Genomic DNA, 72089 nt, shown 5'->3' with positions numbered 1-72089 from the left:
GTGAACAGTCACAGCATGGTCTTGCCCTCATTGGTCACAAAGGCCTATAAGATTAACGTCTAGCAATCAATGGCTCATAACTGCAAAGCTACTTTAGACTGTATGCCATCTGTATTCTGATAAGGTGTGCATTCCAACGACATTGATGCAAGGCCCACACCACCACTCTTACTATCAGAGGCAGCAGTGCTAATATTTCTACCACGCGCAGCAGCACTGTCATTACCTTCAGTAACAGCACTGTCAAGGCTCCTATCTTGAGCAGCAATACCCCCACTTCTCAAACTCTACCACTGCAATGGCCACCACTACCACAATGAATCCACCCCAGACCCCATCCCCACTTATCCAGGTGGCCAGAAAATTCAGTATAGTAGGATTGTTTCTTAGGGAGTCACATGTCAGGGCAGTCACTAACTCACACCCTGTTTCCCACATATTCTATATGCCCTAAACCAAAAGCTGTGGATGATATTTTCCTCATCCTCCTACTGCCTATGGAGACTTCTTTAGTGGGAAGTGTAAGGATATTTGGCATGGTACAGCACAGAGTACAGCACTACTGCACAGGTAGCAAACAGCACAGAGTACAGCACTACTGCACAGGTAGCAAACAGCACAGAGTACAGCACTACTGCACAAGTAGCACATTTTATTTTTGCAGCACCACCACAAGGGTGCGGTGCATTGCTATATGGGTTACCAGATTAACAAGGAAAGACAGGCTATTCAGTCAAAAACGATTTTAACATATAAGATGCAAATCTATTTTTACAGTTAAAAGCACACGTGCTCATTTAAAAATGCACACTATTTTTCACCTGAAATGCCTATGGTGCGAGAGACACATTTGAAAATTAACAGCTAACCTATTAACCATTAACCTGACTAATAAAACCTTATTTAACATAACCCACTAATGAAATGTGTTCTCCACTGCAGAATTAGGCATACTCTGAAAACCATTTAAATGTGTGTGCAGATTTTTTTTTCTTCTCTTCTTTGTCTGCTTCTCCGTGTTTTTGTGCACAGTAACTGCAGGAAGAAGGAAGTCAGATTTGCAACAATTGCAAATGTATAAGTGAAGCTATTGTTGAGAGTAGGAGGATGAGAGATGATGGATTTCATTGGGACACGTCATACAGAGGGCTGAGATGAAAGTTTTAGTGGGCAGTATCGGGGAAAAAGACAGGGAGACATTTTTCTGCACTACTGGGGAGAAGACCTGGCTGTGGGACTCCTGACTGAATGCAGATCCCTGCGTCCTGCTACAGTAAAGATTTGGCAGTCGAGATTGGGGAGAGCTGAAAGAAGGACCTTTCCACTGGCTGAGGCATTCCTATCTGCAAAAGCTGAGAATTCCAGGCAATGACCCCGGTTTGAGAAGGCAAGCGTTCCTTTTTGCTGGAGTTAATCCAAGGGAGCCACATTCACAAAGAGAACAGCCAAAGAGAACAACTAAAAAGATAAGGTAATGAGAAGTGTGGGAGCTGAGTGTGTACGGTAATATGCAGTCAGTGTAGGATTCCTGTGCATGCCTTAATCAAATGCTAATGTTGCAATTTGAGTTCTGTTCTCCGCCACGCTCTTCGCAGTGTGTCATAGACAATGCTTTTACTGTACCATTTTATTTATTTCTGTAAAGAATGAGATCGTGTTTAAATGCAACTTTTATAATACAGAAAAATATTTGAAAACAGACGGGTGGTGTATTTAATATTTACCATTACAATGCCGATGATGTGGGGAGATTTTTAAACAGTGCAATGGTCATTTTAAGACAGATGTGTGCATGTCAGAATCAGTATGAACAGTTGTGAGTGACCGTAGCATAGCTTGTTGGAGGTACATGAGCCAACGGGAAGAGAGACTCTCTGAACATAGCTCCCTACAGTATATAAGGTAGTGGAAATTACCACAAGACTACCATATATAGCTCTCTGTCGTAAATAAGTCAGTGAGTTCGCCCATGGTGGCACACCATCACTATTACTGAAAAATGTGGTATTCCTAAAATGTAGGTCTGAGGTCTCTCTAGTGATCACACGAAAAATCTAAGCAAAGATAAGGGATTTTGGACATTGGGGCCACAAATAAAACAAAGGAATTATGCTCACCAAAATACCACCAACCGCGCCTACCACCCACGCATACCAAATATGCATGCCTGGGTGCTGAAATAATGCATGTTCACTGTATTATTGTCGTACATGGCCAAATCTGAATATAAGGAGTGATTGTTGCTAAGTTATATTTTGGCGGTAAGAAAATACCGTCAGGCCCCAAATCTCCACAAAATACCCTACATATTTATGGTGCGTTGGCCGGGAATCGAACCCGGGTCAACTGCTTGGAAGGCAGCTATGCTCACCACTATACCACCAACGCGCCTACCACCCACGCATACCAAATATGCATGCCTGGGTGCTGAAATAATGCATGTTCACTGTATTATTGTCGTACATGGCCAAATCTGAATATAAGGAGTGATTGTCGCTAAGTTATATTTCGGCGGTAAGAAAATACCGTCAGGCCCCAAATCTCCACAAAATACCCTACAGGAGGATGGTGCAGGATCAATCATCTGCAGCTATGATAGGGGTTCATGATGGACTAGGTGACCAAGACCCACAAGACCATTCCTATTATCATCATCAGGATGAATGGGGGTAAAATGTTAATCTCTCCTGATGATGTGTACTGTGAGTGTTTGTGACCCCCCTTGATTACATCAAAATCCCACACAGAGGGAATAAGGGTGTTGGGAAAATGGTGGACTTTCCCCTAGAGATGCATCAGGTACAGATGGGGTTACTGAATTCGGGGCTAACCTGGGTCACCAGTGCCGCTGGGTTTAAATAAGCCTTGCATCTCCTTTCACTGCTGCGCCCTGATACCCCCAGGTCTGGTGCGCATTATAAATGAATAAACAAACAAACACACTTGATGATTCTATAAGGGTGTGTTATTAAGTTGATTCAGGAAAGCTTAATTCCCTGGTCTACTGAGACTATGCCCCCACCTCTGCAAGTTACAGACTTTAATGCTAGTATACTTGTATGAGTGTGCTTCTCCTCACATAATTGAATATAGATCAATTAATAAAACACACATGTTTCACACTTTAATCTGATCTATTAGATATTTAATAATATGTCAATAATACATCAATTTGCTCCTTATGTTACAAATTGCAATAGTCTTGTGTAATTCACATGTGCCCAAGCCAACACTTGTTTTGACCTTCGTCTTTATCAAGGCTTAAGTAGGGCTCAAAACAAGTTAATAGGATTCCTATATTCCTTCAAGGTTTACTAAGTTAGGTTATCATAAAGCAAACATTTTTGCTGGACTCCAATATCACTAGTTATCCATAAATAGTTATCTTGCCTGCTTGGCATCCAAAAACGATTGTACTTCAGATGTGGTCTCCTTTTATAACTGGTTGAATACCTTAATTCGTAATCATTGTGATGATTGGGTGTCTTGTCAGGAATCACCCTCGGTCAGTAACAGCGTTCCGCATGCAGACCTGATGGGGAGGTGTCAAGCAATGGAGAAGCACCAGGATGCCCAGTAACATTAAGCAGAATGGCAGGTGGAGGTCCATCTAAACCATTGTGGGAAAGATGGTTAAGAATTGGGGTCATGAGTTTGAAGGCAGTTCAAGGTGCTTGACGTTGTGGGAGCAACAAAATACCTTTACAGTAAGAGAAGATATTTAATGTAGAGATAAATTGGACTTCATTATAAGTTTGGTGGTATGTCAGTGGTAAATCCACTGATATACCACCAAACGGAATTTCCGTTACTGCCACTTGCTCTGACAGTATTACCGGCAGATTACAAGTGCCATAGGCGGTATTAGTCCACATTTATTTGGAGTTCATAGGACTTCTTGGGGAATTTCAGCGAATTGTTGCAGCGGTAATCCCGTTGGGGGAAATTCCAGTGAAATCAGGAAGGAAGTTGGCGGATTTACCTCCAGCCCATAGCTGGAGTTGAATACTCCAACATTTTGGCTAACTCATAGCTGAGCGGTGCGGTAATGTGGCAATAAACGGTAATAATGCAGCATTTAATCCGTACCGCCCAACTCATAATGAAGCCCATTTATGTGTGTTGACAGCAGCACTATCTTGCATGTAAAAGCAACCTATCCAGGATCCATAAACTTCATCTTCTGCCCCTCAGCAGTTGCACACCAATTCATGGATAAGCAGTAGGGAAAGAGATGGTTGATTGGCAAGTGATGCCTGATTACCCCTGACACACAGCCCCCAAAATAGTATATGGCCCACTCGGCATGAAGCATCTCTCCTCATAGATGGCAATTCACACACTGAGGAGGCTCCTACTCACCCCTTTCAGAAACCCTGTGGGTAAAGGGCAGTAGCAGCACAATGCAGAGTATATACACATACAGAATCTCATTGATCAAACATTTGCGATCCTCACGTTCCAGCCCAGGTAGTTCTTCCATTCTGGGGTAGCTTTCGTGTATGACCCTATGACGCCTTGTAAGATTAACTTTTCCTGGTTATGCTAGACAATATTTTGCTCAGGTTCGGCCTGCATTTGGAATTTAATGTTGATCGCTTCTATTGGTACATATCGAACAAGACAGACATTACAGAGGCCCTCAAAGATTATATGGTTTCCAGTTATTTTGTCTTAGGTGCCATGCACAAATACATTGTGAATTCTGAATTCTGCATGAATTATAAGAACAAGAAAAGGCCATAGACCGTAGATTGAACCTGACATGTCAATGGTATGATGCAGATTATGCCTGTATATTAGAGCCCCAGTTCTATTAGAAGTCCATGTATGAGTGGAAGAGCACATGTGAAGCATTGTCTAGACAAACCCTATATTATTAAGTGTTGATATCAAATAATGGCATATTGTTCCCTAGTGCCTCCGGGTGAGCATACCCTGCAGCTTTTGATTAAGACTCAAAGCCGAATATTTGTTGAATGTGGTTCCATCTCTGTGATGTTTTGATGACTGCTTTAAGGAGCCACTCAAAGCCTAAACGCATCCCGATTCTTGAGAGAATGGCTCACACCCTTCATTTGCCCAGTTCTATGAGTGAGGGTGGTAGTGCACATGACCCATTGCCCCCCCGCCCCCCACCCAGAGTTGTGATTGTGGCTTCTAAAAACATGTCAGAAAAACAACATTTTTCAACATAGTGGGCAAGATAATGTTTATTTATTTTTATTTATTTATAATTCACATTTTTTATGTTATGTTACTTGGCATTTATATAGCACCTTATGTATCATTGGTATGATCTCAAAGCGCTGGTAGGTTGAATGCCCTCAGGAGTCAGTAGAGAGAAAGAGTGTCATATGGTACGTGGGTGCACCGGATATGTGTTCAGCTGGTGTAGTTGCTGGATGATAGCTGCTTTCTAGCGATAGGTGTGGTGCTGAGTAAATCAGTTGGATGTGTTCAGTCTGGTGGGTGGACACCCAGACTTGGTTCTGGCTGAGTTAGGCCTGGGGAACACCTATGCGAACAGCTAGCCAGAATGTGCTCAGCTAGATGCGTTTTATTAGGGTGATGAGGTTATTAAGGAGTTGTTCATATGTGAACACCTAGGCCGAATTAACAGGGGTACAGCTGTGTTCTAGTTGAATGATGATGTATAGTAGAGAGTAAGCATGGTGGTGTCATATGGTGGTTATCAGTAAAAACACCTGAGTCCAGGTTCATGAGCAGGACGGTGGAGACGTACGTAGCGACATACAGATGAACAGTGAAAGGGTGGATATAGGTATATACGGGATACATATATATATCATGGGGATACAGGGGTAGTATATATAAGGGATATGGTAATCACATGGGGAAGTGGTGTTGCCTCTATTCGCTACATCCGCCACATCCACACCATCTGCCACATCCACCACATCTGTTCTATCCGCTCCATCCGCTCTATCCAATACATACACTCCGTCCACTCTAATCATTCCATCCGTTCCGTTCACTCCATCTAATACATCCAGTCCATCCGTTCCATCGGTTCCATTTACTCATCTGTTTCATCAGTTCATCTACTTCATCCATTCCATCTGCTTCGTCCATTCCATCTGCTCCATCCGTTCCATCCGTTCCATCCGCTCCATCCACCCATCCGTTCGATCGACTCCATCGCATACATACACTCGGTCCACTCCATCCAATAATCTACTCTATCCGTTCCGTCAACTCCATCCGTTTCATCTACTCCATCCGTTCCATTTACTCCATCCGTTCCATCTGCTCCACCCGTTCCATCCACACCATTTGTTCCATCCACGCCATCCATTCCATCCAATACATACACTCCATCCACTCCATCAAATACATGCACTCCATACTCCAATTATTCTATCCATTTCTATCCAATACATACACTCCATCCACTCCATCCACTCTGTCCAATACATACATACCATCCGTTCCATCAATTCCATCCATTCCATTGGTTCCATGTACTCCATCTGCTCCATCCGCTCCATCCGCTCCAACCAATATATACACTCCTTTCAGTACATACACTCATCCACTACTTCTGCTCCGTCTTTCTGTTCCATTTGTTCCATTTGCTCCATCTACTCCATCCGTTCCATCCACTCCATCTAATAAATACACTCCATCCAGTACATACACTCCATGCACTGCACTCTATGTGCTCCAACCCCTCCATCCAGTACATGCACTCCATCCAATACACACACTCCATGTACTGCACTCCATGCGCTCCATCCCCTCATCTGCTCCATCCGTTCCATTTGTTCAATCTACTCCATCCGTTCTGTCTGTTCCATCCGCTCCATCTGCTGCATCCGTTCCATCTGCTCAATCTACTCCATCCGTTCCTCCCTTCTTCCAGTACATACTCTCCATCCAATAGGTCCATTCCATCAACTCCATCCAATACATACACGCTATGTATGTATTGGATATACACTCTATAAAGTCTGTTTCATACACTCCATCCGTTATTTGTATCGTCTACTCCATCCGTTCCATCTGTTCTTTTTACTCCATCCGTTCCATCCACTACATTGAATACATATACTCCATCCACTCTATCCAAAACATACACACAATCCGCTCCATCCGTTCCGTCCACTCCATCGGCTACATCCACTTCATCTGATCCATTTGTTCTATCGGTTCCATCTACTCCATCCATTCCATCCGTTCTATTTACTCCATCCGTTCCATACACTCTGTCGAATACACATACTCCATCCACTCCATCCACTCTATCCAATACATATACTACATCCACGCCATCCATTATATCCAATACATATACTCTGTCCACTCTGTCCAATACATCTGTTCTACTGGTTCCATCAACTCCATCCGTTGCATCCACTCCACCTACTCCACCTACTCCATATACATCAGCCACAACACCTGCAGCACCCGCACCACCCGCAACAACCGCACCGCCTTCGATATCCGCACCACCCGCAGCATCCACACCACCCACAGCATCCACACCACCCGTAACATCCACACCACCAGTATTATCCGCACAACCCGTAACATCTGCACCACCTGTAACATCCACACCACCCATAACATCTGCACCACCCGTAACATCTGTACCACCCGTAGCAGCATCTGCACAATCCGGGCCACTCATTCCGTCCACTCCATCCATTCATACACTCTGTCCACTCTGTCCAATACATCTGTTCTACTGGTTCCATCAACTCCATCCGTTGCATCCACTCCACCTACTCCACCTACTCCATATACATCAGCCACAACACCTGCAGCACCCGCACCACCCGCAACAACCGCACCGCCTTCGATATCCGCACCACCCGCAGCATCCACACCACCCACAGCATCCACACCACCCGTAACATCCACACCACCAGTATTATCCGCACAACCCGTAACATCTGCACCACCTGTAACATCCACACCACCCATAACATCTGCACCACCCGTAACATCTGTACCACCCGTAGCAGCATCTGCACAATCCGGGCCACTCATTCCGTCCACTCCATCCATTCTGTCTGCTCCATCCGTTCCTTCCGCTCCATCCATTCTGTCAGATCCATCGTTTTGTCCGCTCCGTTCGCTCCGTTCGCTCCATCCACCCTGTGCGATCCATCCACTCCGTGCGATCCATCCACTCCATCCGTTCGTCCACTCCATCTGTGCATCCATTCCGCCCACTCAATCTGTTCTATCCGCGTCACCCGTTCCATCTGCGTCATCCGTTCTGTCCGCATCATCCGTTCCATCCACATCATTCGTTCCTTCTGCTCCATCTGTATCTTCTGCACGTTCAATTTCTTCCATTCGTTCCATTCAGTCTATCCATTTTAGTCACTCTATCCATTCCTTCCACTCTGTTTACACCTTTATTTTCCTGTGTGATCTACTCTGATTTTCTGTTTACTGTGGCTATTCACTCCGTTTACACTATCCTTCGACTGTATTCACTCCATCCGTCCCTCTGATCCATCCATTATGTTCTATCATGTGGGTGTGCATCAGGTAGGACAGCTTCGTTGTGTGTCTCATCATTCGGTTGCTGGGGGATTTGAACAAAACTTGGGAGGTCATTGGTGTTATGGGAAGAGCCATGTTTTAAGAAGTTTGCGAAATGACAAGTAGTCTTCGGTGAGTTGGATGTTGGGAGGAAGAGAGTTCCATAGAGTGGGGGCTAAGGCTGAGAAGAAGAAACCTCCTATCCTTACTGAGCTGGTGTTTGGTATCACTAAAAGGGGGGCCAAGCTTGATCTTAGAGTGCACGGTGGGTGGTATGGTTTAAGCTTGTCTTGCAGGTATATCAGGCCAGTTTTGTGCACTGCACGGTGTGTGATGCATTGGGTTTTGAAAGTGGCCCTTCATCCAACTGGGAACGATTGGAGAGTTCTGAGAGCTGGAGGGGTGTGGTCTCTTGGGCCCAATGTGAGAAGCATTTTGGCCACACCGTTTTGTGCTCTTTGTAGTTTAATGAGGTGGTATGCCCAGACTCCAAGTTAGAGGGAGTTAGCGTAGTCCAGTCTCAACATTACAATAGATTGAACTGTGGCAAGTCTGTTTAGGAAATGAGAGGTAGGGAAAAATGCATCTAAGAATTGTGAGGTGGTAATGACAGGATTTAGATACGTTGTTGATTTGTCGAGAGAGGGTTAGGTCAGAGTTGAGAGTACATCCAAGATTTTTTACTGTGGCAGAGGAGGTGGGTGGATTGCCCATGGATGTGGGCCAAGGTGAAGGGTGGGGAAGAGGCTCGGTGTTGCTGCACACCATGATTTTGGTTTTAGTGGGGTTTAGGATAAAATGGTTTGTCGTCATCAAGCAATCAATATCAAATAGGCAGGCTGCAAGGTTGGGCTGAGAGTTGTAGTCTGAGCTGAGGAGTTTTAGGACTATTTGGGTGTCATTGGCGTAGTTATAGCATAGGATATTGTGTGGGCGAATTATTCCAGCGAGGGTGGACATATAGAGGTTGAACAGGAGAGCTGATAGGTATGCTCCTTGTGGTACTCCAGTGTTAACTGGTCGGGCGAAGGACATGAAATAAGAGAAGAGGGCTATTTGTTTCCTGTTGTTGAGGAAGGAGGCTATCCATTTTACAGCGTTTCTACAGATTCCTAGCGAGTAGAAGCGGTCTAGTAGCATTGAGTGGTTAATTATGTCGAAGGCTGCTGAGAGGTCTAGGAGGATTAGTGAGGCGCATCCTGCAGAGTCCGCAGTGATCTTAAGATCATCCCAGATTGAGGCCAGAATGGTTTCGGTTCCGTGTTGTGTTCTGAAACCTGATTGTGCGGGGTCCAGGAGGTTGTTGGATTCAACAAAGGGGTTTAGTTGGGAGTATGCGGTTTGATCCATGAGTTTAGCAAGGAACATGGTGTTTGAGATGGAGCAGTAGTTTTTGGGGTCGAGGGGGTAGAGCGAAGGTTTTATTTAGGAGAGGCTTGATATGTGCAGTTTTAAGGGCATCAGGAAACATTCCCGAGCAGAGGGAGTCGTTTAGTATGGTTCTTGCGTACTCTCATGCGCAGGTGGGTGAGAATATTTCTTTGAGGACTGAGACGGGGCAGGGGTCGAGGGGGGAGCCAGATGTTTTACGAACAGTGAGAAGGTCAAGAAATTAATCTCTCGAGATTGGTGTGAAAGATTCGAAAGTGGGTGGAGAGGATGTTGCCGTGGCGGGCATGGGGTGATTGGTAGGGCGGACAGATTATGTGGCGGTAAGAGGAGGGCTAGTTTGTTGTTAAGTGAGGTTGTTCTGTCGAGAGCAGTGGTGTAGAAGTAGAGAGAGAGCGAGTCACAGAGTGATTGAGATGGGGTGGATTGGGCTGAGTTACAAGTCGGTTTGACAAATTCAGAAATTATTTTGTGGAGTTTCTTGCTGCAGTTTTGAGAATTCTAGAGTTGTAGTGGGCTTATTTTGCAGTGCGAGGGTGGATCTACTCAAGTTGGTTTTACTTTTCCACCATTTGCGTTCGAGGGATTTATTCCATTGTTTCGCGATCTTCAGTTCTGGTGTAAACCATCTGGGATTAGGACCATGGAGAGGGGCGGATTGGCAAGTGGGGGTGAACGGAATTAGTGAGATATTGAGCCAGGAGTCAAAGGAGTCAATGGTTAAGGGTTAATTACGTGGGACGGTTGAGGGAGGTCTTTGAAGTAGAGCCGCGGCTAGTCCAGGGAGGATCTTTAGTTTTTTCCTGCATTTGCGGCGGAGGGGGGGAGCTGGCGCGAGGATGGTCATGGAGGCAGGCGAGTGGATGGTGAAAGGGACAATGAAGTGATCTGACCAGATGACAGGAACAGGGAGGGTTAGTTGTATCTGGTCGTGGGAGCTAAAGATGGCATCAAGGGTGTGTCCTTTAGTGTGAGTTGGGATGTTCATGTGTGTGGCGGAGGTTAAGCGCATCAAGGCAATCGACCAGTGAGTGATTTGTAAAGTGCACAGCAGCCCATAGTCATCATGGTGCTGTTCGAGACAATAAGCTTAGTTACATAGTACAGTCTTAATAATACCCATAGAATTACAATCTTAGTTACAATATGCAGGTATAGGAATGACTCTGGGGAGAGGAGATGGGGACTGGAATGGTTGATTAGAGGGGAGGTGGAGGGGAGTTAGTTGAATACAGTGGTTTTTAGGGCTTTCCTGAACGCTGTGTGGGAGGGCTCAGCTCTAAGTGAGTTGGGTGGGTTCCGGTGCTATATGAGGGAAACTAATACCCCCTGCTTTGGCCCTTTTGATAGATGGGATGGACAGTTGGTTAGCATGGCAAGTTTCAGGAGCACACCGGCAGGTTGAAAGTGTGGAGGGAATGCAAACTTCGCTTTTAGTTTTGGATGCAGAGTTCGTAAAAAAACACTGAAGAGCTTACGGAGGGTGTTTTACTTGACTCTTGCATTAACCCCTCCACTAACCATTTGTCTTGGAAACAGAAAGTGATGACAGTGACATTTCAATTTCTTCATATGTGTCAACTCCTCCTCCAGGTCAATCATGCCCGTCTCTCTCTGGAACCCTGGAACCGAATGGCAAGGCCCAAAAGGCCTTAGTCACTTTAAATTATGTTCTAGCATCTTTTGTTTCTTTGTATGAGAATCTAAAGATGGAAGTTAAAACGCACACTATTCTACTCAACTCAATTCACAATAAAAATAAACAGCATGGTCAGGGACACAGAACTAAAATCTTTGCAGATTTTTACTCTAACACGGCCCAATCCGATTTGTCACAAGTTATTGCTGTACTACACAACTCCTCACAGTTGTCTCAGTGAGAATGGCCTGCACAGAAAGAGAAGTCGAATTGATCATTGGAAACAATCGACGTGATTGACTCGCTGCTAGTGGTGTTTCAAGTTGGGTACAGGGGAGTTGTATCTCCCATGCCTTTTGGGAGGAAAAGAGATCACTGTCCACAGCAGCAATAGGTAAAAAAGTCAGTTTGTAAGAGTAAAAATGTACTTCAAGCTCTAGGGGAGAAACCTAAAAACAGGAGTAAAACTTTGAACCATCATTCATCAAAAATATTTTACAATTCCTGAGTCTCTTGCGAAATCATTTCCTAAATTGACAAATTCTGTTGAGGTACTTACTATGCATATGTTCAGCGACAGCTCTTTGGTGAAGGATTCATCTAGAGGTTGATGACACAAGTTTTCAACTCAATTGCGGTCCAAACCGGTTTTGACCCCATTGACTCACCTCCTACTTTAAGAACAGCTCTGGTTAGCTCTACAGCAGTTCAGATGGATACAAGCCTGGCTCACCAGCCAACTATATTGAGTCAGGCTTTGATTGAAGAGACAACTATCCATCAGAGAGCTTTTCCTTCCATCGCCTCTACGAATTCTGCCACTCAGAACTGTAGCAGTGGAGACGGAAGTAGTGACGATGGTCAGTAATCCAGTTTACCTTCCCTATCACAAAGGACATTGATAGAGTGGAATTCATTGATTTCAAAAGAACTGACTCTGAGATACTTGACATTGGTCCCAAAATCGTCTGTGACGTTATTCTGAGGGAATCATCACCTTTGAGAATTTTAGGATTTGATATTGTTTTAGGATTTAATACTGTTCCATTGCGATCTACTTGAAAAAGTCAAAGCCAAAAAGAATGAGGCGGGATACAGCAGAGCAGAAAGCTTTGCATAGCGAAAATGTGGAGCGCATTTGAATGAAAATCGTCCCCCGCTTTCCATGTAATGGAAGCAGCAGAGAACCCCACAACCGCCGAATCACATAATGCCAAACCAGGGGAGCGGGGCACACCCAGGCAACCCCAGCTCCCCTTGTTCAGCATTTTGGGATTCAAAGTTTTCAACCATACTGAATGAAAACTAAATGTTCATTCAGCATTTTTTCCCCATCATTTTCCGGAAATACCATTCCAGTGCAGCTGTTATCAAATAATTCTTGGGGTCACACCCACCATTTCCCCCCCAAAAAACTGGGTCCTGTTGTTTATTAATATTCTGTGATTTTATTGCAAGAGTTGTGACTGCTGAGCCGCCCTGTAGTGGATGGCCACATCATTTGTTTTCAATCCACCTTAAAGGTGTATGTGGTCATCCATATGGTGGATTAATGATAGCTATCAAATCATGCTTGCAGTTCATGAATATTAAGGAAATTAATGTTCAACACGGAGCCCTTGCGGCTGAGGCAACCATTGGCACTTCTTCTGAGACAAAAAAAGGTCTAATTTATTAATATTTATTGGCATGTGGGTATTTGTGCTTTTTAAGCAGCTTTTTAGATGCATTTCCATGTTTTATTATTAAATGGACTGGGGAAACACTTAATGGTTTGGTTTTAGTAGCTGTGAGTTGAATTCCACCTGCCCCTTAAATGACGACAATGTTACTAGCCTGGTTATCCTACCTTAGTTGAGTTCATGCTCTAACAAAAAGTACTAAGGGCCTGCTTTGGTCTGCATACTTGAATGGTTTGGGCATCCAAATGTTGAATGGGGTAACTCAGAGAGATATTCCTGGACAATTCACCTAGCATAGAGGTTGTAGTGCCTCTCTTTTAGATTACATCTTTGCAGTATCAGTACTGATCACAGTGACCACAATATGCTTACTGGGACTTTTGATATTCATCTGAGCAGCAGTCATTGTGGAGGTCCAGTTAATTTAATCTGGAGCAATAGAATCACATAGAACTTTGGGGCTACCCATCATTTCAACAGTAGATTGGAGGTAGTTTTGGGGTAGAATGACTAGGCGTCGGAAGCAAAGAGTTTTTGGCTTGGATGCCAATGAAAGTTGTATCCAAGATACTTAGCTGAATCTCTTTCCTAACAATTATAACCTAATGTTGTCATTGGGAAACATGGCAAGTATTCCCATGCTTATGATTTAATTGTTGCTGGAAAGAAAAGAAAGAAGAGGCGATTTATTGAGGCAGTGAAAAAGGAAAAACCTGAATTAGCGGAAGAAATGGTAAAAATAAGGAAAATTCAGCAAACATCTAAGACTTGGTTTAAGCGTCAGTGAGCCCGACCTATGAAGAAGGATGCTGAAATGATGCTCAAAATATTAAAGAGGAAAGATTCAGAGAATGGTTGGGGTCTCATTAATGCAGTAGGTTGCAGATAGATTGACAGGCAAGTTAACGCTGTGGCTGAGGGTGACTGGGTATCACACTTTGAAACTGTATATGCAGGTGATCAGAAGAGTTCGATCTCTCCATTACACTTAGGGGCTCTTTAGCGGTAAAAGGATCTATTTCATTCGACTAGGAAATGGTTGAGGACATTATTCCACGATCCAGTAATTCTAGAGCTCCTGGCACTAATCACCTCTGTAATGTGTTGTTCTAAAGTTGTCGGGCAGTGTGTGCCACTAACCTAAGCATCCTATTTAAGGACATTCTTGGTAAGCGTAGTTTTCCAACTACCTGGTGTACCTCATATATCGTCCCAATCTTCAAAATGGGCTTAAGAACAGACCCTAAAAATGACCGCCCCATCACCATTCTTGATGCAGAAAGCAAGGTGTTTACTTCAATTCTACTGCACCATTTGGACAATTGGGCCGAGGAGGTGAGTCACTATGAATACTTCAAGCCGGTTTTAGAAAAGCCCACAAAAAAGTTTTGAATGGTTTTGTCTTGAGATGTCTGCAGGGAGCCGCCTGGTCAAAATGTTATGAAAGCATATTTATTGCATCAATTGATTTGACCTTTGCATTTGATTAAGTAAACCGCAGCCGCCTCTAGAATAAACTGTATAGATGGGGACCCTGAGTGGTCTGCTAAATCTGATAATTGGACTGCATGAACATTCTAATGCCCAAGTAAGGCTGGATCATGTGGGTCCCTTATCTGGGAAAACTGAGACCAAGACAGGATTGAGACAGGGATGTTGTTTGCCCCCTGCCTCTTTAACTTGTATGTGTCTAATGTGGGTGATTATATTTAGGTGGTTTCTTTTGTTCCTCTGAAATGTGTGTCTTTCAGTTTAGTTTGGTTAGCATACGCAGATAACTTTATGTCATTTGACTACTTTCTGGTTGGATTACAGCATTTGATTACTGCTTTCTCTGTCTCCGCTGAGGCCGTTGTTCTTACTATTAATGGTGGAAGAACAAAGCTGCTTGAATTGACAAGGTACAGAAAACAGACAAATTTAAAATGGGAATTGAAACAAAGAGACCAAGAATTGGTCGACAATTTGATATATCTGGGCTTCCCCATTCCTTTAAAACCTAGTAATCATCAAATTGCAGATTTACTGACTAATAAAGCTGCAGCTCTAACTGCCCAAGTGTCTTGTATACAGTACAAATATTTCAAATTTTCCCTTATTCCTCTGTTGAATTTTTATGAATCCAAGGTAATTCTGAAACTAATATATGGTACTGAAAGTTTGCAGTCTTGGGTTTTTGACATCTTTTTGAAGCTTGAAAGTTCTATCTGGCTTAAGGTGCTACATGTTCCCAATGCAATACCAATGATTGTCATTCGATACAAACTGGACCTTAATTCTATTGAGGTAAGAGCAAAGTGGAAATGTTTGCCATTTTATAGGAAATTGTTGTACCCTTTAGAAAATTATTTATACAAGACTATTGCACAAGCTAGGAGGTCTTGGAATGGTGGAAAAGAGGATGAAACATGGTTTAACTTCTGTTTGAATATTATGTCAGAAATTAATCGATCTGTAGAAATCCTGGGTAGTTGAAGGGGTCTATGTATGAATATGGTTGGTGATATATGGTAGATGCTTTTCACGGGTTTTTTTTCATTATCTCACTTAAAGTATGAACATAAATGGTTGGGCGAGCTAGCACCCTATCTGAGGTTGCTCCTTAGCCCTGTTGTGCAACAGGATTTTCATGCACGTTCGATAGAATATATACCCCACCAATGACATTCTTCAAAGATGTAGACTTCTTGCTCCTGAAATTTTTAATTGTTGTTTTTGTAAAGTTTCCCACACAAAGGAAACTCTTAAGCATTTCCTGGTTATCTGTCCGGATATAATTTTATATTGTGTTTATGTATTTTAAGGATATTTGTCCAATTTGAAAAATGCATAAAGTGAAAGTGTATCTAGAAGGTGTTTGTGTAGTCATACCACTCCCTTAAGAATTTTTAAAGATTTTTTTCAATATTTATCATTTTGAAGTTTCCTTCATAATAATAAGGCCACGTTGCACCTCTCACATCCTGATGTCTCCCATAAGAGGCACCTCGTATGGGAGACATCATGACGTGATAAATATTGAAAACAAATTGATTGAAGAACTATAAAATTCCAGAAGAAAATCTTTACAAAATCTTAAAAACAGACAAATTCTTCGTTTGGAATACAAGTACAGGACAACTCTCCTATTGAGCCACTGCAACTGCAAGTAGTGGTGAAACACGTGTTGAGAGTGTAAATTGTGAAAGTGATCTAACATATTGACCTATGGAAAAATAAAAGCACATTGAAAAAACCTAAAAAGCATCTAAATATTTTTTGAAAAATGTATTGAAATTTAGAAATCAGTTGGCGCATATGGATAATACCTCTTTGCTTTAAAAAATATTTTTGCTATGAGGCAGTCACATTAGCGGTATAGACCTTTGCTTGACAACTGAGAAAAAAAGAGAATGTTGTGCAATCGCTGTAGAAACGTTTTTTTGACTGCTAATTTCTGAATGTAAAAATGTATATGATATCTGTTGACATTTCCCATCTATATTTACCATATCATTGAACAGACCTGCTAGACCCTTGCGGGAGGATAACTGGTCCATATGGCAACATGTTATAGTTGTTCTTGTATAACGCGCTTAATACCAACGAGTGGTTTCTAAGCACGGGACCGGGATTCGAATATGTGTTGTTCTGCATTGTCTTGTTTCCAAGACAAACGCGTGGCTCCTGAGCTAATCATGTTGCCATTGCATTTCATCCTCTCTGATAAGGATCTGTGATGGATGGATCTGATTTGTAAGGGCCTGTCCATGCTAATGTTAGAGTGTGTTCTGAGCTACAGATATTGAGTCCCACAGACCAGGAGGTAGTGGCTGGTCTTCCAATTCATGACTTCCTGCTGGCCTTTCTTTGATTATCTCCTGGACATTTTCTTCCCCCACAGATGTGCTCTTGGAACAGCAGTGGGAAAATCTCCTTAGCATTCTCTTGCATATTCCCCTCAACCTCGACTAGAGGCATGTCCTTGTATGAGTCTGTCCTCAGGACTTCCCGTGACACAGCATCTGTGTGAGACGAGAAATGTTTGCTGGAGATTTACTCCGTAACTCTAAGGAAGTAATACAGGTGAGCTTATTCTCCCACCTTCCAAACTATATAGAGTGCCTATGCTTCATGGGAAATAATCCTAGACTTGTATGTGGGAGACTGACCCCTGATTCAACTGAGCAGTGTCACTAGGGGGAGGAGTACATGATTGTGGAGGCCTCATTGAGAGATACATAGTTGGACAGGCCTTGTACATGTTTCTACTTGAGCAGTCTCTGACAGGTATCAATCCCATCAAAGTTCCATTATTTTTAATGGACGTTGCTATGTGCACTTCATCTAAGACACTTGAATTAGCTAGTTTTTCACTTTGCTTTTCATGGTCAACATGGATGAGAGTCATATGCTACAGTCAGTGTCCAGTCAAAGGATCGAAAATAAAGGTTCGAATGACCTTTTGCTCGAATACAAAAGGAAAGAAAAAAAGGGTCGAAATGTTATTTATTTATTTATTTATATATTTTCTTAGTGTGGGTTTGTAAAAAAAAGTGTTTTTAATAAAAGAAAACGGGAGGTTCGGGGGGTTGGGGGGAGCCCCCCATAAAAAAAATAAAGAAAGAAAATAAAAAAAATCGACCCTTTTTTTAGTCCTTTGACTGCCGAACAAAAGGCATTCGATCCTTTTGTTTTCGAAACTCTGACCTACAACCATATGCTACCACTGCAATGCTACAGAACACACGTTACCAGCATTGCATCGTCTACCATTAGTTTTCCTCACGTGCTCACTTGCTCACTTGTATCTCAAAGGACAATTCTTAGGAACACACAGTCCGGATTCCACCCTCACTATGCCTACTACATCAAACAGCATTTACAATGCTATATAACTGTAATAATGACCCAGGGAGTGTTACCTAGTTATGGTTCTGTGGTGTTGTGTTGTCCATTGTAAGAGATTGCAGGGCTCCTCTACACCACCTATTTGTCCATGGCAGTGAGAGTTGTTTTTGAGGCAGGTCCACCACCCAATCCCACCTGCATGTACCTTTCTATATAGGCCACCTTGTCCCTGGCAAGATGTTGGATCTCCCCACAATGCGTCTTCACGTCATTAGAAGCTCATGTGTACACGTCAATGATGGTGGCTGTTATGTCCTGCCAGATGGGATTACGTACGACTATGCCCGATCTATGCCCATGGAGGTTGAAGAGCGCATCGAGGTGCTCCTCCATAAATGCTACAAGGAGCTCCACCACAGTTTCACAGATACTCTTTTCCCTGCACCCACTGTCGTCTTTGTTTCGCTGGTTCTCCTTAACAGAATTCAGGTTCTCAGGTACTTTGACCAAGACAATTCGCTCGCAGGAGTATTCTGATACCTGATTTTATTGGATTTATAAGATGTGTTCTTTTTTGATTTGTATATGAGATGTGGATGTTTTTACTCAATGTTATGTGTGATGACATTTGTACAATTTTGTTTCGCGTCCATCATTTTAATGCATCTCTGATTCAATGCATGGGCATTTCATGCATCGTGGTCAAACGTGATATCATGTGGGTATTTAGTTTGCATATGTTTCTAATTTTCATATGCGCAGAGTTGTGGTTTGCACATTTCATGAATGGAATTTCCAGAATTGCAACATCATAATGGAAAGGGTCATGTTCACAGTCATCTATGTGTCATTCATTGCACATCTCCTTTTTTTGTTTTCACATTTTTATTTAACCTTAATTCAGATTTGGCAATCAAACCCATTACAACACATTTGCAATATAGAATAATCTCTTTAGGAGGCGCTCGTTTTTAAGAATCAGGTCAGCTCTGTTTTATGATGTACAGAATCATATTGTGCCATGCACCCTAGTGTGAGCTCAGTGTTAGAATTTAAACTGCATAGCCTTAGAAAAAAGTATCAAACAGTTCCTGGAGCATGATTTGTCCATCACTGCCATCTGGCTACATTAGGCTTAGCTGTCCCCCCAAATGTATCGCTGTCATTGTCTGTCACAATGCTCTTCTGTGCTGCCAAAGGCACAGAAGCCTTTGGTACATGTTAAAAAACATGCAATAGACAATGTTTATGTGTTCCACCTTTTCACAACTATAAATAGGGGTATCCCTTGTTCTGTGCAGGCTCCTGAATCCAGCCTTTAGTAGGTCCAATGCCTGCGTGGTAGTTGACTATGTCCTGACGTGTTCTTCATTGTTTTTCATATTAGCTCTGAGGGTCAACAAAAGGCAAAAACACGCATGGCATAATGAAATATCATGAATAACCTGAAGAATATAAGGATGGGATGGTTTGATGGGTTAATAGATGCGCTAGAACAGCACTACTTCTTACATGGAGTGATTGCGATGTAATGTTTATCTACAAATGTCTTCCATGTGCACACCCTTTCCATTTCACCCACCAATGGACATCACATAGGTGTGTGACTAGGGTTATAAGGGATAAATGGAAAAGCAGGTGTCCCTCAAGCTAGAACCAGGGAGGAATACATTTGAACAACAGAAAAGGGTTCTAGGTCTTATTTATCAAAGACATTTTATTTAAGGTTCTTTTTATGTAGAAAATAAATCGTACAATTAATTCAGAAAACACAACCCAAAGTCTAAATCCAATGGACAACAAACCAATAACACAGAACATTTTAAAAATCACGCAACATTTCTGTTCTAAAAGCATGCAAGTCACATACTCAATCATACCATTCATGCCATCAACAACTCATTTGCAATCAATACTAAAATTACACAAAGCAAACACATAATTCTCAATATAAGAGCTCATGAATCCATTTCTTTTGGTCCAGAAGTCAGGGTACCCAGAGAGAATTTTCTCGGGCCCTGTAGTTAGCCAGTCCTCGAGTTATAAGGGGCCAGCAGGTGAGGTACATGGTGTTTAAGCAGATAATAAAGGGGATGCAAGTACGACAGGGTGTGGCAGGGTGCTCAGGATTCTTGCTTTGTAGGCCAGTAGGTGTTCATCCAGCCACCAGGACTGCAGTTTTATAATGTATCCAGCAACCACACCCATTTGCCCATGCAGGTCTCTATGAAGCACGGCAGGGAGCTGCTCGACAGGCTCTTGGCACTACATGCAGAATCAGCAATGACTGATGTAGAGCTCTGCATCACGCATCATTTATAAGTTCATTGTTAGCTGCTGTTTCTGGTTTTGAAACAGATGAACACTTGACTGGTCACTGGTGCAAGTCCAACGTGTGGGAGGCCAGGAAACCATAATGTTCAGAAATAGAGCAATGTTGTAGACCCTCTCTTCAGTGGCAGTGATGGTATCTTGTGTGGTGGGAAGTGAAATGTGATTATGTGTGCAGTAACAGTGCGTTTAGCACCTGGCTGAGCACAACTGAAAAGGTGGGCTGAGACAGTCCATGCAACATCCTAGCAGAGTGTTTTGATATGAGTCAGTGGCACAGAGCTGTATCAGAGCAATCAGCTTAAAGAGAGGTGATATGGCTTTGTAAATGTTAATGGCACTTGGTATGAAAGCATCTATCAACTGAGGTGTGTGCCTGATCATATTTCATGTAAGGCAACATAAGGGGCACACGATTGTAGTTATGGGTCTCTGGTTAGCAAGTGTCCATGGTGATGGTCTGACCCTTGGAATGGCAGCCCACTACATCCTCGTTCTTCTTCTTGTTGGCGCTCGTCTCCTCTCATGCTGGGTATGAAGCTTTCACACCCCCTCAACATCTTCATGAGTCTATGCAGGTTCTGGTTCTGTGCTCAGTGAACCCACCTTTCGGCTGGAGATATATTTGATGGTATTTTGCAGATTTTTCAGGTGGCTTTTCAACTCATAAGCAGGCTGCGAATTCTGCATGTGTTTTTTTTCACAGGAATACCTCATCTTGTATAAGCAGTATTTGCTCTCCAGCTCATAATGCGTGATCACATAAAACACGCAGTATCCAAAATACCACCTATTTTTACTGACAGAGGATATTGGAAGTCAATTTCTGATTTGGCTATTGTAACTGGGATTACAAGGCTTTAGTTCATGGGATTACAGGGATACCGTTTGATAATGGGGAGTGTGTGTGTGGGGGGAGGGTGGGTGTGTGTGTGTGTGTGTGTGTGTGTGTGTGTGTGTGTGTGTGTGTGTGTGTGTGTGTGTGTGTGTGTGTGTGTGTGTGTGTGTGTGTGTGTGTGTGTGTGTGTGTGTGTGTGTGTGTGTGTGTGTGTGTGTGTGTGTGTGTGTGTGTGTGTGTGTGAGTTTGTGTTACTATCCTTGTGGGGACTTGGGTGTGTAAACATGCACACGCTGTGGGGACTTGATTTCACTGTGGGGACCTAAACCCAAGTCCCCACATGGTAATGCCTTCCAAATGACTTAAAACAACTTAAAAGACATCTGTGCCAATTTTTAGAACTTTTCAAAAAATGGCTTTGTGGGGACCTGTGTTTATTTTGGTGTGTTGATTTTTTACTCAGCTCTGCCCCCGCAGGCTGGGTGTGGTATTGCAGTCATCAACATACGGACAGGAATTTAAACACACTTGATAAATCAGATGCCCTACATGCTTAGGCAGCAGACAGCAGATTCATGGGAACCATTTATACACAAATACAATTATGTTTTAAATGGCCTGAACTCTGCGTTTAAATGTAAAATAACGAAATTAAGCTATTTTTTGTGTATTTTGTATGTTTACAGAATTGAATATAATTGATACGCAACATAAGTCTTCCCTCATTGCACAACACACTTCCAGATTAATTTTAAGCATTGGCTACTTTGTAACAAACCAATCACAATGTGACTTACTTTACTTCCTTATTTTTCTGTGATTTTGTTGAAGTCCCCATAGGGGTGGTGTGTGATGATATTGAATTCCACACTGTGAAGACAAGGCATTATGTGCACTGATGTCATCTTGTCTATAGTCTGATATGTGAATTAATTGAATATTGGCATCACAATTTATCTGATTATACAAACAATTCACAGGGTTAATGTTTAATTGATACTAATTTGGTTTCATTACAAGTTCATCTCTAAGAGTCAAAGTGGCAGTAGTGGAATTGCCGCCACTTTGATCAATCTGCTGATATACGGGTTATTGAAAATGGACACTAATTCCTCTGGTGCAATTAACCCTGAAGAAATTAGCACTGGAGGAATAAGCAATGAAAAGCAGTGATAATTCCCCCGGGGCTAAATCCTCCAGTGAAATTAGAGCTGGAAATAAAAATGCTAATTCCATCCTATCTTCAGGTTAAAATACTGAACGAAACACTGCCAAAAATAGTGGCCGATTTAACCAAAAATACGCAAAAGGCGAAGGAAAATTCATTCAGGTGATGCAAATGAAGCCACAGATGCACCCAATTGGCCATACAAAGGTATGTGAATACGAATAGTATGTAATGATGCTGAACTCCCCATAGAGCTGATATGATGGTACTGTGTCCACCAAAAGGATGGTGCGTGGTCATGTTCAGGTCCCCACTGGGATGTTGTTTGATGACAAAGAGGTCCTCACAGGGATGGTGTGTCATGGCATATTAGGCCCCATAAGAATAGTGTGTAAATATGCTCAAGGTCCCATAGAGATGGAATGCAATGATATTGAATCCTCCAACTGGATGGTGTGTGCTGATGTTGAGGTCCCCACAGGGTTGATATGTGATCATATTTAAGTCCTCAAATGGATGGTGTGTGCTAATGTTGAGGTCCCCACAGGGTTGATATGTGATGATATTTAAGTCCTCACATGGATGGTGTGTGCTGATGGTGAGGTCCCCACAAGGATGATCTGTGATGATATTTAAGTCCTCACATGGATGGTGTGTGTTGTTGAGGTCCCGACAGGGTTTATATGTGATGATATTTAAGTCCTCACGTGGATGGTGTGTGCTGATGGTGAGGTCCCCACAGGGATGATATGTGATGATATTGAAGTCCTCACGTGGATGGTGTGTGCTGATGTTGAGGTCCCCACAGGGTTGATATGTGATGATATTGAAGTACTCAACTGGATGGCGTGTGCTGATGTTGACGTCCCCACAGGGTTGATATGTGATGATATTTAAGTCCTCACATGGATGGTGTGTGCTGATGGTGAGGTCCCCACAGGGATGATATGTGATGATATTGAAGTCCTCACATGGATGGTGTGTGCTGATGGTGAGGTCCCCACAGGGTTGATATGTGATGATATTGAAGTCCTCACATGGATAGTGTGTGATGATGTTGAAGTCTCCTTAATGAAGATGTATAATGATATTAAAGTTTTCATGTGGGCTCTTTGACATTACATGCCTTACAGATATATAATGCTTCAAGGAAGTAAAAGAGAGGTTTTGTGAAGATGTTGTTATAATTTAAGAAAGTATTCATAGGCCTGAGTATGTTTTATGTTAATTTGAACTCATGTAATGGTAACGTTACATCAAACTCTGCTTAGTACATGACCAAATCAGAAATCGAATAAAATCTCACCTGACAATGGGGGTCATTACGAGTTGGGCGGTATTCTGTCTGTAAATCCACTGGACTTTCGGTTACTTTCACTTGGTCTGGAAGATTTACCGCTGGATTACACGTGGTGGTGGTGGAGTATGTTCCCATTTTTTCACATTGGACTCTATGGGGCATTTTTGGCAGCAGTAATTCTGCCTCAGTAATTTCACTGAAAATGGGTAGAAAGTCAGCAGATTTAGCTCCAGTTCATAGCTGGAGGTGAATCCTTTACATTTCTGCCAAACGTCTGCCACATTTCACCTACTTCACTGTGCCCATTTATTTAACATGAAATTCACGACTGTCCTTATTTACCGGCATGTTGAAGCTGCCCCTCAACTCCATTTAGGAGATTTGTTGTTGCTTCAGAGACCACGGCCCAAAATTCAAAAGATAACTTGGCCAAGGTGCAGGGTGCATTTAGTGCGTTCAGGGCAAGGATGCCCGTAGTTAATATCTTGTGCTCCTAATCATCCAGTCCCTTGCTCCCCCTGTCAGGAGACAAAAGGGGGAAAATGTGGTTTGGAAGCTAGCCATCATGACCTTCACCACCAAATCTTATGCGGATGCATGGGTGGATCACGGCAAGATCACCCCCCTTACATTTCTTGGAGGCACTGCAGAGCTCACCTCTCGTGTGCCTATACCTATCCTACCCTACCTACCAACCTAGGCATACCTACTCTTTCTCTTCTCTGGGTTAGTGTACATATTTCTAGTGTAAGTTTAAATTTTTCTTTTGATATGATATGATAGTTTATTTATATAGTGCCTATACACAATGTGTTTCAAAGCGCTTCAAGGCAAGGGAGTGAACAAGGGAAAATACGACGACATTCTTGCAGGCCATGAAAAGTAAGGATGTGAAATTAACTATCGTACTCGGCCTGACAACATTTCAGATAGTGCTAAGACATAAATAAGGAAGGGAGGGGGGAGTGGGAAGGAAAGGGAAACAGACAGGCGACTACCGTACTAGGCCTGACAGCATTTCTGGTAGAGTCGGAGGAAAACAAAAGGTGAGGGAGAGGGGTGCAGAAGGGAGGGGAGGAACAAAACAAGCGACTATCATACTAGGCCTAACAACGTTTCAGATAGTGCTGGAGGGGGTGGGACAGTAAGGGGATGGGAGAGCGATAGGCGAGTTTGCTATCATACTAGGTCCAGGGACAATTCTGATAGAGTAAGTGCATAGAAGAAAGTAAGGGGACGAGGGGAGGAGATAGGAAAAGGGAGAGGGGAGGGGAGGAGAGAACAGAGAGTAAGCAGTCAAAAAGAGTGGAGAAGCAAGAGGGGAGAGCGAATACAATTGCAGAAGTCAGTAGTAACACATAATGTTGCAAGCCAGGATACAAGATGAAGAACGGAACAGCATGATTCAGGGGCACCATGAGTACAAGATGCAAAGTAAGTCCAGCATGAGAGCTGAGAAAGGGTGACACACCATGAATCAATGAAGGCCATAAAAGTCAAATCCAGCATTGGCCACAAGACGGTGATGGTGAAACTAGAATGTATCAGGACAGACTTCTGTGTGCAGGAAGGGGGGGCACAAGGGAACAACACGGGGGACCAGAGAGGGTGGGGATGGCAAATGGGGACAGAGGGTGTAAACACATGTTGGTGCATGCTTACCTGCTGTCTTAGCAGGGGGTCGGACCCTGGATCCCCCTTGACCGAACAGGTCCAAACAGGAACTGACCTTTTCTTTGACTGCCCTTCACTTTGGACGCCAGGGCGAGAGATGCCCTTGATCCAAGAGTTAAGAGCAGGAAAGAAGAGGCAGGGCTTAAAAGTTGGGTGGTGCTTAGGCCAGGTGACCTAGATCCACTTACACCTGCTCCCCAGCTGCAAAGGCAAAGAGGCTGGAGGGCTCCTTAAGTAGGGAAAAGAGCGGCAAGCAGGAAGGCACCAGGTGGGCGGGGCTTGCTAAATTGTGAAAAAGAGCGGCAACCAGGAAGGCACCAGGTGGGCGGGTCTTAGGCCCGGTGACCTAGATCCACTTACACCTGCTCCCCAACTGCAAAGGAAAAGAGGCTGGTGGGCTCCTTAAGTAGGGAAAAGAGCGGCAAGCAGGAAGGCACCAGGTGGGCAAGGCTTGCTAAGTGGTGAAAAAGAGCGGCAACCAGGAAGGCACCAGGTGGGCGGGGCTTAGGGCAGGTGACCTAGATCCACTTACACCTGCTCCCCAGCTGCAAAGGAAAAGAGGCTGGAGGGCTCCTTAAGTAGGGAAAAGAGTGGCAAGCAGGAAGGCACCAGGTGGGCGGGGCTTGATAAGTGGTGAAAAAGAGTGGCAACCAGAAAGGCACCAGGTGGGCGGGACTTAGGCCAGGTGACCTAGATCCACTTACACCTGCTCCCCAGCTGCAAAGGAAAAGAGGCTGGAGGGCTCCTTAAGTAGGGAAAAAAGCAGCAAGCAGGAAGGCACCAGGTGGGCGGGGCTTAGGGCAGGTGACCTAGGTTCACTTACACCTGCTCCCCAGCTGCAAAGGAAAAGAGGCTGGAGGGCTCCTTAAGTAGGGAAAAGAGTGGCAAGCAGGAAGGCACCAGGTGGGCGGGGCTTGATAAGTGGTGAAAAAGAGCGGCAACCAGGAAGGCACCAGGTGGGCGGGACTTAGGCCAGGTGACCTAGATCCACTTACACCTGCTCCCCAGCTGCAAAGGAAAAGAGGCTGGAGGGCTCCTTAAGTAGGGAAAAAAGCAGCAAGCAGGAAGGCACCAGGTGGGCGGGGCTTAGGGCAGATGACCTAGGTTCACTTACACCTGCTCCCCAGCTACAAAGGAAAAGAGGCTGGAGGGCTCCTTAAGTAGGGAAAAAAGCAGCAAGCAGGAAGGCACCAGGTGGGCGGGGCTTGCTAAGTGGTGAAAGAGTGGCTAGCGGGAAGGCACCAGGTGGGCGGGGCTTGCTAAGTGGTGAAAACGAGTGGCAACCAGGAACACCAGGTGGGCGGGACTTAGGCCAGGTGACCTAGATCCACTTACACCTGCTCCCCAGCTGCAAAGGAAAAGAGGCTGGAGGGCTCCTTAAGTAGGGAAAAGAGCAGCAAGCAGGAAGGCACCAGGTGGGCGGGGCTTGCTATGTTGTGAAAAAGAGCGGCAACCAGGAAGGCACCAAGTGGGCGGGGCTTAGGGCAGGTGACCTAGATCCACTTACACCTGCTCCCCAGCTGCAAAGGAAAAGAGGCTGGAGGGCTCCTTTAGTAGGGAAAAGAGGGCTTGCTAAGTGGTGAAAAAGAGCGGCAACCAGGAAGGCACCAGGTGTGCACATTTGTGGAAAAGGATTTGATTATATTCTTGTAATAATTGTGATTTGCCACCACAGCAGATAGACAGGCACCATCTTCATAAATCGGGTTCCAGTAGCTAGCTGGGCTGAGCGTGAGAGGTTTAAGACTGACCATTAATAAATTATAGGTGATGTTGCATGGAGCACACCCCTACAACAGGTGCTCAAAATGCCGGTGTCCCTAGAGTCCCTCAGAGGCTAGGTCAAGTGCCTGGGTAAAGACCTTGGCCCAGCAAGGACCAGTATCCTGGTCTGCCATGGCCCTAAGAAAGTCGATGCTGAGACATTGCCCCTTACCATCCACAGGTGTGACTCAATATTGTCCTATCCTCTTTGGGCATTAAACATCTGGCCAGTGTTAAAGGCTAGCCTACCATCCACACCACCTATGCCTAGCTCAAGCCCTGCCCTGCCCTTCCTTGACCAACACTGCATGCATTCACCCTGCAGTGACCACTGTAGGTGCCATCATAGCTGCACCAACAAGCAACCCTAGTTCACCTGGGTGTAGCATGCACCAGTTCTACACCAGAGCATAGAGGCACCATACTGAACTCTTCCTCCATGGCAAATGCTTTCAAGCATATGTTGAATGAGGGTATCATGAGACCAGCAGAACATGGACCCTATATCTGCCTGAGACCCTTCTCAGGTGAGAAACCGACCCGAGATGTGAAGAGGAATATCGGGCATTGAGGGCATTGCAGTAGTCGAGTTTCGACATAATTAGGGCTATCGCTAGGGTGCTGCTGCTCTTAGTGGATAAGTAAGGTTTGCAGGCATGTATAGGCTTTCAAGTGTACGCTGTGGTGGATGAAGTGGCGTTGACTTGTTTTCCCATGTTCAGTGTGGAGTCTAAGTAGAAGCCTAGGGTTTTAGTCTCTTTAGCCACTTTGATGGTGATGCCATCAATAATAAATGCAGAGTATTGTGCATCGAGTTTATTGAGTTGGGCTGGAGCACCTAGGATTAGGATTTCTGTCTTTTCATCATTCAGGCATAATCCATGGACCGCCATCCATGACTTGGTAGGTGTTGTTTAGGAAGGCTAGATCTCGGTCGTAGTCGCCTGATAGGGGGAGTAGTATCTGGGTATCATCTGCATTGTTGGTGTAGATGATCCGTAGACGGTCCAGTTTGTCGAATAGCGGTTTAGTGAATATATTATACATGGGGGACACACAAGATCTCTGAGGCACACTGCATGTGATCGGGGAGGTGTCAGCGGCAGCTGCCTGAGAGAAGATCCTCATCGACCTGTTAAGGAAGGGTTGGATCCAATCAGTGGCTTTGTGCGAGACGTTAGCCACAGTGGAAAGGTGCTTGCAGACAATAGTGTGGTCCACCAAGTCGAAGGCGGCCATCAAGTAGGAGGAGCAGGGCATATTGCCTTTTGTCCTTGAGTAAGTCAATTTGCATTTTTAGGTTGATCAGGGCGGTTTCAGTACCATGAAGTGGTCTGAAGCCTGATTGTCTGAGTCCTAGGAGGTTATTTGTTTTCAGAAAGTGCTGGATCTGAAGGTAGGCCGCCTTATCTAAAATTTTAATGAGGAATGGGACCGTGGTAATTGGCTTGTAATTTGTGGGGATGGTTGGATGTAGGGAGGCTTTCTTTAGCAAGGGTATGACCCAGACGTCCTTCAGGTTGGTTGGGAATTTGCAGGTACGAAATGAAGCATCTATTGATTTTGTGATAAATGGGGCAAGGTCTCTGGCAGCTTCTTTAATTATTTGAGGGGGGGCAGAAGTCACCTTGGCATCTGGAAGGCTTGAGAGATGTGATGGTTTTTTCTACCTCTATGATTGTAACTTGTGAGAATTTGAATTCAGGAGTGTATTTCACTTGGGGTTTTGCCGGTTCTGGGTCTGAGTCAGGTTTGGCAAAATTGAGACTTTTGGCTACAATCTTTTTTTGGAGGGTGTCTTTTTTTACAGAGCATTTTGTATGTCTCTGCGCCATATTTTATCCTTGATACAGGGATCTTCAGGGGTTATGAGGGATTCCAGTTCCCTTAGGATCGTTAAGATTTCCTTGGCGTTGGAACTGGCTTTGCTGATCCGGTTGTTGTAAGTTTCTCTTTTAGCTGAAAGGATTTCAGCTTTGTATTTACTTGCTGATTCGGTTAAATGGAGTTTATTTTCTTTTCATGGGAGGTTTCTCCATAAACTTCGAGTTTTCTTTTTTCTGCGTGCATGATTTGTAACTGTGGGGTGAACCAGGTGTTGAGAGGGGCTTTGGGTTTGCCTTTACGCAGTTTGAGAGGCGCGATGGCGTCTAGCGCAGAGGTCATGGTGGCGTTGTACATTTCAACTAGTTCGGCTGGGTCTGCTGATTCTGAAGCGGTGTTCAAGGTTGGTAGTAGGAGAGGCAAGAGCCTGTCGGTAGTTATATTTTGTTTGCTCCTTGTAGGGAGGGGAGGCACTATTAGTTTGGTCTGAGTGGTGAAGGAGATGAGAAGGTGATCTGTCCAAGTTAAGGGTAGGATAGATGATATGGGGGTCTATGTATTGATGTCCGCTACCCAGTCAAGAGTTCTATCTTTCTCGTGAGTAGGTTGATTGACTCTTTGAGTAAGGCCCAGTTCAGTTAAGACGTTGTGTAGTGCCTTGGTTCATGTATGGTTAGGGTCATGAAGAACCCAAATTGAAATCACCTAGCAGCAAGATTCGGGATGAGGGCTTGATGTTGTCTGAAAGTAATGTCATGACGTCTTTTTCGAAAGTACCAATAGGGCCAGTGGGTCTGTATATTAGGTGAATCGTAAGGGTGCTAGTCTTGGACGTGGGAAGTTTAACTGTAAGTAGTTCAGAGGACTTAAGAGTGGGCGAGGGGGTTGCTCTGAGCCGTAGGCTAGATTTGGTGATAAAGGCGATGCCACCCCCTTTGCAACGAGACTCTCACAATGGTGAAGTTGACTGGTACGGCCAACACGAGGGAGGGGCCTGCTGTTTCAAGTAGCCAGGACTTGGATACAGCTAGGAAGTCTAGGTCACCTGTGGTGATTAAATAGACTATGCCTGTGGCATGGTATTGATTAGACCTCCTTTTAGCTGGGGGATAGTCATGGGCGGGGGGGTTGTTTTAAATTTTTTCTAGAGACTCTCTATTTTTCTTGGGTGTCTTTGAGGTTGTGAAATGTATCAAGTTAGGAGTGTAAGGTTTGTCTTGCAGGTTAGACTGTTGGGCAATGTTATTGCTAAGTCTAGCAGAGCCTGTCATTTCTGACCATAGTAGAACAAGGTTGGTTAGGAGTGCATTTCCTGGCATATAGATTAATTCATTGTGCTGGAGTTAGGGTTGCTACTGTATCCGGTTTGGTGTTGACCTTAGAGGCTTTGGGGGTTTTGGACAGTTCAGGTAAGAATGTTGTGGGTCTGATGTTGAGGTGACATGAGTTGGTGTTAAGGGAAGGTAGGAATTTCTAAGGTTTGATCCCTAGTGAAGGGGGCAGGGTCATAATGGTTGTGACTTTGGGAAGCTCTGAGGTCGAATGATGGGTCAGCGTGAGGTGATGGCGAGCCTGAGCTAGACTGAACAGTAAGGTGGCTAGGAGGAGGCAGGCAACATGCATGTTGTGGTTGGGAGATATAAGAGATATAAGAGAGGGGGGGATGTTCCCCATGGGGTGATAACATGGGGTATACAGTACGCAGGTGAGATACAGCTCAGTAAAGTTTGCAGAAGCAGTAGCGCAGCATTTGAGGTGTAATTCAAAGCGATACAGAAGCAGATGTGTATGACATGCTATCTGGTATGCTACTGTGCCAGTAGAGCTGTCCCACAATCAGGGGCACGGTTCAAATGGCAGTATAAAACCTTTAGAAATAGCCATAGAATACAGCAATACAATAGGTAGATGCTGGGCACACAATAGAGTATCACAATGCAGTGTCTCGATGCGAAGCAACTATAGAATACAGCAATGCAATGGACGAATGCGGGGCTCACCATAGAATACAGGAATGTAGGGCTCAAAATGCGAGGCTCACTAGGGAATACAATAATACAATAGGCAGCTGTGGGGCTCTCCCAGGCATATAGCAATACACTCGGTGAATGCTGGGTTCGCCCATTAGTACAATAATACAATAGGCAAATGTGGGGCTCACCCAGGAATACAGCAGTACAGTAAGCAAATGTGGGGCCCACCAAACAGTACAATAATACAGTGGCTCAGTCCGAGGCACCCTATGGAATACAGCAATGCAATGGGCAAATGCGGGGCTCACCAAGGAATACCAAGGAATACAATAGTGCAATAAGGAAATGCAGGGCTCTCCCAGGGATACAGTAATACAAAAGGCAAATGTGGGGCTCGCCCAGGATTACAGCAGTACAGTAGGCAAAAAGCAGGGCTCAATCAGGATCAATCAGGATCATGGTGGATAGGTATCAAGAGGTTGGCTATAGTATGGTGAATGCAACCATTAGGCGCAAAGAAGTCAATATTCCAAAAAGGGTCCTTCTTGGCAAAGAATCCTAGCAAGTGGAGACCAAGGCTAAGATCACTCAATACATATGGCTGGATATTGGGTGTCCTAATGAGAATTGAGTAAAGTAGACTCCCTAAGGATTGATCATGCAAGTATACATTCACATGCACAAGAATCAGCAATTGTGGGAAGGCGTAGAAATAACAGTAAGCAGTAAATACCAGTTCTATGCTCAACGCGGCTGCAATATTAGATTGATATTTGCATGTATTTTCATATATCAAAGAAGTGGCAAGCAAGCTATAAACACATATGGTTATGTTACAAGTACTGACAACATTTGTCATTAGTTCCATCAATAAAGGCTATGGAAAATATTTCGTATGTTGAGCTATATTGGTATTAAAATGGTAGTCCTATGTGACGTTCTAGGTGGACATCAGGATGGGAAAACCGATTTTGGTCATGGACCTGCGGAGTGGGTACTACCAAATCCCAATGCATCCGGTGGATGTTGAGAAAACAGCATTCTCCTGCTTGCTTGGATTGTGCAAATTCCTCAGGAAACACCTCATGTAAAAGACTGTCAGTCACATGAACCACCTGAAGGTAATGGTTTACATGAATGATTTTATTTTGTTCAGAAGGACCCTGGAGGAACACAACAAGGGGCTCATGAAGGTGTTGATCGCCTAAGGGAGCAAAGGCTAAAGGTCAGTGTGAACAAATGCCAGTGTTGCTGGACAAGCATCAAATGCAGCGGAAACATTATCGCTGTAGACAGCATTCCTGTAGATCCCTCAAAGACGGAAGCCCTCCTCACCTGGTCAAGACCTCAGAACTTGAAGGAGTCACAGAGTTTCCTTGAATTCTTTAACTGCTATGTAGAGTTGCTGTGGGATTTGCCAACATCGCACGACCACTTGTTGTCCTCATCAAAGGATACCTGCCTAACCAGATGAGCTGCAGGATTACCATCAACTCTGCAGACCATTTACACAATCCACATGAGCCCTTTGATGATAGGTGGACCGACTAATGCCAGGAGGCATTCAAGGAGAAGCGGCCCCTCACTACTTGAGCTCCTCGAATCCTCAAACCAATTCTGGGCTACACGGATCCTCAGTTGCCTTTCATCTTGCACATTGATGCAAGTGTTCTGCCTAGTGATTGTGTGTTGATCCACAGCCTGGGAAAGAGTGGACAGAAGAAGATGAGTCACACGTGGGAGTCTCAACCATTCATCATTGAGCATCAATTGGGAGTGCTGCCTGTCTACTGACTGTGGTTAGGAGGACAGCCAAGAAACATCAAGACCTTGCACCGGAACCATCTGCTCCAAGTCCAGGATGAGTTTTCTGCTCCAAGTCCAGGATGAGTTTTAGCTGACACCAGCAGTGAGAGGAGAGGACATGAACCTGAATCTGAGAGTGTTCATTTGAGACTATTCCTGATCACATTGCGCTCCTGCTCAGTTGGATGCAGTAGGGATCCCTTACCCATTCCTCCACTGGAATATAGGGACCCTGAGTTGGTACAGGGTTGATCGCCAGGCCATGGACAAACCCTAGATGAGGCCCGGCTGATCTTTGTCCTGCCACCAGGGAGAGCAGGACTGTCATGAAACTAACTTCGGATTCACCAGGGGTCCAATGTGAGTTTCCCATTGCCTGATCCTCAGTTTTCCATTCTTCCTTCTTTAGTGCAGGCGTCTACGCGTTCAGGGGTACTGTGGCAGGTGGACTGTAGATATAAATCATGGCTCAATTATTTTTATATTATTATTATTATTAGTATTATTATTATTATTATTATTATTATTATTATTATTATTATTGTTAGGGTATTCGGAGGGGGAGGGTGGGAAAGGGAACTCCAAACTATCAGGGGAGGAAACAGTGAGGAGCAGATCACCCAGTCTCAGGTTGGATGCAGAGTGGAGGGTGTGTGGAGCTAGTTGTTAGCTAGATAGATTCATAATTCAGGTCAAGACTATCCTCAAGGTTGAGGATATTTTAATTGGGGGGAAGCATGCAACAAATTAGAGTAAAAGACATCCACATGTGATGCCACACAGGGATTCTTTAAAAAAGGAAAAGGTGTGCGGCATGAGCAGAGCGCCTTGGGGACAGTTGGTCTCAACCTTCACTGAGGAGGGTTGAGCAGCACTCCTCCCTGCACCTTTGATAGTTCTTTTTCACCTCTGCGGGCCCGACCTGAAAGGGTGATTCTCCCCAGACAGTTAGGGGAGTGCCAGAACCCACCACTGCCTCCTGGCACTCCTGTCCCTGCCGTGGCCTGGCTCCACATGGCTCTGTGAGCGGGGAGCACCCCCAGTCATTGCCCCCCACTCACCCTCCTCTGTCAGGCGTGGCACTCTCTGGTAGAGAGGGGAGCGCTGTGTAATGATTTAAGGCCTGCTCCCTGCCAAGACGGGCCTCTGAGACTCCTGGGGCTGCATCTGGCAGACGCAGCCTGGGTGGAGCATTGGTTTGGGCCCCCGCCCCCAGGCTGCCATCAATGCCGGGCTGCACCTGGCATAAGCCACAGAGGAAGAGACATACGCACAGCAGAAAATACCTTGTGACAGCCCTAGCCTAGCTGGCTCCCAAGTAATGTTGGTTTGAACATAGTTACAGCACACTGTATGGAGACTTTTACATATATCCTTAAGGATTTTTATATTTTGGAAGAACTGTTTATATTTTAAAAGGACTCTTTTCTGTACTGTTTTTAGTAATTCAGCTGTTTAGGTAGGTTAATAATGTAAATGGTATTGTGTGATTACCCCTTTGTATATACAAATGTAAAAATCCGCTGGTGTACTGGGAGAAGGGAAAAAGCTTAAGATCAACTAAACAAACCGTACACCAGCATTTTGTTGTCTGCGTTTCCTTTTCTGTCTGCTAAAAGTCATATCCCTGTGTTTCTTACCAATAGGTTTTTGGGGAATCCCATCCTAACCTTTGCATTATTATCTCAAGTCCACTTCCCACCATGGTGCACCAAGGCAGGTTCAAACTGGGGCATACAATTAGTCCAGGCACCAATGAAAAAGTCAGCCACAATCACACATTACAATTCATCACTATCCAGAACAGACTGCTTGTGTATTAACCAAGGTGGTCCTTTTGGTAAGATATGCTGCAACTAACATGTTTGAAATCATATTTGCTTAGTAACATTGGTTAAGACTAGTGTAGTAATGAAACTGGCCCACTCTGACCAAAACAGTTGTCCATTCTATTAAAAGATAACTGGCCCCTTCTAGAATTGGTTGGCAGATCTTAGGCAAGTGGGGGCTGCTGTAGACAGGTAAGAGGTGAGTTACATTTTTAAAGTTAAAAGTTGTGTCATAAACGTATATTGCTGAGCCCGTCTACAACTGTCTTCCATTCAGCGTGGTAAGACTATCCCCCCACTATAGAAATGGGGGATCCACTCAATGACAGAGCTTTGGGAATCCTAGCACTGAAGGGAAGGATGCACTGGATGGCACGGGTGGGTGCACATCAGAATGGGTATGTACTGTAATATGCAAGGTTTTGGCATTATATGCTATGTTATGTTATCATGGTTTATACTGTGCCAAATTGCCAGCACAGTGGTATGCACAGTAGAACACAAAGGCTTGCCCATGGGGTGGCGTACCATGTACCTATCAAATGTATGCAGACCTTAATCTGCTGGAAGAAAGAACATGAGCACAGGTAAAATAAAGGGATGGGAAAGCTGCAAGTAAATGTCAGCGTTATCTACGTTTTAGATTTTGCAATGAAATATTTTGATTCTATCCTCAGTGATCATGTTTCTGTAATAAACTAATACAATACTATTCAGATTGGTGCTTGTCAACAGTTTTCTTCATACTGTGAAAAGGTCTGGGTCCTGACCCTGTTCCTTGAGCTAGTGGGTACACTAGGGACAGTGGTGGCTTGTAAGAATTTTTTATTGGACAGGTGTATGTTGGAATATGGTGGAGTGACTGAGTATAGCGATGGAGCATGAACTAACAAAGGGGGACTCGTGTGAGTTCCTTCCCTGAAAACATTTTTTATATAATAGGCTAAAATAGTGCATTTTACAGCACACTTTCTGTAACAAATAGGGTAAAAAGACAATCAGTTTGCAATAGATGTTGTATAGTAACACACAAACACTTCCAATGACTGCAAGTCACCAACAATGAACAGAAGCATTTTCCAATTCGTTTCCATGATGCCATTGTGCACAATATTTGCAAGTTTAAAAAAATGTTCATGCTGGCTGTGCCCATACAAGTCCATGCAGACTGAACACATATATGCCAGTATTACCAGATAAAAAACATACTCCTGTTAGCTGTGACAGTAAAAAATGCAATGCCACAATAAGAGACTATATCCAGCCTGCCTTCACCAATGTACGCTATTATGTCAACTTAAGAACACTCATGTTGGCTTACCTCCTTATGCCACTAAGAAATGCCATGCCACAGCATTTCTATTTGCAGACTGGTTGCACGAATGTAGGGAAATCTAGCCATATAATAACACTGATCATGATCCTTTAACTTTGGTGCCTGGCACAAAATGCCATACCACAATAAGAAAAGATGTTCAGGTGGGCTGCACCAATGCAGGCCAGTCTAGCCACACAATAACACTTATCAGTTTTGCCCATTGGGCATGCCTACTAGGGTACTGAAAGCTGTCAAAGGGAAACTATGCTTCCCTTTGACAGTTAAATCCAAACCTGGTTTACTTACTGAGCGGCTTGCCGCAGCTGAGAAAGCACTCAGTCTTATCACAGGGCTAGCTTTGATCCTCCATAATTTGTGGTGGGCCAGTTCCATGCTGCTCATTATCTGAGCCACACCTGCATGGAGACCAGGAAGTCCAGCTTACCAGGACCCTTAGGCCAGTGGCTTTAGTTACCTGGAGGAAGACTGAGTAGGGTTTGTCAGTGGTCTCTTCCCCATACCCACCTACCACCTTCTAAATTCATTAGGGACAATACCCTTGCAAAGCTGCTTCCTCATTCTCTCCTTGTATGGTTCCCAAACGTTTTATGAGGGCAGTAACAACAATGTATGGTGAGAAAGGCACAATAGGTACAACTGCTTCAACTGATCTCACCACAATCAAACTCAGGCTCCACATGAGACACTTCCTGCTTAGGTTAGACATAGACCCAAACCTGGAATTTCCCTGAGTAAGCCATCTCACTGTTTCACCACAGAAGAGGTAGACAGAATCATTGACTGAGAACCGCTTGACCAATTGAGCTACTAGAGCCACCAGAGCCAAATGGGACATAGACAAAGTCACAGAGAGGAAGCAGAATTTTCTCCTGAGCCCAAATGGCCACCCAGCCTTTTTAAGCCTTGGGCACACAGCCAGCCAGATGCACATATTGAATTATCCCCATTGATACAGAGCAACTCATTCGAAACAACCACAATTCAATAGGGTGAGCCACTCCCAAATAGGCAATTGGGGTTATGTGGATTTATTTTCCTTACATTGAAAATAGTATCTTGTTTGTAAATCAAAAGGTGTTTTCCTTGATGGGAAAATGCCCCCTTTAACCACCAAACATATGCAGTTATGCTACAGTATTCAGTAGGAATCAGAATGACATTGAAGTCCCGACAGAGATGGTGTGCTGTGATATGTAAGGTCCCACATGGATGGTGTGTGTTTTCACATCACTGTTGTGTGATAAGTCTCCACAGAGTGTATGGTCATATTAATGTCCTCATATACTTCACATGAATTGGGTGTGATACTGATTTACGTACTGAATGAGTTGGGATTATAATGAGAATAGTCCCAACATTATGTGCAATTCTAATGAAGTCCCTGCAGGTTTGCTGTGTCATGATATTAAAGTCCCCACAGGGATGGTGCAATGGCGATACAGAGGTCAATGTAGTGATGGTGTGTGAGGATATTTAAATTGCCAATATTTTGTAATTTTGAAGTACCTTACAGGGATAGTTTGTGATAATATGGATTATCTTCACAGTGAAGTTGTGCGAAAATATTGAAGTCTCTATGGGCTTGGTTTGGTGGTGTTGTAGAAGTCTCTCACACTGAGGTCCCACTTGCCTCAACCCCTAGGGAGGGCCTTGCAGTGTGTGCTCACATCACTAGCCTCAGAGTGGGGGGGTCTCCCACTTGGGGAAAAGGGATGAAAACCTGTGATTTGTCACATACCCTTCCCCTTACAGTGGTGGATCCCCCATCTCTTGAGAGAATCAATTTAGAAAATACATATTCCACTGTTCTTTCCCCTTCCGATGTTCTGTGGTGAAGCAAAATGTTTGGAGTTCCAGGAACCATCTCATTACTCTTGGGTTAGTGTCTTTTCTCAGGCTCATCCAGGTTAATGGTGGGTGGTCAGTAAGCAACCTGAAATTCCTTCCTTTGAGGTAGTACCTCAGATGTGCGATGGCCCAATTTATGGCTAGTGTTTTGAGCTCCACGGTGGCACAGGACTGCTCTCTGGAAAAGAGTTTTTGGCTGGTATATAAGACCAGAGGTTCAACTATTTCATACCCTTGAGAGAACACTGCACCCAAGCCTACTTTCTATGCATCTGATTGCAGAATACATTCTTTATTAAAGTATGGCGTCTTAAGGACAGCCTCCTGATATAGAATTGTCTTCAGCCCTCCGAAACTTGCTTGGTCTTGCATACTCCAATCCAATTTCTGTGGGCGTGAGTTTATTAGTTTGTCTGTCAGCTTAGCAGCCAGGGTGGAGTAGTTGGGGATAAACCTTCTGTTATATCTGGATAGACCCCCCACAGAAAGCAGTGCATAGGTTCAGTATGTTATCTATGAGCTGTTGAAAGGTGGCAGGAGCTCTGTGTAATCCAAAGGGTAAGACTTTGAACTGGAAAAGGCCTTGTGGTGTTGAAAATGCTGTCTTTTCCATGTGTGCTAAATTTATGGTGACCAGACAGTATCCTTTTGTTTAATCGAAAATAGAAATGTACTTGGTTGTCCATAACTTCTCGATTAAATCGTCAATGCATGAAATTTGATAATCGTCAAAGATGGAGATTTATTTCAGCTTCCTAAAATCCATACAGAATTGCCACAAGTTATCAGGTTTGGCAACTAGGAAAATAGGGGAGGACTAAGGACTCTCAGAGGGCTCGGTGATATCAGCCTTGTGCATCTCCTCTATCTCCTGTTCAATAATGTTTCTTCTGGCCTCAGGGATCCTGTAAGGCTTTAGGTTGATAGTTTTCCCTGCTGGTGTGAGGAAGAAATGGAACAAATTATCGACCCTCCCTGGTTGTTCTGAAAACACTTAAGGGAATTGAGCCAGTAAGTCGCCTAGGTCCTCTTCGTGGGATAATGGCAACTGAGGTCAAATCAATTGGGTCTCAATTTCTGGATCAGTAAGGAGGGGTGCCATAGTGACTGTAGCTTTCTCACTGGGATCTACTTTCCATTCTTTCAGGAGATTAACAAGATAGACTTGAGTTTTCTGACGCCTACCAGCTTGGGAGATTTGATAGTACAGGGGACTTTTTTTTCTAGGACTTCATAGGAAATTATCTTATTATCCACTGTCAGAAGGAGAACTAAAACTGATTGCCTGATAGAAAAGGATCGGGTTACATCATGTTTATTATATACTGCCTTTTGCTGTTCTTGAGCTTGACCTAAGTGTCTTTTTACAATTTCCCTTACTGACGCCATATGCGCTTTTAATTTCTGGGCCATTTGGGAAATGGGTAAGATGGCCTCCTCGCTCTCCTCCCAGGTTTCTTCAACATTTCCAAAACATCCTGGGTTCCCTTCAATAGAGTAGCTCAAAGGGAAAACACCTCAGGGAAGTCTGACGGGTCTTCTGGACTGCGAATAGGGCCCTGGGTATCATTGTATCCCAATTTTGCCCAATGGATTCCACCAGTTTCTGTAAAATTCTTTCTAAGTAAGGATTAAACTGGATTGTTCCTCTTCCTTCTTCACAATGCTTTCCTTGCATCTGCAGACGCCATGCCTCTGGCGTCTTGTATTGGCGTTATCTGCCAAGTTGAAAGTTGCAGGCTCCGCGACATGCCTTTGCTTGACCTCCACAAGGCGTAATGATGTCAGGGGGCTTTCCCTGAGCACAAGGCTCTCCTCCTTCTCTCTTCTTGTCCAGGTAATATATGTCTCTTGTTAAAGAGACATCTTCCTTTTCTCTTACAAATGGGTTTCTTTTTTGCATTGCCTTCAGCCAACAGTAAAGATGCCACACAATTTGATCTAACATGTATGCAGCCATGCTAGATGGCCTAGGGAGTTCCTCAAAGGAATGAGAGTCCTTGTCCCCAAAGGGGGCACTTGCCTCGACCCCCTAGGGGGTCTTGCAGTGTGGGAACATCTCCCTAGTCTCACAGGGGGGCTCCCCCTTGGGGCAAAGGGACGAATACCTGCAATTAGTCAAATAACCCTGGAAAAAATAATAGAATTCTGGCCAGAGTAGGGTACAGCAGGCATTAGATGATAGTCATACCTTCCAGATGCAACAAGGCATATATATGAGTGGTTGCGACTAAGGCCCTCCTAACTCCTCAGGTGACTGGGTGATGGTTGGACTGAAGTTACACATCTGAACTGCTATGTATCTCTCCAAGAGCTAGGAGACATACCAGTTGAGGACTGTACCTATGAACCACATTCTATCTAAGAGTAGGCTTGTACGTTTGCAATAGTCAACCATGTTCAACGTGGCAGAGAGTTTAGGGAAAACCAAGAGGCAGGAGTCATATTTATTTATGATTTGGAGAAGCATCTTGTATGACCTGGATGTCTCAGTTTACATGCTGCGACTAGGTCTACAACCACATAGGTAATCATGTACGTGGCCATATTGGTTAATCCAATTAGAGAGTTGATTGGAAACTGCCTGCTCTATGATTTTACCAATGACACAAAGGATATTGATTGGTCAGTATTTAGTAGGTTGTCTGAGTTTAGAGTGGGGTTTCTGAGGATTGGGCACATTAACCCTATGTTTAAGGTGCTCTGGAAATTGGCTAGTTCAAGTGAGGCATTGTGTTTTTGGAGTCTGGGGTAAGGGCAGATTTTGAGAACTAGTTCATGATGGAAGTGGTAAGGATGGTCCTTGTATGAGGCCAATATTGATGATGGAAGAGTATCAGTATAGTCCTTGTGATTAAGGGTTGTGAAGGATGTCTGGGGTTGTGTTGCATGAGGCTGACCGTGAGCGGTATGTTACCTGATTTTATATATGTTGGTGATGGAAAATGTGTTAATTTTGTTACATTTTTCTGTGGAAACTGCAATTACTGTGTAAGTCAATGTCTTGGAACAGTGTTTGACTGGCACAAAAAGGGCTTGATTCCTGTTAGCAGCTTCCATGATAGCCATGGCAAACAGAGTTTTAGCTTCATTGGTGAATGCCCAGCATGCACTACATCATGCCATTAAAGGGAGGCGGTCCTTGGGTTTATGTGTTTTTCAGCAGCATTTTTCTGTGTCTTATGTCTATCAATTCCTTCATGGTTTGGTTGAAGTTTGATAATAAGGCGTCAACATTGTAGTCTGCTGGTATTACAAAACTGTGTTCTAGGGTATCTGAGGGTACGTTCTTAAATGAGCAGCATCTGATCCCAATATTCTAGAATGCTTTCTACCTATATTCATAGTTGCCTCTGCAAGATAATAGGTATACATTGACTATAGGTGCATCCGCATATAATAAGCCTTCATAAACTATAGTTAATTGCATGTTTCTGTAGCACATATTTTGTCAAACCTGCCAGGAAAAGAGGACACGATGAGGGGCAAAATATAGTCCTGACCCAATTCATTAGGGACACCTGACAGATAAACAAATGTTTAAAAATCCATGCTTTGTATTTTTAATTTGGGTGCAATTATTTAAATGGCGAGATAAAGTTATGCTATAAAGCGATCCCTTAAGATACTTCAAGATTCTAACTTGGCCCAGGGAGTGGCTCTCTCCACTTTATGAATTTCTGATGATACATTGGCAAACCAGTTTAGAAGACCCCTATGAGCCTGCATTGTCTGCTCCGGGGCAATCTGTCCTGAAGCCTTGTGCTGCTCTCGAGCTAGGTCTGTGCTTTAAACAATAAAATAAAATAAAATTAATGGTGGAAAAGCGCTTCTGCAAACATGCCTTTTATACTTGGATAAGATTCTTACTTTTTCACACTTACAACTCTGCCAGGATAGGTTTCATAAAAGGGTCTAAAAAGATCATCCATGTGAGCAGCATGTTTTATGGATTGAAGTCATTGCATTCCCTTTACACGAGTCCGAAATTAAATAACTATTTAGGATGCTTTTAAATATAGGATATACAATGTAACGTATCATGCACAAGACACCTTTAAGCCGGCCGCTCCAGCAAGGGCCGCAACATTAAGGGCCTGTCTGCGCCTGTCCCAGTCACTCAGGCAGCCACCCAGGGCAGGAGCCCCCCCACCCGGGGCACCACCTGGAACAACGTGCGCTCATCGCCGCGCACGAAGCCTCGCAGCGGTGCACCTCAGCACAAGCACGGGAAGAAGCCTTCCCTTCATCCAGGAAAGCTACTCTCCCTCGACCCGATCCCGTGCACCACGGCCCCAGCACCCGGATAAGAGGCCCGCAGTAGCCATACAAAGATGGCCGCCATGTTCTCATCGGAGAACAGCTGATCCCTCCACTCCCCGCCCAGCACAGCTGATTGGCCACGCGCCATTATTTTTGTTGCAGACCCGAACCGGAGGCGGAAGCCGGCCGCTCCAGCAAGGGCCGCAACATTAAGGGCCTGTCTGCGCCTGTCCGCGGCGGTCCCGCAAGGGAACCGCAATAAACTTTGGAAGGCAACATACCGCCAGCCCCAGGAAGTCCTTGACGTGAACTGTAAGTAAAATGCACACCGTCAATCAGGAGAAAGACTGCTGAGCCACTCTACGTGCCACTGGTGCACCTGACATGCTCAAACATAAGGATTCATAGAAAATGAGGTACCCCTGGTAGTTTCTCTATAACTGCCCTATTAACTACACCAGCATAGACTGCTATTCCACTGTTAACTGATTGGAGTGCACTCTGGAAACCAATGCTTGATAATTACTTAAAAACTACACCTAGCCACTGCTAATCACTCAACAGTGTTGCCCATGCCTAGCCATTGTTGCCTATACCTAGCCACTGTGTTGCCCATGCCTAGCCACTGTGTTGCCCATGCCTAGCCACTGTGTTGCCCATGCCCAGCCACTGTGTTGCCCATGCCTAGCCATTGTTGCCTATACCTAGCCACTGTGCTGCCCATGCCTAGCCACTGTGTTGCCCATGCCTAGCCTTTGTTGCCTATACCTAGCCACTGTGTTGCCCATGCCTAGCCACTGTGTTGCCCATGCCTAGCCACTGTGTTGCCCATGCCTAGCCTTTGTTGCCTATACCTAGCCACTGTGTTGCCCATGCCTAGCCACTGTGTTGCCCATGCCTAGCCACTGTGTTGCCCATGCCTAGCCACTGTGTTGCCCATGCCTAGCCATTGTTGCCTATACCTAGCCACTGTGTTGCCCATGCCTAGCCTTTGTTGCCTATACCTAGCCACTGTGTTGCCCATGCCTAGCCACTGTGTTGCCCATGCCTAGCCACTGTTGCCTATACCTAGCCACTGTGTTGCCCATGCCTAGCCACTATGTTGCCCATGCATAGCCACTGTGTTGCCCATGCCTAGCCATTGTTGCCTATACCTAGCCACTGTGTTGCCCATGCCTAGCCTTTGTTGCCTATACCTAGCCACTGTGTTGCCCATGCCTAGCCACTGTGTTGCCCATGCCTAGCCTTTGTTGCCTATACCTAGCCACTGTGTTGCCCATGCCTAGCCACTGTGTTGCCCATGCCTAGCCACTGTCTGTGTTTCCCATTCATAGCCACTGTATCGCACATGCCCAGCCAAATGATTGGTGTCCTACCCTAAACTGATAGCTGACTGCTGCCCGGTGCCCTCTCACCATGGCCAACACCACACCCCCACCCTCCACACTCATCCCCCCCACGCCTTTCCTTCCATCCTTCTTCACCAAACCCACTTATCTCAAGCCTAGCCCTTGCACGACGCGCCCTAGAGCCACTAACTCCAGAAATCAAATACTAGGCCTCCGCTCCAGAACCGCACCACAAACCCCACCAGCAAAGACTGAAAACAAACCTACCTCCAAACACCACAAAATGAACAATACCAAGAAGACAGCCAAAGGGCGGATTACCACCCCACCGCCACGCCCAGACCTACAATGTGCGCTAATTAATGCCAGATCCCTCCCTGCCCACGCCACAGAAATTCATGACCTTCTTACCAACCTCGACATTCTCGCCATCACCGAAACTTGGCTACACAATGCCGCAGGGCCAGCTATCTCCCTAGCGATCCCATCAGGATATTCCATCCTTAGACAGGACAGAACACTGTCCATAGGTGGGGGGGTAGCCCTCATAGTGAAAGATCACCTAGAAATAAGACAACTCTCCCACAAAATAGGGGAGAACGTAGACGCTCTATCGGCCAAGATCGCACTCTCTCCCAATACCACCATCACCTTTAATCTAGTATATCGCCCGCCATGCCCTATACTGGACTTCCAGGATAACCTCTCACATCTGCTGGGGGAAACCTTAAAACTACTACAAAGACTATTCTCTTAGGAGACCTAAATTTGGGACTCCACGACCTGAAAGATAGACCATCCACTACATTAGCACAAGCTCTCCAAGAAATGGGCTTTGAACAGAAGTACTCCATCATACCCACAACAAAGGACGTACTCTTGACTGGATAGCCGACCATAACTGTGGCATCGACATCAGCTCCGTCACACCCACCCCCTGGTCCGACCACTTTCTCATTCATTTCCTCATCCCCACACCCAACAACTCGATAAAAAAACTCAAGCCTGCACCACCAGCCTTAGCCAGAAGCGCCAAGAACCTCACCAAAGAAAACATTGCTCCTTACTTAGAGGCCCTCACTACCAACCTCCTTGCCACACCAGACCCTGCTGCTCTGGCGGATAAGTACAAATCCACCATTAGCACTGCCTTAGACATCATTGCCCCTCTACAAAAGAAAAAATCAAAAAATACCAAACACTCAAATACTTGGTTCTCAGCAGAACTAAAAGAATTACGAACCAAAAAACACAAAGCCCTAAACTTATGGCAAAGTGCGCCTAACGCAGCATCACTATCCGCCTACAAATCACTGGCCACCCAATACAAAAAAAGTATTATAGCAGCCAAATCCACAACGTTTCGCCATCTTCAAGGAACTATCCACGCCGGCCACCAAGTCTCAAGAGATTGTTAAGGACCAAGCCTGGTGTAACACCATACAGTGCGCCCTCGTAAACAAAATTGAACTCCAAGAAAAAATCCTAGACCATCACACAAATCTCACTCAGCATATCTTATTAGCTTCCCATACGGAAACTATGACTGAGAATAAAAAGACAAATCCCATTACTCCATTCAAATTTAGAGAAGTCTCAGAAAACGAGGTAGTCGATATTGTTAACAGAATCAAACCCTCTAATTGCAAAGGCGACGCCTGCCCCGCTAAACTAATTAAAGACTGCGTAGAAACATTAGCCCCATTTCTCAAAACCTTCATCAATGCATCCTTCAATACAAACTCAGTCCCGACCAGCCTAAAAGAAGCCTGGGTGCGCCCTCTTCTCAAAAAACCCACTCTAGATTCTGAAAACGCCAACAACTATAGACCCATCACAACCGTTCCCCTCCTGCTTAAGATCCTCGACAAAATTGCGTACACACAAATACAGCAATACCTGGAAGAAAATCGCATATTATGAAAAAGGCAATCGGGTTTCCGCCCGGGACATGGGACCGAATCGGCCCTACTAGATCTCAAAATCCAACTAAATGACATCATGGACAAAGGCAAACCTGCACTCCTGCTCCTGCTAGACCTATCTGCCGCCTTTGACTTGGTCAATCACGATATTCTAGGCACGCAACTCAAAAATGAAGCCCACTTCTCACCAGAAGCCATCTCATGGGTCAAATCATTCCTCGAGGGTCGACTCATGAAGGTCTTTTCTGACTCGGCCAGCGCTAACCCTACCACTATCCATTGTGGCGTCCCACAAGGGTCCTGCACCGCCCCTACCTTATACAACATCTTCACCCTCCCACTGTTCAATGACTTGGACCGTCGTCACATAGCTTACACAAATTATGCTGACGATACGCAAGTCCTGCTCCCTCTCACAGGGATCTATGAACATGACGCAGCAGCATTAACCAAGATCTATACAGCCATCCAAACCTGGATGGCAGCCAACGGCCTCTGCCTAAATGGGGACAAAACAGAGATCCTACTAGTTGGCACCAAAGAAACTCTAAACAAACTCCTTCAACATAGACAACTCCACCATCACAGTCTCCACTGCAGTTAAAACGTTAGGAGTATACCTTGACTCCACTCTTTCCATGACACGACAAGTCAATGCCATATCCTCCTCTGCTGCACTTAACACTAAAGTAATCAACGCTGTCAAACTCTTCCTATCCACTAAAAACTGCCTGGCCATAGCCAGAGCCACAGAAGGCACCAAATTGGATTACTGCAACGCTCTCTTCCTAGGTACGTCTGCACAAAACCTAAAAAAAATGCAAGTAACACAAAACAATGCCCTAAGAGCAGCCCTAAGCATCCCAAAAAGGGAACACATCTCTCAAGCCAGGAAAGAAGCTCACTGGCTACCCATAAAAGAAAGGATACTATTCAAATCCATGGCCATCACCCACAGATGCCTCTCCGCCAAGGCTCCCCCCTATCTTTCTGAAAGAATCACTCTTAACTCATCCATCAGACCCACCAGGTCACATTTGACGAACCAGATATATGTACCCACATTCAAAAGAAGCAAAGCCGGTGGGTCTAGCTTTCAACACCTAGCACCTAAAAATTGGAACGCACTCCCTACCGCGCTAAGGAACGAAAACTCATACCACGCCTTCCGTAAAGTACTTAAAACCACGCTGTTTAACTAACTCCATCCTATCCTACTGTACTTAATTAAGCACAACTGTAAGTATATATGCATGAATGCTCTGCACTGTATCTGTATTTACTCCATGTACGCCTGTAACAAGTAAGTTTGCTTTCAGCGCCACGATGCCCATGGGCAGATGTGCGCTATACAAATCCAAATAAATAAATAAAATAAATAAAAAGTTTTTCAAGCTCCCTGGACTTGGGAATTTGGTCAATGTTAGTCCTGCTAATCCGGTGGGTAATTTGGAGCCTTTCTTTACATTGTTATTGTCTGTGTCCTAAAACATACTGCATCCAATCCCCTTCAAATTCATACAAAGCCTTTAACCACAGCATGGGGACATGACTATTATTTTGTGGCTTCATAGAAATAGAGAAAAGGGGGCATATTCATGACAGGGGCCTGAGTGAACATTCTCCATGCAGGTCCCCATTCTGATCTGAGCTGGTTTTAGTAGCCTGGTGGGTGAGATAAACAGCTTCAAGTTCTGGGGTATATGGTTGGAATGCCAGAGAGACATTGTGGAGTAGTTTAGTAGATGCAGTGTTACTCTCATGTATACTATAGTGGTGGGTCACTGGATTTGACTATCCCAGGCCATTTCCCCCTCCCATGCAAGAGAGACTGCTGCCTGAATGAGGAATTGCCTTGAGCAAGATTGCAGCTGCAGTGGTAAGCATTGTTGATCGATGCTGGCGGAGCTTTGATGTGCTTGTGTGCTGGGGCCACACACAGGAGAATATCTGCTTCTGGACCCCCTGATTGATGGAGCTGATGAGCGTTACCACCACGGGCGGGTGACAGCATCCACTACAGTTCCTAGAAAACTATGACTAACCACACAAGTAAGGAGGCAGCCTGTCATGTGTGTACTTTAGGTGCTGGGCCACGACTCCAAATAAACTGACATCTGCATTGTACCTAACCTTCAGCACACTTTCTGTTCTTGGGCACTGAAGCATCACAAGCCACCTGATGGTTGTGCTTGTTAAAGATAATTTTTTTAGCAACGCCAAACCCTCTGTTGAACTACTAGAAAATAGGATCTACATGAATTGACTGTTCACCTCGAGGTCTCCAGCATTTACCCCATTGATCATGATTCAATCATGGATAATGGACAATAGTCTTGCTCTTAGTGCCTCCAGATAGAGTTGATGAGAACAGGTACCGCAGCCCGGCTCAAGAAGTTAGACCCCAAATACTGGGAGTTCCTTACAGCTGGCTGCTCTATTACTATGCTTCCCAAAGTAAGGACACTGGGTGTTGTCTTTGATCAAGAACTTAATATGAAGGTGCATGTTAACAGTCTTGACTCTTCCTCATCTTATATTAGGTTGTTGACTCAACTTAGACCTTTGATGACCCATGACAACAGCATGACTATTACTAGAGCCATTTTTTGCTCAAAAATAGACTACTATGCCAGTATGTTGAAGGGCATCAGGAAAGGAGCACCGACCAAACCTCAGACCGTTCAAAACATCGATGTTTGGCCAGTAGAAGGTCTAGGTAAAAGAGCTCACATCTCTGAACTAGGAGAGCGCTTCATTGGCTTCCAGTTGATGCCAGGATCACCTTTTGTCTGCTCTCCTCAACACATAAATGCTTGAAGAGCCTTAGCCCAACATATCTGTCAAACAGGCTGACCTAGTTTCTGGCTCGCAGAGCATTGCGATTTTACTGCACCCACCTTCTGTGCGTGCCCAGAGCTAAATTGACCATGGTCAATCAGGGAGAATTTCAGTATATCACTCCCAAATGCTGGAATGCCCTTCCCCGTCGAACTTAAGGCATGTGTCTCTCTTGGCTGCTTTGAACGTGGCTTAAAGATTGTGCTCTTGTCTTGACTCTTCATGCTGCCCCTTTCCTGATATGCTACCAATCTGTTTGGTATCTTTTCTGTTGTTTGTCATGTTTGTCCTGTTGGCACTCTTATGCCACCAGGCCGTTGGTTTCAGCCCTTTACAAATAATAAATAAATAAATAGAGTACAACATATTCACTATTTTGTGTGACTCCTCCTAAGTCCTGGCCAATCGAGTGAATCAGCAGGAAGTGGCATGATTTGGTAGAGTAGAGATAGAGCCAAAATAATATTGGCACCTGGCCATAAAGTAAGAGTTTAAGAAAGAAACACTAAAAGGAGAGCCCCTTTTATCATCTGAACAACGAGGCCATTGGCTTTAAATTAAATCGACTGTTGACTTGCATTATAGAATAGCCTATCTTGTTGTGTGCTAAAGCTCATATCCCTAGATCAGAGGCTGAAGCACTGACAAGAGCGCTAGTACAATCAAACCATCACCTGGACTATCCTTAGAAACAGTTCTGTCTAAGCATCCCAGAGATGCATAACAGATGCAATTATATAATAGTATGACACTGACTGTGCATGTACGAGTCATCTCGAGACCAGAGTCAGACAAACTTCTTTCACAGGCCCACGCACACAGCACGAGTCGGACAACAAGAAGATCAGCTGCAGCGGCCTGGAGACAGATGATGATGAATGGATCTCGGCTCGGGAGGCTCAGCTATGGCCAGAGGGCAGCTAGAGCCGGCGGTGCCATGGGCAAAGACATGCCAGGAACTGTCTCGAACAAGAGATGCTGCAGTAGCAAAGTTAGTCACTGTGACACGTCCGATAGCTTTAACTAACTCAGCTTGGCCTGTCGCAAGACCCGATATGTGCGCCATTAGTTGGTCTTTTGTAGCCAGTTGGATGGATGCATGGGTGGTGCCGCAGCAACTCTGGGCCTGCCACAGAAAACCTGTAGACTCCAATCTCTTCCCCAGAGACCTGGAGAAGAGCATAAAAACCCAAAGACTAGGCAGGTCTGGTGGGTGGAGGAGTGGGAGGCAGCTTTTGCTTTGCAGAAATGTGTATCGAAGGAAATGGTATTCTCCAGATTTTCCGAAGGTGGGCTCTGTACATCCCCTTTGTGCAGTGGTTCGTCCAATAGGTAGCTGTTGTGCCAAACAGTGCAAAGTAAACTGGGTCCCACTCATGATTTGAATGTTCTTGGGGAAAACGGAGAGCGCTAGAAGGTAGTATTTATAGATGGCAACTTTGACAAGAGGCTCCAAGGACATCCAGACCTGCCTACATTTGAATATCAAAAATTCTGATATTTGTCAAGTGATGCCAGTTGATACTATGCCCAAATTTGCTTGCGGCTCTTCAGTAAAGGTAAAACAAAACAAAAATCCCAACACTGGCTGGATGATGGGTGAGGTTATTGTGCAGAATTATATCAGCATTCCTCCTTGCCTCATCCCACTCCTAAAATGTCCAATAATAAACCAATGCCAAATAAACAGTGAGCATATGAACAAGTGTACATCCCTACAAAATGCCCCAAAAGTAGCTTATTGCAGTATTTTACAAAGCATACCACATATGATAGGATATTTTATTTATATTGCGCTCATACACAAGTGTTTCAGAGCGCGACAATGCAAGGGATGGGAACAGGGGAGAACAAAACAACGATCTTACTAGGCCCAGTGACATTTAGAACGCGCAAGTGCATTTGCAAGAGCACCCGCACATATCCATCCATACATTACAGAAACACGCATGCATTGTCTGATAAATATCTGAATCATGTAAACTTCTTGAATTCTTGCTGCACCCACAAAATATTTTTGCAGCCTTATGAAACTTCAAGATCTTGCAAGGGCAGCCCTGGCACAAGAATTCCCCCATCGAAGAACTCAAATTATTTATTTGTAACAAAAATCCCTACAGTCTGACCAACCACCGACTACACCTTTACTTAATACGCCTCTAGCCAATCCTTCTCATAAACCTTTCTCCTTTTCCCCACTCACTACCTCGGAAGTAGAAAAAATCATAAATAACCTCAAACCGTCCAACTGCCAAGGTGACCCCTGCCCGGCACCTATCATCAATGACGCATCCCACGACCTAGCCCCGTTCGTCACAGCATTCATAAAAGCCTCATTTAAGTCAGGTATAGTCCCGGATAACCTAAAGGATGCGTGGGTCATCATACTTCTCAAAAGACCCTCCTTGAACCCTAACATCCCAACTAATTTTAGACCAATCACTACAGTCCAGTTCTTGCTTAAGATCCTGGACCGCGCAGGCTACCTGCAGATTCAAGATAGTCTTGAATCTAACAATCTCCTGGGCTTAAGACAATCAGGCTTCTGTCCTAAACACAGCACTGAATCAGCCCTCATTGATCTGAAAACTCAGATGGAGACACTAAAGGACAACGGGAAGTCAGCGCTCCTCCTTCTTCTTGACCTTTCCGCGGCCTTTGATTTGGTCAACCACCAAATACTGTGCAAACATCTTAAAACTGCGGCCCACTTCGCTGATTCTGCCAATGCCTGGATCCACTCATTCCTGAGCAATAGATGTATGAGGGTCTTCTCACCCACAGCATCAGCAGACCCTTCCCCCATTCACTGTGGCGTTCCCCAAGGCACTTGTGTGTCCCCTATGTTGTACAACGTATTCACGAAGCCCCTCTTCGATGTGCTTGACTATCTGGGTGTCTCCTACACAAACTATGCAGACGACACCCAGATACTCATTCCCATCACGGACGACTACACCGTAGACACCAAAGCCGTGAATGATGTCTACCTGGTCATCCAGGCCTGGATGGCACATCACAAACTTTGCCTTAATGATGATAAGACCGAGCTCTTATTACTTGGATCAAGCTATCGTCTTAACAAATTAGATCAAACCTACAAGTCCTTCACCATTGACGGCAACGATATCAAGGTCTCCAAAGATACTAAAACGTTAGGTGTCTACCTTGACTCCACGCTCTCACTGAACAGACAAACAAATGCAGTAAGGTCGGCATCAGCCTATACCTTTAAACTTATCACCGCCTGCAGACCCTTTCTAAACTCATCAATTGCATCACCCTCGCCAGAACACTCATTATGGCCAAAATTGACTACTGCAGCGCTCTCTACCTTGGGACCAGTCAGTCCAACCTCAATAAACTGCACACCGTACAAAATAATGCCTTAAGGGCAGCCTTAACCATCCCGAGACGCTCCCACATCTCTGTCAGAGCTGACTTACGCTGGCTCCCGGTAAAACAAAGAATTGCCTTGAAAACCCTAGCCTTGACCCACAAATGCCTGAATAACATGGCTCCTCCCTACCTCTCCTCCCGCCTTACACCTCACACCTCCGCTCGACCCACGAGATCAGCCCAAACTCACAGTCTCACCCTGCCCAGATTCAAACTCCAAAAAGCGGGTGTCGTGAGTCTCCCAGTCTTAGCTTCCAAACTCTGGAACACTCTGCCTACTCCTATCAGAGCTGAACCGACGTTCCAAACCTTCAAGAACAATGCCAAAATGTGGCTCTTCTCTCATGATCTATAAGGCTCCCCGTTCATACCTGCCTGACATTTGTAATATAAGTTATGGGCCAGATACCTTCCTTGTATTTGTATCTTAATCTGCCAATGTAATTCTTGCTGTACATTTTATTGTATATATTTGTTTGTGTAATTTTACTGTGTTTGCACTGTTTACTGTACCTGCTTGCAAGATTATGCGCCCGGTTGCCCTTGGGCCTGGTTTGCACTTTATAAATAAACAAAACTTCAAATTTCAAAACTTGTAAGGTTAACAGCTGTGACAAACTAGCACAAGCATTTTGAATTTCAGCTAGAGTGGAAGCTACATGCAGGACCATCCCAATCTATGTTAATACTTAATATCAGAGTTTTGGGACCCGTATCTGAATTGAGAGAGGCATGTAAACAGCAAGTTTCTGTTGCAGGTAATCACTGTCAGATTTCCCAAATGTTTGTAACTGTGCATGTCATCCCACAACACAATTTAGGATTGCGGTTGTTTGAGGCTGTAGCAAAAAAAAAAAAAAAATCAAGCCGTGCGTCTTATGCTAGGCATAGGCTTATTAGAAATGTTTGGCAGGGTAAAATATATATTTCATGCCTTCTTTTAAATCTGCAGGTTTTCACCTGCACTGAATTGGTTTCCTAATTCTCTTCCCTTCGTGCTGTGCCATACACGGCAGCAGTGAGCCCTGATGTAAATTGTTGAAATGATTTTCAAAGTGAGTTCTACAGCGGTCCGATTCTTCGGTATTGTATTGATTTAAAAAGAAACTAGAACATGTTTAATTAAACTAAAGGAAAATATGCCAGTACTGTGCGTTTAAATGTTTCCGTGTTCTTTCCTACTTCATTCACATTGCTAAAACAGCCGAGATACTAGGCTTTCATTCTGTTTGTCTCCCAATGCTTGCCGTGGCTTTGATTGGGGATCAGATTACACCAGGTCAGAGCCATTGTCATGCTTAAACTCTGTGCGCATTGGAATTTCACACCTCCTTGATGGCCTTGAGCTGAGAGCTAGGTGGAGGAGGGGGAAGCTCAGGTCTGAGCTACTAACCACGTTTTTGAAAATGCTTCTTGTTAACAAACATGTTAGTTCTACCAGTCACAAAATCTAATGCATTTTCTTCTTTCCTCTGTTTGCACTGATGTTTTTACAGATGAATAATTTGAAACATAGACTGTAGCAAAATCTTGGTGGCTGATAGTTCCAACTTAAATGCATGGTTAAATAGCATTGTATTTCATTCCGCCAAATGCTACAAAATATGTCAAATGTAATATATCACTTATAAGTTAAAACAGAAATGAAACACTCTATATAAATGAATTCCCTATATATTGTGAGCATGTTAACTCTGAAATTAAAAGCTCCAAATTAATAATGAAAAGCAACAATAGTGTGATTGCTGGAACCTGTTTCAAATAAGAGGCAAGAATAAAACACAAGTATTGGCAAAGCCAATAGGTTTTGCTGTTTACTGCCATTGGCATTTTACAATTATAGGCACCAGGGTGCATGGAGAAGAGTGCAAAGTTCCCAAGGAGAATGCGAGAAGGGATGCAGGTGTGCAAGTGAATGAGAAGGGGAATAGAGCAAGGGAGGTAACCATTGATAGAGGGTGCAATTGATGATGGGCAAGAGGAAATATGAGCAAGAAAGGGTGAAAGTGATTGGTTAAGAAATCAAACAAAAGTTTGCGGGGAAGGATGAGCGGGGGTAGAGTGAGTGGGATAGAGAGAGCGGGTAGGGTGGGATGGTTAGATAGGGGATATGGCGGATTGGTTTGAGTGGAGTGAGTGAGGGGGTAAGTGGAGGTAGATAAAGTGGGTGTAGGGCAGGTGGGCGTGGAGAGTGCGTTTAGGCTGGACAGGTAAAGGTAGAGAGAGTGGGGATAGGGTGGGCAGGTGTGGGTAGAGAGAGTGTGGGTAGGGTGGGCAGGTGGGGTAGAGAGAGTAGGGGTGGGTGCGTGAGCGTAGGAGTGGAGTGGGATAGCAGAAAGAGGGGGTGGGATAGGTGGGAGAAGAGAGAGTGTGGGTGTGGTGGGGTAGAAAAAGTGGACTGTGTGCTGCTTTGGGGTAGAGAGAGCAGGGGCTGACTTGAGTGAGGTTAGAAAGTGGGGAATTGGGTGCATGGGGTAAAGAGAGTAGGGGATGGGATAGAGAGAATGGGGTGGGCAGTGGTCGAAGTGGGCGGGAGCGGTCAGGAGCGGTGCCCCTCTACTTCTTTTAATTCAGTGTTAACGTTCCTATACTTTTATTTTAAAAAGAAACCATTCCGGAACGGTTTCGTTTTAAAATAAAAGTGTAGGAAGAAGTTGAAACTTGCACTTTCAGTGCACTGTACAGGACGTTTCCTTAAAGAGCAGGCACTTGTGTTTTGGGGTTTTTATTGTGCATGGGAGGGGCGCGGCGCTGGTGTCTGTGGGGAGCGGGTGCAGGCCAGTAGGGAACATAGTTCCACTACTTCTTTTCGTACACTTCGACCACTGGGGGCGGGTGGGTGCTTTCGAGAGAGAGGGAGCGGCTCTTTTAGAGCTAAAGTCTAAGTTATTAGCCTGTATGGAGAAGAATGAAGCTTCTATGTTGATGCTGCTTGATCCTTCGGCGGCTTTCGACCTGGTGGACCATTCCATCATGTCCACCAGGTTGGGGGAGGTTGCTCATTTTTCACCCTTAGCAGCCCAATGGATTGCTTTGTTCCTCGTTAATCAGGAAAGTAGGGTCTTTCTCAAGGATGCTGAAGCTGCAGCGGTCAACATTGGGTTCGGTATACCACAGGGAGCATGCACTTCGCCCTGTTTGTACAACATTTTCACTGCCCCTCTATTTGCTATGTTAGCTCATGAGGGCGTGATATTTGCAAACTATGCTGACGATAAGCAGTGCGTTATCCCTTTGTCCGGTAATTATGATCTGGATGAAGCAGTGATTAATAAGACATATGCCTTGATTGAGACTTGGATGATTCTTAACAAGCTGGCATTAAACAAAGAAAAAACAGAACTGCTGGTGATTGGTTCACCCTACATGTTACAGAAACTGGGCTCCACCTATGAAAGTTTCTATTTAGGAGGTGCAAACATTATTCTGCTTAAGAAAGTTAAAACGATGGGGGCAATTTTCGATCGACACCTCACCAGGAAACCGCATGTAAGTAGTCTGGTGGCATCTTGCACCTACTAAATCAAGCTGATAGCTCACTTAAGACATTTTATTTCTCAGGCCAATGCGGAAATTATTGTGAGAGTGATTATAGGGGCAAAAATGTATTACTGCTCCAGTTTACTAATTGGTATTGACAAAACTGTTTGCAATTGGCTACAGGTCTCTCAGAACGGAGCCGTAAGGGTGATGATGGGGCTCGCTCGCAGAGACCACACCACTGCGGCAAGACGTGCTCTTCATTGGCTGCCGGTCGAGTCTAGAATTCTTTTTAGACTCTTAGTTATTACACAGAAATGCAGACAAGGAAAAATAACGGCATATCTGGAAGAACCTCTGGTTACCAAAACCTATGGCAGATTACTGAGATATAGTAATCAGAATTATGTAACCATCCCCAGATGTAGAACCGTGAAGGTCTCTAATGGAGCCTTTTTTGCAATTGCCCCCAAGGCTTGGAATGACCTTCCACTGGAGCTAAGAGGCATTGAATCAATAGATACATTTAAAAGGACACTGAAGACCCATCTGTTTGCCTAGGATCTAAGGGTCACGACCACGGTTTATAGTGATAATTTCGACAACAAAAATGTCGAAAGTCAAAATGTCGAAGAAAAAATGTCGAAAAAAAAATGTCGACTTTATTTTTCCCTTTTTTTTTACTCCCGAACCCCTAAAATAAATATATAATTAAAAAAAACGAAAGTCGACATTTTTTTTTTCGACATTTTTTTGTCGACATTTTTGTCTGTCGCCATTTTTTTTTCGAAATTATGACTGCCCACCCACGACCACGTATGAATCTGTTATCCATATATTTCTACAGAGCACTTTCTATTGTCTGTTTTGTCTTGTTGCGCCCTTAAGCCCTAGGGTCCATGGCTGTGCATAACACATTTATTAAAGTAAAGTAAAGTGCTATAATTGAACAGCAAAGCATAGATGTACTTTGAGGAATGACAAAGTTAGCGTCTGAACACAGGAATATTCTTTGATCTAGAGATTGTATTTTAATTGTAGCAACATCCAGAGGCTCCCCTAGCCTGTCTGTTATATGGGTTTTCTACATGAAACATATAACAAATCAGACTGCCTCTGATTATCTTTTATTGTGTTCTAATAGTGATCTTCTCGTCGGGGTGTTTGCACATATCCAATCCATTCTCATCTGCAACCGCAGATACAATATTTGTATACTTGAAACACTGCACATTCTTTTTAATCAAAGTAATAATGTGTTAAACTTCTTCCTCACACCACACATCCTCTAAGAGGTATGCCTTGGCTGCTCAAACCTAGATAGCCTCAGTGAGCAGAAGACAAGATGGACAAAAGCATGCTTGGATTAGTGATGAGCGTTTGCACATTCTGATCCCAATACCAGTACAGAATCCTTCCCATGTCTGGGATTGGTGACAGGACTCCTGCAACCCTTATTGCCAAGGTTGAATGCCCCCAAATTGTGGTACAGTACAGGCAGTGCAGAGAAAAGATGGAGCTGGTTTAGGACACTGCAGAGAGCAACCTGACTTCTATGAGGAATGGGGATCTCCGTCGGGAAAGTCACATATAAATGTAGGACCTGAACAAATATATTTTACTTTTGTGGCCCACTTGATTTCTAGGCACTCCAGACACAAGACAAGGCAGCATAATTGGGACCTTGCAACCGACACAACCGACACAAAGGGCCCAGGCGGTAAGGGGTTTACGGCGGCGTAAACAGCGCCGACCCTTACCGCCTGATTCCGAGGTCCCTTAGCGCCATGGAGGATTTAACACCTGCTTTTAGCAGGTGTTAAAATCCATGGCGCTAAGGGACCATGGAGTTAATTACGCCACCGTAATTTACGGTGGCGTAATTAACGCCTTCCCCACTCCCATTATGCCCTATGGGGCAAAAATGGGAATGGGGAAGGGTAAATGGGGATTGGGGACTTACCGCCCCGCCAACCTCGGAATGGGGCAGTAAGTCCGCCAACCACCATGGCGTAAACGTAGTTTACGCCATGGTGGTAAAGGTACGACCCAGGCGGTAACTTACCACCTGGGTCGTAATGAGGCCCAAAGTATGGAATTTGCTTGGGACAGAATGGCCCCTAGCCTAATATGAGCTGTGTTTAATTGGAGGAGAAACATAGGTGCAAAACCTGGCATCATTAAGGGTGTGGATAGCAGACATATAACATCTTGAAGACCTCCTCCAAAGCATCAGTCCAAGGAACCGTGTAATTCTTTGATACTTTTGGTAGGTCTCTGAGGGGGGCCTTCCAGGGCTGAAACATGTGAGGTAAAGCACTGGTAATAGCAAACAAGGCACATAAATGCCCAAAGTTCTCTCTTCATTGTTGATAGCGGACATTTCTGGAAGGACTGTACAATTACTTCTTGGGGTTGAACTGTCTCTTTGCACAACTTAAACCCTTATATTTTACTTATGGTAAAGCCACATGACTCACATTGAGGTTCATTCTTAGACGCATATTTCTTAACTATGGGTGACCATGTGAAAATGATGCCTGCGTGCAGCCCAGATTGTGATCTATACAGAAATATCACGCATATGCATCAGAATATGTCTGATCAGGCTGTAAAATATGATCCTTCACTCTCTGAAATGTCGCTGGGGTTCTGTGTGGCCCAAAGGACAGTGCTGTGAAAAGAACTAAACTGACCTACAGTGGCGAAGACAGCTACCCATGGTTTTCAGTCACAATTGGTACCTGCTAGTATCATTATATTAGATCCAGTATAGGGATGTATGTGGCTGGTCTTTGTGATAATTTCCTTGAGACAAGGCATCAATTATGCATCAAGTTAGTTTAGAGTTTAGAGATTATTTTTGATTTTTCAGAAATCTGTATCCATAATCTCCAGGGCCCTCCGGGTTAGAGACTAAGACAATGGGTGATGACCACTGACTCTGCAAAGCCTCAATGACTTGTGTTCAAGCATCTGTTCCACTTCAGTCTGGGTGCCTGTATTCTAGCAACCTGGTGGGTTAAACATTCAAAGACCTATGGGTGTGGTCTCAATATTTTGTATGAATTTACTGACTCTTCCCAGCTTGTCCACAAACACATCTTTGAAGTGGTTAAGTCATTAACATGGTAATACTTCAGCTTCTTTGAAATAATCTACCTCAGACGAGTGGTGAAATCTAAGTCTAAGTAAATGTTCAGGTTTAGGTCTATTTGACTAAAAAAATAAATACGTTTTTCCGATTTAACCAAATTGTTTTTGTTCGTTTTTTGTTTGAACGAAATGCAGGTGGGAGACCCCTCTTCGCCCACCACCCCCCACACACCCCCAACTTAACCTATTCCCTTACCCCACCCCACATCTATATTTAATTAAAATTGGCTGAAATTCCTAAAGAATTAGAACACACAAATTTGGTCAGTTCAGAAAAGGTCCATTGGGACACGATCAAGTACGCTAATACCAATGTTTATGCCACCATCAGGGGGTATACTTGCGGGTTCTACCAGGTTTTAAGCCAGTTGACATCACAGAGTTGGGAAGTCTGTCTTTTGGACACAATAGTTCAGATTACTTAAATTATCTGTGATTAAGTAAGGACCCATACCACTGTGCCAAGAGTTTTTTTTTTTTATCGTACTTGGAAAGTGACATCTAGACTTGTTCCTCAACTCAGAAACTTTCCAAGTAAGCCTGGCAACTGTATGGCAAAATGTATGCAATTATGCTACAGTATTCAGTATATTGATATTCTAGTCCCCACAGAGATGGTGTGCTGTGATATTTAAGTCCCCACATGGATGGTGTGTAATAAGGTTGAAGTCCCCACAGGAGTGGTGTGTGTTGATGTTTTTACAGTACTGTTGTGTGATGATTCTAAAGTCCCCACAGAGTTTGTGGGGATATTAATGTCTTTATATGCTTCACATGAATTGGGTGTTATGATACTGAATTACATACTGCATGAATTGGGATTATAATGAGTGTTGTCCCAAAATGATGTGTAAATCTAATTAATTATCTGCAAGTTTGCTGTGTCATGATATTGAAGTTCCCACAGGGATTGTGCATGGCGATACCAAGGTCAATGCAGTGATGGTGTGTGAGGATATTTAAGTTGCCGGTGTTTGATAATGTTGAAGTACCTTACAGGCATAGTTTGTGATAATATGGTTTATCTTCACAGTGAAGTTGTACGAAAATATTGAAGTCTGGCTAGGCTTGGTGTGGTGGTGTTGCAGAAGTCCCCACAAGCATGATATTTGAAGATATTGTAAAAGTTCCCTATGATGTACCTAGGAGGTTCTTTAACAGATTATTTTCCATAATTAGGGGAATTATATGGAGAGTGGGTAGAAACAGAATGGCATTGGTCATGCTTCAGAGACCCTTTGTAGCTTGCAGGATCAGAATATCTTATTTTGAACTGTACTTCCTTGCTGGGCAGCTGCTGTTTGAGGCGGGTGGGCTGGTGGACGTTCCACCATGAGACAATATTTTTGCAGCCCTCGGTTTGGCAATATTATCTGATAGAGATGCTGTGGATACACAAGACCTACCTCACTCGAGCACCCCACATTCTGACACTGGCCAAATGGCTGTGGCATAGGATCTGGGGACTCTTGGGGGTTGACAGACCCATAATCCCTGCACTTCTCTCTGGTTGCTGTGCTACCAAGTAGTATGCAGGGTATTGCCCAAATTGACCTTTTACAATTGACCATTTGCACAGTTGACCTAATTATAGTGGTCCTAATTGACCTTCTGCACAATTGACCTTTATATCATTTTAGTTATTTTATATATGTATTGGGTTGGTTTTGGATTATAAATAATATAAGGGGATTGAGTGGGGGGTTGCAGAGGGTTTTGGATTGGGTGTAGGTGTTGCGGGGGGATTCCACCTGCATATATGTCCTAATTGACCTTCTAAATTAGGTCAATTCTCCCGAGGTCAATTCTCCAGAGGTCCATTGTGAAAAGGTCAATTAGTATACAACCGTATGCAGGACATCAGGAAGTACTGGGAGACCAATGGGGTGGCTACACTTGAAGGCTTGCTTCAGATGGGAAAGCTGACTGAGTTTGCCGTACTTGTTGAAAGGTTCGGCATACACAGTTTATGGTGATATTAATGTCTTCATATACTTCACATGAATTGGGTGTGATACTGATTTACGTACTGCATGAACTGGGATTATCATGAGAATAGTCCCAACATTATGTGCACTTCTAATGAAGTCCCTGCAGGTTTGCTGTGTCATGATATTGAAGTCCCCATAGGGATGGTGCAATGGCGATACAAAGGTCAATGTAGTGATGGTGTGTGAGGATATTTAAATTGCCTTTGTTTTTTAATTTTGTACCGTACAGAGATAGCTTGTGGTAATATGGATCATCTTCACAGTGAAGTTGTGCAAACATATTGAAGTCTGTATGGGCTTGGTTTGGTGGTGTTGTAGATGTCTCTCCCACTGAGGTTCCACTTGCCTCAACCCCTAGGAAGGACCTTGCGGAGTGGGCTCACATCGCTAGCCTTACAGTGGGGGGGGGTCTCCCACTAGGGGAAAAGGGATGAATACCTGTGATTTGTCAAATACCCTTCCCCTTACAGTGGTCAGTTCCCCATCTCTATTTAGAGAAACAATTTAGAAAATACATATTCCACTGTTCTTTCCCCATCTGCTGTTCTACAGTGAAGCACAATGATTGGAGATCTAGGAACCAACTCATTACTCTTGGGTTAGTGTCTCTCATATCAGGTGCGAGTAGTTCATCAGATCCCATTTCACTCTGCATTTTGGGACATGCATAGAACAAAACAAGAATTTGCCACCAGATTTCAGTTAATCACTTTTTCACTCTTATAGCTCCATGAACTATTTAACTGGGAATGTTCAAAATAACCATTGTACACCAACGCATGCTATGTATAATGTGATGGTACAGTTCTCATGCTACGTACTCCTTTCCCGGACAAACTCCTGGAAAAGTTGGCCCAGCTTAATCTTCAAACTGAATCAGTGGGCGTCTCTGTGAGCATCAGTCTGGCTTCAGAGCTGTCAGAAGCATGAAAACTGCTCTCCTGAACATCTGTGAAGATCTGCTCTCCAACCTCGATTACAACACACCCTGTGTCCTCATCTTACTTGACCTCTCTTCTGCCTTTGACATGGTCAACCATGACATCCTGCTCAACCATCTCCGTGATAACCTGGGTATCACCAATCAGGCCCTGGCTTGGCTGACCTCTTTCCTCTCCAACCTAACCTCCCAGATCCAACTGGGGTACTTCCTCTCCTCTGTTTCTGTCTCTATCTGTTGTGTTCCCCAGGGGTCTAACCTCTCTCCCTGGCTGTTCAACCAATACCTTGCACTTCTTGTCCACCGCATTGCCGCTCTCTGCCACAACCTTTGGTGCTATGCAGATGACACTCAACTCATTTTCAGGCTCCCTTTTGTCACCTCTTCTCCTTCTCTCATCTCTGACTGTCTGTCGGCTATCCAGGAGCGGTGTGCCGCCAATGATCGCTGCCTTAATGCCAGTAAGACCAAGATTCTCCTCATTGGCACACCTGCTCCCTCATTGCCTGTCACTCTCTGACTGGCCTCTCTTGGCCCTCTTCCTGCTCCCACCTGAGAGGCTAAAAACCTTGGGGTCATCTTCGACTCCACACTCTCCTACTCTTCTCACATCTCTGACGTCTCTAAGAAATCACACTACCAGCTGCTCCTCCTCAGAGGTATTCTTACTTTCCTCTCCTTCCCCCAGAAGCTCACTGTCTCTAGAGCTCTTGTTATCTCTACGCTGGACTACTGCAACAGCCTCTTTCTAAATCTGCCAGCTTCTACTCTCCATCCTCTGCAACTCATCCAGAACAGGACTGCAAGACTTGTCCTTGGCCTCAAGCCCAGGGATCGTATCTCTCCAGGACTGAAAACTCTGCACTGGCTCCTAGTGGCTGCGAGGATTACGTTCAAAACCCTCTGCATTTTCCACAAGGCCTTCTGGAGCCTGGGGCCTCAATATCTTCCACTCTCTCTTCATAAATATCTTCCTTCTCTAGCTCTTTGCGCATCCGCCTCCAACTCCCTCAGGGTCAGCTGCTTCTCCAAGCAACGAGTTGGTGGTAGATCTCTTTCTTTGGCTGGAGCCTCCCTCTGGAACAGCCTCCCTGCCTCTCTGAAACTTGAAGAGAACCATGCTTTCTCTCTTCCTCTCTCCTGCTGGTCACCTGGGTTGAAACTGAATCTGCACTGGTTTCCTGGCTATCCTCTGATCTCGGGCCCAGGTCCCCTCCCCACCATTTGAACACCTGCACTGCCCCCTTGGCAACCCTTGCACTCGGGGGTTGTTTCTGTGCCCCTAGAGCCCCCTGCCAGCTCTTCACACGTGATGTCTGCACTTACCCTGGAACTTTCCACCAGCTGGCTGCACTTTTTATTTATTGTTTGTTTATTCTTTACTGTTATCCTATGTACTGCATTACCCCCTCCCCCTTCGCCCCCGCACTTTTCCCTCCCCACTCCCCTGGACTGGCGCAATCTCAATGTAACCTGGCCTAGCAAGATAGCTGTCTCTGTCCTCTCTCGGTTCCTCCTCCATTGCCTCATCGCGTATTGAAACACTTGTGTATAGGCAAGTTATGAATGCAATATCATATCATATCATGTAGCATACATCATTTATGTCATCCTAATGTTCTATTTCGCAGTGTACTGTGATGTGTTTGAAAGGGTTACTCATTTTAAGGTGAGGTATGTGTTATAACAATCAATAAAATAAAACAAATATTTCCTTCACCCACCATCTTTTACCTCCCACCACCCACCTGTGGCAGTACACCCCTTGTTGGCACCGCCGTTTCGGCGTGGGCCAGTTTGGCTCAACCGCTTTGGCGCGGCAGCCGGTTCGGTGTGCCCATTCTGGCTCATAAGCCTTTCTCGTGTTGCCGATTTGACGAGAGGGACGTTTGGGCGTGGCTGACATTGCAGTCGCGTTTAAACACCCTCACGCCAAATGAAGGTTTAATGCTGTGTGCATTTTAGGGACTGATATAACCCATCTATAAACACTCAGTGGCATATGGGTAAACATACTACGCACTTTGGAATTTTGCAGGCCATTTATTTTAAAGTTACATATGTTGCCTTTTTTCATTGCGAGCCTACACTTTCTCCTACTTGAGTGGATTGAGTAGGGAATGGGTTTCTTAACCTCACAAACCGAGAGGGGAGGAAGTGGGTACACGGCACTGCATACCTGTATAATGCATTATATTTGCAATTCTACCTTTGTCAAGAATCACACAGTGCGGCTAGTCAAGCGCTAAAGCCGGGAGTAGAAGCCAGGGTTCCAGGTTCTGAATTGGACATTTTATGCTCTCCTCCCTATAAACATGCACCATGGTCCAAGGCCCTCAGGCCAATCTCCTCCTCTTTGATAGGCGCTTCCCTCGCCTCATCAATTTCCTCTCATCTCCTGCTGTCCCCTCTTCTCCCCCCTTGGCTAACTTGCACTCTCTCTCCTCCTCCTCTGCCCCTCCTAGGGCCCTTTCTCCTCCGCAGAGCGCAGCTCTGATCTGTACCCCTCTCCGGAAGGTCTTTAAGGCTGGCAACCTTCTTCATATTGACACTCTCAACACTCACTCTGCTGTCAAACACTCCTCTGACATCTGCCACCTCCTTGAAGAACTAGACCTTGATGTCCTTGGTCTTACTGAGACATGGTTCATGGCAAGCTCTGTCACGAGCTTTGACACTCTCCTCCCTGATGGCTACAAGATCCTCTCTGCACCCAGATCCTCCTGGTCCGTTGGGGGGGGTAGCCCTGATCTTTCCTGAGTGGATTCCTGCCTCTATCATTCCCACTCAGACCTACTACTCTTTTGAATGTGATGTCTGTAGGCTCTCTCTCTCTCCTACCCATTCTCTTACTGTGGCTACCATCTACTAGCCTCCTGGTAAAATAACCTAATTTCTCTCTGAGTGGGCGGACCTTTCCTCCTCCCTCCTGGACTCTACCAATCAACTCTTCTTCCTCTGTGACCTCAATATCCTTTTAGACTCTCCTTGTTCCTCCTCTGTACTCTTTTGTGACCTGTGCGACTCCCTCTCCCTGTCCATCCTCCCTCACTCTGCAGGGCACACACTCGATGTCTTGATCTCCTCTGACCTACCCCTCTCCATCCCTCTGACCACTCCTCTCATCTCTCCCTCTCTTTCCCCCCAAGCCAACACTGCCACCTACCTTCTCGGACATCCGGCCCATGAAGCGTGTGTCAGTTGAGGCTTTCGCCGCCACTTTCTCCCCCGTCCACCTCTGGCTGTCTCACATCCTGACACAGACCTGTCTCTGCTCTACTCTTCAATTTCTGTTACTCTTGATGCTCTTGCCCCTGTCATGAGGATCCATTTGAAGTCCAAAGCCAAGTGCAATTCCTGGTATGACTCTGACCTAGCTACACTTAAACGTAAGTGAAGGGTGGCTGAGAGGAAATGGAGGGCTTCTTGTTCATCCTCTGACAAACTGGCCTGTCGCCTGCTACAAAGGCAATACTGTCTCTCTGTCCTCACCAAAAAGAGAGCACACATTCAAGCTCGTGTCTCTGCGGCATCTAATAACTCAGACGTACTCTTTAAAATCTGCAAGGAGCTGGAAAACCCTGCTGCAGTCTCTACCCCTCCTGTTGCCTCACAGGCTCTTTGCAATGCCCTTGTCTGTCACTTCATCTCAAAAACCCAGGACATCCTGTCCACCCTCTCCACCCCTGCACCTCCTCTCTCCTCTCCATGTGTGCTTGCTGACCCTCCTTCAGCCACCCCTCCACCCTCCTTCTCGTCCTTTCCTCTTTTCTCCCCTGACAAGGTCGCTAGACAAGTCTGATCTATGAAAGCCTTGTCAAAACAGGTTCATCCCTGTTCCCAAAACATGGCAACTCTCGCCCACTGCATTGCCGTTTTCTGCTCAAATTTCCAGTGCTACGCTGACGACACTCAACTCATTTTCAGGCTGCCCTCAGCCACCTCCTCTCCCTCTCTCGTTTCTGATTGCCTAACTGCCATTCAAGATTGGTGTGCTGCCAATGATCTTTGTCTGAATGCCAGCAAGACGGAGATCCTCCTCATTGGCACACCTACACCATCCTTTTCCCCTCAATCTCTGGCTGGCCTCCCTTGGCCCTCCTCCTACCCCCACCTGCGAGGCTAAGAACCTCAGGGTCATCTTTAACTCCACACTTTCCTTATCCGCCCACATCTCTGAGGTCTCTTAAAAAGTCAAACTTCCTACTGCACCTCCTCAGAGGTACTCTGCCTTTCCTCTCCTTCCCCCAGAAGGTCATGGTCTCTGAAGCTCTGGTTCTCTCTAGGTTGGACTATTGTAACAGCCTCTTTCTAAATCTACTTGACTCTACTCTCCGCCCTCTGCCACTAATCCAGAACAGGAATGCGAGACTTGTCCTTGGCCTCAAGCCCTGGGATCATATGTCTCCAGCTCTGAAATCCCTCCATTGGCTCCCGGTATATGCAAGAATTAAATTCAAATCCCTTTGCATTGTCCACAAGGCTTTCTGGGGCATGGGTACAGAATACCTTCAGCTATCCCTCTGCAAATACCTCACCTCTCGAGCTCTTCCCTCCTCTACCTCTGACTCCTTTCCGGGTCAGTTATTTTTTGAATAAACAAGCTTGGGGTAGATGTCTGTCTTCGGCTGGGGCCTCCCTCTGGAACAGCCTCCCTGCCACTCTAAAACTTGAGGAGAACCAACTCTGGTTCCGGAAGCACCTCAAGACCTTCCTCTTTTCTTCTGCCTTCGCTCCCCCTCTCTCCTGCTGATCTGTTCTCTCTTGGCCCAGGTACCTGCTCACCCTGCCACCCTCCTGCACTACCCCTTGCACTGGGGACTGTATCTATACCCATTCAGTCCTCTCCTTTTTCTTCCTGCACTTATCAGACCTACCTTGTCTGCCGCCTTAAACCCAGCACTTGCCGGCTGCACTACCACTGTTTGTTGCCTTTATTATTTATTTATATATTATTTATCTGTTTCTCCTTTGCTCCGCACTTTCCACTTCTCCCCCATCCATGCACTTTTCCCCTCCCCCCTCCCATGCACTTGCACGTTCTAAATGTCACTGGGCCTAGTAAGATCGTTGTTTTGTTCTCCACTGTTCCCCTCCCTTGTCTTGTCACGCACTGAAACATTTTGTGTACGAGCGCGATAGAAATAAAATCTCAGTATCAATCTCAATGATCTTATCAATATTGTGATTGGCCCCGGGCACATATACGCTCAGGCCTGCCCCAATGACAATTATGCGGTCCCTTTCTCTACCCCAATTGTGGGGTTGGGGGGTGAGGGGGTCACCTTGCAAGTCTGGGCAGCACTGTGTGATGTGCAGACAGATCGCTGCATTCCGTTGATGTGTGCCACTTTATTCACACATCCCTGGCACTGCCCCGCCATTCACAATTTGATTTCAGCGTTTAATATCCCATCTCAATGTCTGGTCATGTTTGGCGTGTGTGCCTGTGCACACGCCCGCACGTTTCTGTGCGTGCAGTAGGAAAATCGCAGCAGAGCACTGTACAAATCCTAGTAAGTTCACATTTCCCAAATAGAAAAGAGTAGGCGCTGTAATTAAAATGCTCCTAGATTATCCCTTTCAGTCCATTTATAAACAAACAGTCTCGTTAACACAGAACTCACAGTTCTCTTTGTGTTTTTTCTTATGTGACAGTCCTGGGTCACCCTCACTCCAAGTACTGCCACAAAGAAGATTATGCCTTCTTATATCCTTTTCCCTTGTTACCATGTCTTGGTAAACCGTCTCTTAGGATTGCGTAGGGGCTGTCCTCTTTCCCCACTTTTCAGTCTTCATGCTTTTTAGGGTTTCCTTCACTTTATGGGGACCCCCAACCACAGGCTCAGCCATCCATTTACCGCCAGGATCTTGGCTGCAGCCTTCCGGTTGGTCGCGGGCTACCCTGTGTTTTTTCTGCTTTGCTGGTTCTCTGACATTCCTGTCTGCTTGCCGCAATGGCTCCTAACCCACTTTAGCATCTCCCTCTTCATCGGACCGCGTGTTCCTGTTGGGCAGTGCTGCTCACACTTCCCACAGCCAGCCTCTCGTTTTGTTTAGCGGTACCAGTAGAGATCGCCCCTTTTATCGTCTCCGTGCTTGGATCTACTTTTGCCGACTTTCTCTCCGAGCCTCAGTCCCTCTCGTGATTCCTCTCCGGAGCATCTGACACTCGGGTAAATCCATTGTCAGTCTTTATGCTCCTAACCAGTAAGCTCTGTGACTGAAGACTAGACTGTTCAGACAGATTCTTCTTAGTGAACCGTGCGGCTCTGCGCCTCTTCCTTGTCACAGTTTCTTGCTTCAGATCTTCATTTTATTCATCCCTATTCTTCCTCGTATCAGTCCTTCCTACTTCTTCCATACTACAGAAATCTATAGGATAGGTGGGTAGGGTTGAGGAGAGTGGGGGTGAAGGACAGGTGGGCCAAGGTGGATACTGCGTTCTCCCACTATAGTCGCCACCGGTCCCGTAGGGGTTTTCCCGTTCCATGAGATGCACCCACAGAAGCTCTTTGTTTCTTGAGTGGCTGGCTTTCTGCTTCAGGCCTCTTAAAAAAAAAAACATGGGGTTCCACTAGTGTAAGCAGTGACCCTAAATAAGAAAGAATAGGAATAAAAAATAATTGGTCTTTCTGGAATGCTATTCAATCATTTCTAGAATCATTAAAGGTTTATTTCAGGCACACTTCAGGGGGTGAGTCGCTGATTTAGTCTGTTGTTAAACGCCTCAAATTCACAATGCATACAAAGGGCCTCATTACGAGTTTGGAGGTAGCCATGGTGCCATTAGCACCATGGCTGCCTCCAAACCGGGCTCCATTACCGGTTCCTTCAATGAGGAATAACCGGGTCATTCCAACATTGGAGGACCCGGTAATTCCTCCTTGAAGAACCCATTCCCCATTCTCATTTGAGCCCCCATAGACTTCAATGGGAATGGGGAGGGATTTAATAACGGGCACATTACGAATGGCCCGTTATTACCTCCCTCTTCCCCTCGCGGGACCTGGAAAAGACGTCTGGTTTTACCAGACGTCTGGATCGGGTCCCGCAAAGGGAACCTCATAATCGGCACTCCCGTAATGAAGGGTGCCGGTCCCGTACCGGCACCCTTCATTACGGGAGCGCCACCCTTGTAATGAGGCCCAAGAACTTCCAAAAAGCATTTAGAGTACAATAAGCATCCATTTCAGACTACGGGCCTCATTACGACTTTGGAGGTAGCCATGGCGCTATTAGCGCCATAGCTGCCTCCAAAATCGTGTCCGGGTTCGCTGAATGGGGAATTACCGGGCCATTCCGAGTGTGGAAGGCTAGGTATTTCCTCCTTCAGGGAACCCGGCCCGGTCCTTCCCCATTCCCATTCGAGCCCCCATAGAGCTCAATGGGAATGGGAGGGAGCCAACAACGGGCCCGTCAATTACGGGCCCATTGTTAGCTCCCTGGTGCCCTCGCGGGACCCGCTATGGATGTCTGGAAAAACCAGACGTCCACAGCGGGTCCCGTGAGGAGACCTCGTAATAGTGCGGAGTGGGTTTAACGACGCCGGCACCATTACCGGCACCGTTAAACCCATTCCGCACTTCTCGTAATGAGGCCCTATATATTTAGCTTGTTATATATTTTGCTTTTCGCAAGTTGAAGTTATAGCATGTTTTTTTCTTGCCTGTTATGATCATCACAAGACATTCCATCTCGGTGTCCTCAGTCCCTTGACAAAATCCTTGTGCCTAAATACTTGTGTACAGTGTAGAAATGTTTGACCACAGCACATAAAGGGGCCCTTGATTTAATTGTGCCACAATTAATGCTTTGTTGCAATATGTCTATCCTGTCTCCATGGAATGCTGTTTAGGATGTTTGTTTGCATGGATGAGGTAACGTGTGCCCAGAGTACGAGATGCTGTGTCAGTGCTCTGCTTTCCCTGCGCTTCTCTAAATTCTTTTATGCACAGTTATGTACCCTGCCAATTAAATGTATTTTGCCAACCTCTGAAGTCTGAAAAGTAGATCCATGCAGGCTTGACATATGGCCAACGTTGCACCAGACCTGCAGATGAGCTGGCCTGCTTTTAAATCTCAGCTACCAGTTTAATGGTATCCACCACCGAGTGTAATTTGCTTTCTGACTTTGAGAACATTCAGATATGTAATTGCTCATGTTACTATAGCGAATAAATAGCTATTGCCGGTAAGATAGCTCAGTGGGTTGAGCACTCGCTGCTGCGATGTGTGTGTTATCTGCTGGTTCGAATCCTGGCAAGGCCAACTCAGCCTTTCATCCTTTGGAGGTTGATAAATGAGTGCCAACACAGGTTGGGTGACATTGCATGTATATTTGTTATATATAAAGTGCTTAAGCATAAGTACTATATAATACATCAATATCATTTGGCCTTGGACATCTGCCTTTATAGTAATTTGGTAATATAGGCCTATGGTGATCCATTCTTGTATGAAATGTATATCACATTACAGTGGAAATATTAACCAGTTTGCATAGTTTACCCCTGGCATTTTGGTGAAATGACATCCCTGACTCTATACCTCGCTATTTTTAATGCTATGTGTATCTCTCTCTCGTTTCATTCACTTTGCCTCATTTTATTCTCTCTGCATATGCTCTTTGTTTGTCACACTCCTTGCCCTGTATCTTGCACTCTTTCTCCATCCATTTCCAGTACTTTCCACCCTCTAGCTTTCATTGCCTCCTCCCGTTTTTATTTCTGTTGGAAATTCCCTCTTGCAAATCGAGCGCGCAAAACTGCAAACATGCTGTGTAGAAAGGTGCGCCAGCCGAAAGAGAGAAATGTGTAGCCCTGTAGATTATTATCAAGATAATATCTTGTGAGTAAATAGAGCTCTCTTGCTTGCTATCAGTTCAGCACAGAGTGACTCCGGGAGGAGCAGATTCCGTGCCACTGCTCTTGTTATGCAAAGTCATGAGAGGTGGAGAGAGGCTGGGGAACGCACGGCATGACTTAGAAAGAAAAATAAATGCGAGCACGGCTTAGCACAGAATCGGTTAGGGAGCTTTTTGCCATCCTTGTACATTTTCATTAACTGCATATTTTACTTTGGACAATCACAGAACAAACGCGTTTGTGAACTAGAGAGAGTTTGCCGTTATTCCAGGATAATCATGCCTCTTTTGCACGGTAATTTCCCTTCCCCCACACCAGTCCTTCTGGTGCTGAGCTCAAGGGTGAAAGAGGTGTGAAGGGCGGGCACAACATGTTCAACATGACAATAGCATTGGAATTTGATCTCCAGTCTCAGAACCCAGTGGCATTCGGGAGCCAAACAAGTGGGGAGAATCCTCGCACTTAGGTCCTTTGGAAAATGTCAAGAAAGAAAAGTGTGCTCACTTTAGATGAACATACATTTAGAGAGGGCAGCATTAAATGTTATCCTTTACATCAATTATATGATTTCATGGCTTCTTTTTCAAATCTTCATTATATATATTTTTTTTAATACTTTGGTCATTTAAACAGTTTTACATTGTATAGGTGGGCTTTCAAAATAACCACACATTGCAATGATGATTATAAAAAAAATACGGGGGCGTTCATTTTCTTTGTACCTTACTTGAGTCTAATGCATAAAACTCTTCTAGAATAATGGTTCAATTATTTTCCTTTCTCAAACTGAGCGACTGAATACTGGTCCCATTTATTTATATATGTGTTTGTTATTGGTTCATTTTATTTTCTCACTAAAGATGACGCAGTTAATCTACAAACCTGTATTCAGAAAAATCTATTGGGCCTCATTACACGGTAGGCGGTGAGCCATGGCGCTTTTAGCACCATGGCTCATGCCGGTAAAATACCGGCACCGCCTTGGCGGTAAGGGGATTTACCGCCCCATTCCAAGGTTGGAGGGGCGGTAAATCCCCCTTCCACCATTGCCCTTCACCATTCCCATTTCTGCCCCATAGGGCTCTATGGGAATGGGGAAGGCGCTAATTACAGCACCGCAATTTTGCGGTGCCGTAATTAGCTCTGAGGTCCCTTAGCGGGTTGGATTTTAACACCTGCAAAAAGCAGGCGTTAAATCCCCCAACCCGCAAAGGGACCTCGTAGTAAGGCGGTAAGGATTTACCGGTACCAGTATTTTACCGGTACCAGTAAATCCTTACCGCCATCCGTGTAATGAGGCCCATTGTCTCAGAGGGTTCGAGACACGAAGAGCTGATGGGGTGGATGGATATATTATAAGCAACAGCAAACCAGCCTGGGTTACACTTTGGCATTAGGTGTCATGTCAGGTGAGGGATACTGGAAAACAGCAAGTGGTGGCTGGCAGTGCTTGGCAGTGGAAGGAGCTATAAATGGGCGTTATCTGAAACAATCTTGTCATACCCTGAATTAGTAGTGCCGTACTACTTACAAAATAAGGTATTTGAACTATAATGTGTTCATTGGAAGTATACATTCAAATCGTGCCTTTTAGTTGTAGAAGGATAGACTGGACATGGAACAAGTAGCGTGCTTGGACCTTTTATGAATAACATAGGATAATGTGTCTCTATGTTACTAAAAGTCAAGGATGTCGGCAGGGTCTGGACAGATGTCTTGAAGTTTGGTCAAAAAGGGGCCAGGCTCCAACCCTGAGAGAGCCACACACCCACAACGTTCTCCCCCTGCCTGATGAAAAGATTGTGTTCACTTTTTCTTACGTTGGGATGCGCTATATAAATAACTTTAACATTAACACAACATAACAACATTTTAATATATTGTAGAGTGGTGCTGAGACTCTGGGCCTCCTGCATAGCATTTGTCAACAACTAGGTTCTGATCATATAAATTAATACTGTCTAACGTTCTTTGTTTATTGTAGTACCTACAGTTTGGGTCTTCACTATCACACAACCTGTGCAGCTTATTCACTGTTCTCTGGAGAATATATTAATCAGATGTAATAACCGAAATTGAAATGCATAGTGATAGATTTGATTTCTAGATGATTAAGGAGATATC

The sequence above is a fragment of the Ambystoma mexicanum genome, chromosome 7q (genome assembly GCF_040938575.1).
Source record: "Ambystoma mexicanum isolate Mex_15411 chromosome 7q, UKY_AmexF1_1, whole genome shotgun sequence".
NCBI lineage: Eukaryota > Metazoa > Chordata > Amphibia > Caudata > Ambystomatidae > Ambystoma > Ambystoma mexicanum.
This window is presented reverse-complemented; position numbering follows the sequence as displayed.